We start from the raw sequence: 72,089 nt of genomic DNA, 5'->3' as shown, positions 1-72,089 counted from the left end.
TTGACAATAAAGAATGCAAAACAAAAAGCTAGAAATAGGAAACCTGCTCTTGAGGCAGTAAAACCTTTGGATGCCAAGGAATTCAAAGGTGTGCTAAAGGAGGAAAAGGAGATTGCAGAGACGCTGAATGAATTCCTTGCATCTGTCTTCATTGTGAAAGGCGTTAGGCAGATATCTGTACCTGAAATCACATACTCAGGAAGGGAGTCTGGAAAAAAACAGGCAAGTAGTGAAGGCAGGAAAAATGTAAGTCCTCTCTAGAGATAGAAAGAAATTCAATTCAGATCGCATTTAAAGCCAATCCTACCTAATTCACATCACAGTTTCCCAAACAATATGCGAATGGAAACTGTGAGCCTTCAGAATTCACTTGTCTCTGAATTTTCAATACAGTTCTCCAGTGAAGTAATGGGTACAAATACTAGGGTAAAATGTGCATTAAAATGTGTATATTAGTTAAAGTAACATAAAAAGCATAATATTCGGGTAAATTTATTTGTAAAAATGTTGAAATTAGGCAATATTGCATTCAAAAATGTGTATATTAGGAGAAATTCACACTAAAATGCTGTTGATTTTTAGTAAGAACATTATAGAAAAACCCACAAACTGATGTGGGAAACTAAACTTATGAATGGAAAAATGAGAAACCAAAAGAAAACATAAAAGCCAGAGTCACTCATCCCTAGTCCTCTCTGACTAGTATTTTGGAATTTGTTGAGAGTGTCAGTAAGCATGTAGATAGGAGAGGTCCAGTAGACACTCTGTCCTTTTTTGATAAAATCACTCACCAAAGATCCCTGAATACGCTTAGAAGTCATGGAATAAAAGGACATGGCTCCCTTTAGACCAGTAAGAAGTGTATGGGGGGGCAGGAAACACAGAGTAGAAATAAATGGACAGTTCTCGCAATGGAGGGATGTAAGAAAAGATACAATTTGTAAACACTGCTAATAAATAATATAATGCAATTCTAGCATTCATGTTAGTATTGCATAGTCTTAATGGGTTTGAATCCATAGGATGATGGACATTCACTGAAATTTGAAAAGACAGAATCAAAAACACTATTATTCCCCCTTCTTACAGAGCCATCAGCTGGATAACTTAAACTCTTTGGCTGCAATTAACTCAGTGAGACTTGGTTCTCAGTACATGCATCGTATGGTGTGGTTAAATATTTTTACAATGGGAAAACGTCCTTGCGGAATGAGCGGCTGCACCATAGAATCTTAAATGTGGCATTGGTAAGCCTTGTTAGTCCACTGGTTTTCTCTCCTAGTAAAACAGACACAAAAATAGCCATCAAACAGAAGGAGAAGTCAGAAGAAAACAGTGGGCAGGACGGGAGGGGAACACTCAAGGGGCTGAGGTCAGTTCTTCCTTTCCAAAACAATAGAGATGACAAACACATTCCAGGATTGTTCTCCCACTATAGCAAACAAAGGTGCTTGGCGGCACATCAGATCATGTGCCAGGATAAACCAGGCTTGGAGGGCCCAAGGTTGTGGCAGGAAACACTGAAGGTTTCACTGAGGGCAATGGAGCACCAAGGTTGTTAAAAATAGAGATGTATTCCTCCCTCTAAGCCAGAGTATGCCAGTGGATTGTGGGAGCAGACATGTCAGGGACTTGCAGAAGGGGCTGCCGCTGCTGCTGCTCAGGAAAGGAACTTCCTCTTTACCGCTCAAGTGCTTCCGTATCTTTTGCTTCTTTATTAATATCATCTTGCCCCTTCTCTGCCTGGCCTATGCTCATGGTAGTTTTGCTTTCCTCTGTTCAGCCCAGAGCACAGATCTACTATGAAGCTAAAGAATCTTAAACTTCAGGGCCCTTAGAATTATTATTATTATTATTATTATTATTATTATTATTATTATTATTATTATTACCCCGCCCATCTAGTTGGGTTTCACCAGCCACTCTGGGCTGCTCCCAATAGAATATTAAAACATCAAACATTAAAAACTTCCCTAAACAGGGCTGCCTTCAGATGTCTTCTAAAAGTCAGGTAGTTGTTTATTTCCTTGACATCTGGTGAGAGAGCGTTCCACAGGGCGGGCGCTACTACCGAGAAGGCCCTCTGCCTGGTTCCCTGTAACCTCACTTCTCACAGTGAGGAAACCATCAGAAGGCCCTTGGCGCTGGACCTCAGTGTCCAGGCTGAACAATGGGGGTGGAGACGCTCCTTCGGGTATACTGGGCCAAGGCCGTTTAGGGCTTTAAAGGTCAGCACCAATTGTGCTTGGAAACATACTGGGAGCCAATGTAGGTATTTCAGGACTGTTGTTATGTGGTCTCGGCAGCCCAGTCACCAGTCTAGCTGCCGCATTCTGGATTAGTTGTAGTTTCCTTCAAAGGTAGCCCCACGTAGAGCACATTGCAATAGTCCAAGCGGGAGATAACTAGAGCATGCACCACTCTGGCGAGACAGTCTGCGGGCAAGTAGAGTCTCAGCATGTGTACCAGATGGAGCTGGTAGACAGCTTACTGGACACAGAACTGACCTGCACCTCCATGAACAGCTGTGAGTCCAAAATTACTCCCAGGCTGTGCACTTGGTCCTTCAGCAGACCCAATTTGAGTCACAAGACTCAAATTGATCAATTTTTTGTTGTAGATATTTCAACAATCCCAACGTTTGAGACACAATAGCACAAATGTTTTAAAGGTTGTTGTACACAACCCTACCAAGGTAGATAACAGTGGTTACCCAGAGCTTGCTGCTGTTTGCAAAGGGCTCATAACTGTTCAAGCATCAGGGCCCTAAAAATGTAGGTCTGCCATTGGTTCAGCCTGCTCCTTTTCTATCATTGGTTTAACCAAATGCTGGAGAACATTCTTTGGATTCGTCAATTTTCTTTGTAAGCTCATAAGGGTGGTGAAGGGCGAAACAAAGCAAAAGACATTAGCAGATCATGCTTCCAGCCCAGTCCTAGCCATGCTTAAAGAAGTCCTACCATATTCAATAGGACTTGCTTCCAAGAACACAGGGAACAGTCTTAGATCATCATCTAGCTAAGTATAGTTTATACTGACTGACAGAGGTTCTCCAGGGTTTCAGACTAGCGTCTCTCCCAGATGCTGTGAATTGAATCTAGAATCTTCTTTGTGCTGAACATATGCCAGACCATGGAGCTGTTTGCTGAGAAAATGTGCGTCCATTGCTTCTTGCACATGAAATTTGTTTAGAACATCACCATGAAACCTCGTGGGTGTTTGTTTGTTTGTTTGTTTGTTTACTTTTCCTGGTATAGAAACACCTGGGAAGGGTCAGAATTTAAAGGCATATGAGAAGAATTGACTATCAGCATCAAAACAAAGGTCTCTTGAGCCCAGAACTCTCTTATGAAGACTGGCAAACCAGACACCAACAGCAGCAACCTTACAAGGAATACATTATAATGATGATGTAAAGACTTTAGAACTTGATTATCACAACTGCACAGCCTCTGAACCCAGGAAGTCCATTATTAGATATAATTCCCTTTTGCAGTAAGCACAGTTATGGCAAGTGCTAAAAGGACTAGAGCCATAAAATCAACCACCACATAATTAAACAATTCAGCAAGGACTGAACATGTTTAGCCACAGAGTGATGGCTGTCACTTGGAATAGAAAAACGGGGAATGGAGCACGCTGGGGAAGGGAAGGACTGGCTGGGACCCTGAACAAGAGCATTCCTGTTAGAAGGTATGGAGATACTGTAACATTTTGTCTCAAGCAAAGACGCAAGGCGGCGGCGTTTTTCATTCCACCCTGTATACATCACATGCAACACTCTTTCTGTTCCACTGCAGTTCATCTCCTGCCCAAAATGACAACATTCATCTCATTGTCTACTGTGGTGAAATTATGTAACTTGCAACATCTGTGCAATTAATTATGTGAAATAAATTATTCCATGACATTTGTTTCAGTGCAAAGGAAATGCAATGCAATGGGGGTGGGGGTGTAATCAATTACTTATCATTTGAGGGTTGGAAGCAAAAATGACCGTGAATAGTCATTGTATTCACTGGACTGGTTTTTGTTGTGGACATGGGTTGAATAAACCATCATTGGCAATTTCTGTTCCCATTTCCATTTCCGTCAGAATTCTCTGACATGCCTATTTGCAACTCCCACTTGCTATGACCAATGGACAAACTCTCCATGAACTTGCCTCTTTAAGAGGCACCTGTATCCACTATTATTACAATAACCCATGGCTGAAATCAATAAATCAATGAATTCATCCATTAACTGCGCATTGAGTTAAAGACTACTTGACTAACATGACCTGAGGTCTAACATTTTGAGAGAGAGGAGAGCGAGACCAATTTCTTCCCTCTCCTTTTCCCCCCATACTGCTCATACACACATACATCTTGGTCAAGAACTTAGGTTGGTCATCTTATTCTTTTAATGACACCCTCCCCATTTTTAATGGAATATTAATGCTGCTGTCTCCAGCCCTATGAGTCTCATGAGTCTTGTTGCTGTGTGAAGGCGCAAAGGGGGGAGAGGGTGCTTAATCCTCCCCCTACCAACCCTTTCCCTCTGCAACACACTTCCCCAAGCACAGAGTTCCAGACCCTTGTTTATAAGATCAAGGCAGGTATTCAATCTTTTTGGCAGGAGGGGAGAAGTAGCTGCAAGCAAATATTAGGAGGACATCCTCTGGAGGGGAAGGACTACTCTGTGGGAATACACTCCGTGGGTACCTTTGAACCCGCGATTATTTGTATTAAGTTAATGTCAATTATGTGTAGTATTTAACGTATTCTTCCGAGTAGAAGTGAAAGCGAAAGCAGGGCTCAGTAGGCGTCTTGCCACTGAGATCCCTCCGCTTAGACTTTTTGGCTCCAAAGGTTTGAACTTGTTAATGGTCAGTTAATCTGCTTCCCGCCTTTTTTAAGGGCAGCAACAGCGTTCTGATTGGTAAAAGTATTGATCATGACGTTGCTTGTTCGTTGTCAATAAAAGGCTGCGGCTCCCCGTTTTAGGCGGACAGTCAGAGTTAGGGTTTGGATGATTCAGATGTAGATAGTTGGGGTTTTGGGGAATGGGTTGGTAGGGTTGGTTGGGTTGGAAGCGCGTGCAGGAGGTAGAGAGGTTAGCTTGCGGAAGAATTGGCGGTTTAGGCTTAGCTAGCTTTAGTTTTAGTTAGCCTAGAACTTGCGGAAGAATTGGCGGTTCAGAGTCAGCTAGCCTAGGTAGTTTTAGAACAGTTGAGGCATAGAGAAAAGTAATAGCCTATGCGGGTCAGCCAAAGCCATCTAAAGAAACAGTGGTTGTCTGTCTTTATTTCGTCTTAATTTAATTTTTCGTAGTCTATTGGCGCTTTTGCCTGGCCGTAGTTTTGGCCACCTTTTATTTGGGTACGTTACTTAAGGGAACAACTTAGGAGGTCGCAAGTGCTTGCAGGTACATCTACAAGGCACTCTTTTCATCCGAACTACTCACGCACCCTTCAGATTTAGCCTGGTGGACAACGGCGCGGTGTGAGTTTAAGCTCCGGAATTATTGGCCGTCCCATTCGCAGGCTTGGCTGGCGCCCATGCAGGAACGCATGTGAGGCGCTGGCCGCAGATCCCCGGCAACTGGAATCCCGTGTGCAGTTGACCTAGTCCTGCACACGGGAGGCTCCAGCAAAGAATCCCCGCACTGCTCCACCGCTCTCCTATAAGCAGCCCCCTCATGAGGTATCATTTCAAGCGGGAAGCAGCAATCAGGTCAACATCACTGACTTCTGTGGTATAACATTTAGCCTAGTCTGGATGAGTTATTCTGAATCAGATGTTCCTCAGCAATTGGCAGCTTTCTCCCAGAAGTCATTTTAAAAGCTTCTCTACATCATCCTTTTTATTTTAAGCACCAGTACATGTTATTTCTATCACATCTTTTGTAAGCACAAAGCAACTCACAGTAACAGAAGCCAGTGTTTTTACTCTAGGGGAGATCAGTCACTTCAAAACAGATCTCCCTTTCTCTCCAAAGGTTTGACAACGCCTTAAACATGTCTTCTGAACCCTGCTTCAGACTTCATGCTACCATATCTTTCATACATGAAGATATGCTGCAGCTGTACCTCTCTCACTGCCCATGCGTGTGGATCTGGTAGCATTTCTGGAAAAGCTCATTTGAAGATCCTGGATTTCAACCACCCATCTAACCACCTAAAGTTGGATTCCAGGACACCTCCATTGCGTTTTCCAATAGTCAAACTTACTGACTAGTGCCAGGGCATGCTCACATCCTACTTTAGGGATAACTATTTGCAGAAGTTTTCTTAGTCCCTAAAGGACTATAAGTTTTACAGAAGTGCTGTGCACATTTTTCCTTTGGAATTCGGTGGCTCTGAATGGGTGTAACTAGGAGGATTTGGCCAGATGCTCAGTGTTCACAGACCCCAAGCTGCTCTGTTGTGAAGCAAAGAGTCAAAATGGCAACTGTTTCCTTACTCATGTTTTTAATGGGATGAAGGCAGCTGCTGTCAAATGTTGCCATGGCTGAAATCTGCCACCCAAATAAAATTTTAAGAAGTGTGTGGTTTCTTGGGGAAGATCTTCTGTTGGTTAAAATTTTTAATATTTTATCAAATGCTTAAATTTGACTGAAAAAGCACGACCGTGTGTAAAATGAAGCATGCCCTGCAGGGTAATCTGGAATAACAAGTTGAGAATGAAAGACAATGAATTGGGTCCAAAGCAAATGCCAGGAGCTGTGGCAAATCAGATTCATAGTCTTGGGATCCAGAGATAGACTTTGGCAATCTTTGATAATATGGCACCCTGAGCGAGGCCAACATTTGGCACCCCCCAAATGGGTCTTCTCAATTATGGATCTTCTCAATTTTGTGCTCCCTCGGCTTAGCACCTTGTGGGGAGGGGACCACCCACACCGCCCTAAATCTGACACTCGCTGCAGGATATGTCCCGTGTGGTACCAGATTGTATGCACACTTGTATAAAATCAATGTCCAGAGATGTTGCCCTGTGCTTGCACTTCAGGATGAGCCCCCCACACCACCACCACCAAAAAAAGCCCTGCAAAGGGAGTAAATATAATGTGGGAGTGTGGAGTACTGTATGAGTAGAACTTTGTGAGTCCACATATGTAAGATTTGTGCCACAGGGGTCTATGAAAGGCCCACTAAGTTCAGCTTGAGTGAGTGAGGCTCCTGGGGAGGAACTTTGAACTTGTTAAAGCAACACTCACACCCTGTGGCATGAGGACAGGCCTGCTCTCACTGGCTCCCTGAGTGATCAGAGTACTTGCCAGCAGCAACACCAACATGGGCAGAAGCAGAAGCAGAAGCAGCACCCAGGGCTGGTCCAAAGTCATGGTCTGAGCAATCAGAGTCCAAAACAAGGGGCCAGGCGACAGGCAAGGTCAGGGCAGTCTGAGGTCACATTCAATTCAGTCTCTGGCCAAACAGGGGCAGAGGCAAGAGACAAACTTGGGGGAGTCCACCGTTTGGTTCAGAATAGACAGAAGGTCATGTTGCCATCAAAGCACAGTTCAGGTATAAGATGTTGTTCCAGAAGCTCTTCCAGCCAGATACTGGGGGGCTTCAGCTGCCTGAGCCACATCCTGAATCCAGCTAACTCTTGTCAGCTCTCTTCATCCAGAGGTGTCCTAGAAAAGTGGGTCTTACTCCCAAGGAGACCTTGACTTTGGAGGAGTCCTTGCCCGCAGTGTGGCACTTCTCCTGATGCACCATCACTCCCTTGGACCTCATTCAGCTGAACATCAGAGACTGAACACCTCCATGTTGTAGATGAACCCCCTCCTCAATCTAAGGACCCTGACTTCTTAGTCCCAGATTAAGCCTGACCTGTGGCTTGGTGCAATGCTGAGGCCTCCAGGGCATCATCTGACAAGGAATCCTCCGGCTGAGACATGACACGGGCGCATTGGTTGAGAAAGGTCTGTAAAGCAGAGTTGGTTTGATTCTAAGCAATCCCACCATGAGACATATGGGAGAATAACAGGGAACACTGGATGCCAAATGAAAAAAGTGAGTGAGCAAAGGACAGCAGTTCCTGATAAAAGGACTAGTGTGGAAGCAGCCACAGCCTACAAGGGTGATCAATCAACTTCATTAATTTGAATTCTGCAGAACAGGATCTCTTCTGTAATTTTGTCTGAATAATTTACATTGCCCATCTCCCTGATTATCATATTAACTGCATTTATCCTTTGCTGGTGCATTACAGCTAATCAGAAATGCAGGGGTGCAGAGTGACCTTTTTTCTGCCAGCGTAATCCATTACTCAACAGCCTGTGAGAGGTTGGAAAAAGCACGAGCCTAGTTAGCAGGGCTCGTCCTGCAGAGGCGGCTGCTGTGCTCAAAAGCTCCGATTTCCACTAATGTTTCCGGTCCCCTACAGCACTTACCTATATTGCATGTGGCCATTTGCTATAGCCCAGGAGCAGAATTCCACACTGGGAAGGGGAAGGAAAGGAAAGGAAACTTTATTTGCGTAGCCAACTGGCCATAGCATCTAAAAGACAAACACCAACAGAAATACAACAAATATGGTTACCAATAAAACCTTATAACCTATTAAAACTCAAGGTAATAGCTCCTTGGAACTTAACATAAATAGTAAAATGATAATAATAATGATAATAATAATAAAATCCTATGCTGGGAATCCGGATGACTACACTGTTGTCGTTCAGATAGCAGCTCTCAGTCTCATTGCTCTCTCGATAAAGCTGGCAACCTTTTCTGTTATCGAGCTGTTCTGGTCGGCTAGAAGTGAAAACAATTTAGCTTCACAAGAGCGGCCCGGGATGGCAGATAGGAGCGGCGTGATGGTCTCATCCCTCAGGTCTTTATATAGGGGGCAGGACAAGAGTATGTGTGACACAGTCTCTACATGGCCGGATCCACAGGGGCATAACCGGCTCTCGATTGGAATTTTTTGGTATCTGCCTTCAAGAACAGCTGAGGGTAACATATTTAGTCTGGCCAGTGTAAAGGCCCGCCTAAATTTTGGGATGGTTAGGTTGGACAGGTATAGTGCCCGAGATTCAAAGTGGGAAGGGGAGTGGGGAGGGCTTCCCAGGACACCATATCAGTGACCCAATAACTGGTCCATGGGCCTGCTGCAATTGAGAGGTGAAATATTTTTTTCCCCACACCCCTTCCGAGGAGTGCCAGGAAACTGAATGCCAGCATTTTTGTCTGCTTGGCATTTGACAAGGGGATGGAATTTAGGACGAGACTGCAAGCAGGACACAGACCGGCCGAATCACATGGCTACCAACACAGTATCCAAAGAGCAGGCAGAAACGAGAGGCGGAAGGTACAAGCACAGTTGCACAAAGTGAATGGGCGAGACAGATACATTAGCTAGCAGGACAGGGACCATCAGGGTTTCTCCAATTTACCAGCATTATATAATCTGATTTATAGGCTTGTGAAAACACTCCACTGCCATTATTACTGCTGAAACGAGAGCAGTCTGCAGCTTCCCCCCCCCCCAATCCTCCTACTTGTTCCAAGTGAAGTAGCAGGAAGTGTGAACAAGTGTTCCGAGTTATTAGAGGAAGTATAATTGCAAACATTGGAATCTCAAAAATCAGTACACACAAGCAAAAAAGCAAGAGCTCCCAAGAATATAGAAGGCCTTGTAACAGGCCAAGTAAATATGGTTAGTAACTCAGTGCTAGTATATCTGACACATTAAATGTTCACAGGAACAACTTATTAAACAGATAAAATAGCAGTGTGTGGTCTGCAGAGTAGGTGATTAAGGCCTTCTGTAAAGGCTTAAGTAACATCATTTTGAAGGATTTCATATCTCTATGGAATTTTGTTGATGGAATTTTGTCACAGGTTCCATAGCTTTGACTAAACAAGAAACTGGAACAAGTTGGTTTTCCTCTATGTTTGTAATTATTAATTATTAAATTTGTATACTGCCCCCAACATTTTACAAAATTCTAAAAATCCCTCCGGACTCAAATTTTAACACTGAAAATGGAAGACATATCTGGGGAAAACTGGATGTATGAACCATTCTATGGCAAACCTACCATAGAATGTTAAATTAGTCCAAGGCCTGGTCATAGAGAAATGTTTTCCTCTGGTTTCATCCTGTATATAAGCAAGTGAAGTGGGATTCTGCTCTTTTGGGGGCAAGGAGGAAGATGTACGGTCCTGTTTTTCTTTTCTTTTTTTTCTCCCCCCCCCCCCGAACACATAACTTGGTCTTAAAATTTAATCCAATGATAAACCTCATAAGACACATCCCTGGTTTGGGTGTTAAAATATATATTATTTTAAAGGGGGAAACAACTTAACAGCAAAATATGGCGTTTCAGCCTCTCTTTAGAAGCCACATAACTGCAATGAGGTTGCAAGCTTTGATGGCAACACGATGGAAGGAAAACTTCCTGAAACCAATTAGAAGATGAACAAACAGTTTCTATGACATCTTTGCCCTTGCATACAGCCAATTGGAACTCATATGCTTTGCATACAAATCACCCATTGGAATATTGGAACAAGAAGCGCAGCTTTCAAACAGTAACATTTGAACCTTTATTCCACAGACACTTAAAACAGCATACACATATTGCTGCAGCTGTGGGGGGACCATATTTTGTGTGTGAATCACTGGCTGATTATTCTTCAAGGAAATCTAATATCTAGAGAGCTTCCTCTAAATGGGCAATTTACCTGCGGCGGTGTGGTTTGAGACTGGGGGGGGGGAGAGACGGGAGCAACAAAAGAGTTTGCAGTTTGAATCTGGAGCAGAGATAGATAGAGCTGAGACTTTTAACTGCAAATGCAGGATCTGAAGCTGCACCACCTGTTTGCTAGGCGGCTGTATACACCTGAATACATTGCAAACAAAGTCAGGACACGAACCAATGGCTTCAAGTTACAAGAAAGGAGATTCCGACTAAACATATGGAAAAACTTTCTGACAGTAAGAGCGGTTCAGCAGTGGAACTTGGGAGACGGTGGACTGTCCTTCCTTGGAGGTTTTCAAACAGAGGTTGTCTGGCCATCTGTTGTGGATGCTTTAGTTAAGATTCCTGCATTGCAGGGGGTTGGACTAGATGACCCTTGGGGTCCTTTCCAAATCTAAAGATTCTATATTCTTGGGTACTTTAATCTTTCAGTAATCATTCATACAAAACGAAATTAGGCTGTGTACACACAAAACATTGAAAGCATATTTCCCCCAACAAAGAATCCTGGAAATTGTATTTTACCCAACCCAGGGCACCCTTAAACTACAGTTCCCAGGATCCTTTGCAGGGGTGATGTGCTTTAAATTCTATAGCAGTACAGCAGGACTTCTCACCATTTGGGGTTGAACAAAACCCGGTATATAAAGACGTGGTACATCAGAGCCTGACTGATTCACAGGCAGCTATCAGAGTTGTTACAAGGTTAGGGACTTCCACAATAGAGAGAAATCTGTAAATAATAATAATAATAATAATAATAATAATAATAATAATAATACATGTAGATTTCCTCAATTAGTTTTCTTCCAAGCCCTAAAACATTTCTGTGAACCTTCCTCCTCACACAGCACTATCAAAATCCCTAAGCATAAATGGAACACTGCATTGATTTTGCCTCAGTGCCAGACTATAATCACTTTTACAAGCTCAGGTCTATTTCCTTTCAGAATAAAATTGGTCTCCCCACACACCCCTTTCAATGCTATTAAATTTTGAACGCTAAAAGACTGCCTGCCATTGTCTCCTTGACCACTACTGAAATTGCCGGTATTTGGAGAGGCACACAAGGAAGGAGCTTATGCTGAATCCCACCAATGGGGCATCCGGGTCCAAAGAGTACAAGGAGCCGCAAGCTTTCTGTACGGATCATTTGTCCATCTCGCCTGATGCTGTCCACTTTGACTGCAAAAGCTCTTCAGGATCTCCAACAGGTTGACCACCCTATAACTTGAGACTCGTTACTTTTTTCTTGCCAACCAGCAACAACAAACAACTGGAGTTGCCAGCAATTAATCTGAGACTTTCTGTATGCAAAGCATTACCTCTACAGCCAAGCTGTAGCACTGGTGATCCTGACTGGCAGAGCTACCCTCCAGAGCGGCCTTCCCCAAATTGGCTGGTGCCCTCCAGATGTTTTGGACTGTAATTCCCATGATCAGCCCCAGCCAGCACAGCCATGTTGGCTGTGGCCGATTGGAGCAGTATACCAAAGCATCTAGAAGCTGTTAGATTGGGAAACGCTGTTCCAGCGTCTCAGGCAGGAGACCTGTGCAGCCCTCCTGGCTCCCTACTGCTTTTCAACAAGTTGGACCAATAGAATCACATACGTGCAAAGGAATGGCTTGTGAAATTTATGTTGAAAAGTGGGAAGCCCCCTAAGGCAGGAGTGGACAGAAGGTAGGAAGGGATCTACTGGCAGATCTCTGAGCAATTTGAAGTAGATCAGCAATGATATCTGACCCCCAGTTGCTTAACAATGCAACAAAAAAAATCACAAATCTACACACAAAATATCCTGCTGAAAATATTTAGTTATCTATTGTTTTCCACAAAGGTTTCATGGTGGTGTACAGGGTGTAATCCAAACAACTTTAAAAACAGTTCTATATACAGCGGTACCTCAGTTTTTGAATGTAATCCGTTCCTGAAGACCGTTCGGCTTCCAAAACGTTCGAAAACTGAGGCGCAAAGAACCGCTTGCAATTTCCATTGATAAAATTGGGGGGGGGAACTCTGCAGAAGCTGTTCAACTTCTGAGGCACGTTCGAAAATGGGAGCAATTACTTCCGGGTTTCTGGCGTTCGGAAACCGAAATGTTTGGCTTCTGAGACACTTGAAAACCAAGGTACCACTGTAACAGATAAAATTTAGACACATGGTAGATAGTCGGGAAAGTTTTTTGGAGGGCAGGGGAATGTCTTTGTTTCCAGAAGATGGAGATAGTGGGCACCTGTCATATCTCAACACGGATGCTATTCCACAGAACATGGGCAGCCACACCAAAAGCCCTGTGGAGTAGGCTTCTGAGATCTTTGGAACTTGAAGGAAAAGCTTTCCTGCAGACCGCAGTGACTTGCTGGGTACATAAAGGAAAAAGAAAGCTGCAGGGAAGGGAGTAGCCAGGAGTGTGTGGGGTAGGACTGTGAGCTCTGTTCTTCTTTGACCTAAGGTATAGCTTTAAGCACAGGAATATGGGTTATAATAGAGGCTACTGTGTGAAATTTGCACTTATAATGGAAAGCCTTGTTCAATAGAGATTTTGATTTCCCAGCTCTCCCATTTCATCTCTAGTGGCTCTCGTTCCTACTTCCCTAGTATCACTATAACATAAAACACACCCATGGGCATCTGCATTACATCATACCTATTACCTACTCCTAGGTAATAGGAGTCACTCTATTACCTAGTCTCAGTTACATTAGAATAAAGGTAAAGGGACCCCTGACCATTAGGTCCAGTTGCGGACGACTCTGGGGTTGCAGCGCTCATCTTGCTTTATTGGCCAAGGGAGCCAGCATACAGCTTCTGGGTCATGTGGCCAGCATGACTAAGCCACTTCTGGCGAACCAGAGCAGTGCACGGAAACGCCGTTTACCTTCCAGCCGGAGCAGTACCTATTTATCTACTTGCACTCTGACGTGCTTTAGAACTGCAAGGTTGGCAGAATCTGGGACCGAGCAACAGAAGCTCACCCCGTCAAGGGGATTCGAACCACCAACCTTCTGATCGGCAAGCCCTAGGCTCTGTGGTTTAACCCACAGTGCCACCCGCATCCCTTACATCAGACAACAACTATCATATGGTACATTAGAATACATCATACCATATGATAGTTGTTGTCTAAGTTGTATTCTTTTAAATACCATATTTGTATGGAGGTTGATATAGTTGGCACCTTTATATTCTCACCATGTACACAAACCATCCTCTAGCCACTGTACTTCCCCCAATGGTTGTCTACTGTTCAAGCATTACTGACAGTGCTGCCTCACCTTCTCTATTTGCTCCCACCCAGTCAAAGATGGGGAATCTGGGTGCTGTGTGTACTAATGTTGGTGCCATCTTATCCCACCTGCTCAGGGTTTATATCTGACCACCATCTTCTTGCTGACCCTGCCCACAGACACAGCATGGCTAGTGGCCTTAGTATATTGCTGCTCATGCTATCTGACCCGCCTACCATTTTGAACCTTTTGGAATCTGCAACCTTCACCCACTTGCTATTCCTCACCATCCCTTGTCCCATTCAGCAGTGTCCTTTCCACTCATTATTATCTCCAGGAATATCTCAGCGAATGGCCTTCCCTCAACTTTGTGCCGATATCGGATCCTGATGTCAGCTTGCGGGTAAAGTCATTTCCTCTCTGCCCCACGTTAATAGTTTCCTTCTTTCACGCCTCCTCTTTTTCCAGAATTTAAAGTAGTGGGGGTGGGAGACCTGACCACACCCTCACAGGGAAGACAAGGAGGGGATATGAGCTCAGAGGTCTGGTGCCAACTTCATTCTTCTAATCTTTTACTGATTGCAGTCAGAGCTGTTTCTTTGTCTTGCCACTTAGTACTCAAAGTCAGGGTTAAAAACCTTTCTTCCTTTCAATCCCTTCGTTTCCCGCCCCCCCCCATCCGTTTACAAACTCCAGCGCAGGCACACTTATTTATTCTTTATTTGTTAAGTTTATTTTCAAGCCATAAGAAGACCTCCCCCACTACCAAAACAGCTAACAATTGTAATAAAAAGAGCATACAGTCATACATTGGAAGTCGAATGGAAATCATTTTGGACGTCTGTTTGACTTCCAAAACTTTCGAAAATCAAAATGCGGCTTCCGATTGGCTGCAGGAAGCTCCTGCAGCCAATCGGAAGCTGTCGAAGCCCTGCCAGATGTTCAGCTTTCAAAAATAGTTCGCAAACTGGAACAGTTTGCGGCATTCGGGAGCCAAAATGTTTGGGAACTAAGCTGTTCGAAAACCAAGTTACGACTGTATTAAGAATACATCATACCATATGATAGTTAGAAAGCCACAGCATCATAGAACAGACCCTCCAAGTGTCCCTAGATCACAGGTTTCCAGGAAACATCAAACAGGTACAGCTTGTATTTTAGACAAGCTGTGATTTTTGAGTATTCTTCAGTGACAGTCCCATATACAACAAACACATTATGGCAGTCTAATCTGGCTGTTTCCAGGGCATGGGAGGATATGGCCAGATTTGCATAAGTAAGCAGGTGAGCCTTAGACAGGCATTCTAAAGGCATACATTATTCAAGCAACATCAGATGGAGCCCTACAGAAGGGTTTCGGTAACGCTGGCCTTGCTTTTGATGAATGGTGACTTCATAATGAAAGCTGAATGAATCTGGGGAACCTCCGCACTCCAGACTTGGAGTGATTCTACAGCTGTCTTTCATTAGCAGCTCTGATCTGGGCTCCAAATAAAATGGGCCTGGATTAAGTGGTGTGGCAAGTGAGAGCATTAATTATACTTCAACAAAATAATGGAAACCTAGCATTACCAACCAAGCAAGCAACTTGAATGCTTCCCAACCTAAATATTGATTCTTCTTGGTTACTGCACCTTCACAGCCAAATGTACAGCCCACTGCACTGACGTCTTCGTGGAGAGTTGGTTCTCGAGCCTTTAACAATAGCTAGTATGAAATTAGCCCACTTTAAAAGGCAAAAAGGCAGCTAATGAGGAACAAGTGACTAAGTGGCTATTTCAGGGAGAGAAGGAGTGGTGTAGCATCTGTATAGCCTGCATGAGTCTTCCCGAATAATACTGCAATGCCAGTGGCATATTTTGACTTGGAAAGCTGCACAGCCAAGAGTCACCCTATTACCTAGTCTCAGTTACATTAGAATTCTGTCTTAAACTTGCAGTTCTGCCGTGAGCTATTTTTGCTATAAGGACTTCGAAACTTCTCACCTGCTTGCTTGGGTGAGAAAATGCTCCATGACCTTTCCCCATGTGCAGAATTTCAAGATGTGTTTATTAATATAGTTTCTTAATATTGATCTATCAATCTAAAATGAATGGGTGGGTTTTCTTAAAACAGCAACAGCCAATAAACAAGACCAGCTTTTCATTTTTCAAGATTTTTATAAAGTAAAATTTGGCCCACAAAGCAGATCCTAATAAGGATCTGGCCCATGGAGCCAAGAAGATTCCCCACCCCTGGAATACAGAATTGGTCGCAAATTAACAACTTCTTTATGTCTCATCTAGTTTCTATGAAAATTAAGTTTGACTGGGGGGGGGGTGGTCTGCCACTGCAGAACCAAACAGAAATTTTGTTTGTGTTTGTTTGTTTGTTTGTTTAACATTTTGCCTCTTCTTCCCAGGGAAGTCCAGGATGGCAAAACAACAACCCTCAAGTGATAAAACAACGAAAACATATTTAAAACAAGTCCAGTACAACTTTGCAGAGGCAATAGAGCAAAATTGCCACTGGCACTGGGCAGCATGCCTTGTTTTTAAAATGAAATTTGAAATGCTATGTCAGCTTTCAGAGGAACTAGCCAAGCTGACCATCTGAGTCTCTAAAGCTGGTGTTTTTTGCACTGTTCTGCTAAAGAGAAATGGATTAAAAATAGCAGAAGCTGAATCTTCTTTTCTGCCACCTCCCCCTGCACCCAGTCAAACGTTGCTCAGGAAGTTTGCATGATGCACGAGGCAGCAGATACCATATTAACTTACAGATGCCAGACATTATGCAACCTTCTGCTTTTCCAATTATGCTGCCCTTAACAATTCCTCTCTGCTTTCTCCACACATGCATTACAGTACGTTACAAACATGCACATGATCCAGAGTGGTTTAACCTTTAATGTGTTAAAATGGAATGTTTCACTATTTGAAATAACCCTAGTGAATTTGTCCTGACAGGCTGAATTAAAAAAAAAAAAAAAATCACCTCCTGTATTGAGCGAGAGGAGGAGAAGGGTTTGTAAAGACACCTTTCATGGCCATCATGTCTCAATCTATAGCTTACTCTTCCACTGCACTGAAACAGATTAGCAGAGTGCAAGTTTCACTGGTCAAAAATGAGGGTTATTATGTTGCTGATGTGCAGCACTTTAATGAAACACCCAAGGAACAGTCATAGCTCAGTAGCAGAGCACATGCCTAGTATGTCGACAGCCCCAGGTTTAATCCTCAGCCTCTCCAGGTAGGACTTTTGTAATGACTAGTCCAACCCCCCTTCAACTCAGGAATCTTTTGCCCACAGCTGTCCCTGGGTGGGTTTGAACCGCCAGCCTTCTGACCAACAGCCTTCTGATCAGCTGTAGTGTTAGTTTCAAATAGATGCTGTGGAACTATGCATTCATTCCCTTATACATAATGTGATCTCTCATTTTCCCTCACAGCTGAATGTGTGGACCATCTTATTGAAACATTTGCTATCTATTTCATTTATTTTCATTTATTTTGCACATTTATAGTCTGCGGGCTAAAATGAAAGGAAAAGGAAAAATTATAACAGGGGCTAGTTTTTAAAAAGAGAGAACTGGCATTTTAAAAAGTATTTTAGACGTTAGAGGTTTGCCAGGAGAGAAAGATGTACAGCTCATCAAAAAGGGCCTATCTGTTGGATTAGTCACCTCAAACTTTAACCAAGTTTCCTGGGAGGGGGCATCGCTGATAAAGCCTGATACTAGGAATGCCACGAGTTTTATATTCCTAGATCTATGAGCAGGAATGAATCTAAGTAAGAATATGCTCCCTCTTTGAACTAGCATAAAGTAACATGTAATGCCTCATCCATTCACTGTGCGTTATAGTCAATAAGTGAAGAATGTATGCACTAACTTTTGGTACCTTGGAATAGGGTTTAACCCTATCAAATAGGCAGGATCTGTTAAAATAAAATAAAAAACTCTTGAGTTTCAGAAAAGATGGTAATGTCTGGAGTGTGTGTGCAGTGTTAGTATCCAGAATAAAGAGCCCCTTCCACCTATGGAGCTGAGCACTTCTTGACCAAAATTTTGAGTACAGTCAAACCTCAATATTCAAATATCTTGGCTGCCGAACGTTTCGGAAGCCAAATGCCCCAAACCCGGAAGTGAATGCTTCCATTTTCAAATGCGCCTCGGAAGTCGAAAGGTTTCTGAAGTGCGTTTCTCAATTTTCCCCATTGAACTTGCTGACAGTGCTTTGATCCTCGGTTTTCGAATGTTTCGGAAGTCGAATGGACTTCTGGAACGGATTACTTTCGAAAACCGAGGTTCCACATTTATTATGCTATTTTTGTGATATACATATTACATGAGAAAACTTGGTATACTTATTTGTGTATCAGTGTATCATTATTCTTGCTTATAAACCAAAGAAAGAAAGAAAGAAAGAAAGAAAGAGAGAGAGAGAGAGAGAGAGAGAGAGAGAGAGAGAGAGAGAGAGAGAGAGAGAAAGAAAGAAAGAAAGAAAGAAAGAAAGAAAGAAAGAAAGAAAGAAAGAAAGAAAACTGAGGTTCCACTATACTTCAAACAGTACAATATCCCTACATAGCAAGATCTTCAGTCTAGCAAATTACATGCAAACTGTAGGATTATGGGACACATTTATTTCACTGAAAGCGTGTAATATATACAAGTTTTGGAAAGGCAAAATTTCCCAGAGCTCCCAAGTGCCTGCACATACAGTGAAACACATGTGCAATTGTTGCATGTGATCTACACATGAGTTGCATGCAGCTCCCTATTTGGACATAAAACCAAAACACATTGGTTTTTTAAAAAAATGCTTCCATCCAAATCAACAAGATTCCAGATTTGCTGATGCCAGTAGCAGCAAGACCATATTAACCTCTCTACATGTTGAAAAGCAACTTGAGGCATTTGGGTGGCCTGTGCATAATAGGGGAGGGGGACACCTCCATCATACATACATTAGATTTTTAAAAGAACTGGACTAGTGAGTGCTTTCTGACCACAGAGCTAATTTTACCCCCCCCAAAAAAAAAGTATGTGGGGTTAAAATGAATGAAAATATTTCATGTTGACCAGTGCAAAACAAGGGTGGTGTTAGATATTTCAGCTATCTGCAGCTTCTTTTCATCAAAGCTTCCTTTCAGGAAACAGAATAATTTAATGATACAAACAGGAAGCATCTGCTTTCTCCTATATGATAATAAAAGTAAGCTCCTTACTGCACATAGGAAGGAAAAAATAAAGACCTGAAAAATTCTCAATTTCTCAGTTCCTTTTGCTCCGTAAGCTCTTGCTGTCACTGAGGGCCAAATTACACAACTCCATTAGCTTACTGTAGTTTGAGTAGATATGTGCCGAGTTTGGCACATGCTGAAGCAACTGTGTATTACTTCACCAACTTGCAGCTCAAATAACCTTTATTTGGTCTGTGCTAAATCCCCTTAAGATTCGTGGCATGATAAATATGGAGCACGTAACACACTGAATTCACAACGGAACATAAGAAGCCACCTTACATCAAGTAAGATTGTTGGTCCCTCTGGTTCAGTGTTGTCTATCTACACTGACTGACAGCAGCTGTCTGGGGTTTCATGCAGGAGAGGCCAAGGAGTGGATCTGGGACCTTTTGCAGTCAGAGCACATGCTCTGCCACTGAGCTATGGCCCTCCTCTGTGAGAAGGCACTGAAGAATGAAACAGTCCTATACCTCCTTTGTACGAAACATAATGGATCCACTTTCGCTAAAAGGTGTTACTTCCAACAAGGCCACGGGAAATTAATCCTTTCAAATGAGCTGTGACAAATGTATCGTGAGCTACGCCTTATGCAAAAGCTAATTTGAGGTTTCCTACTCTTTATAAAAGCCCCTAAAGAAGAGGCCATATTCTGCTATCCAGTCCATTTCTTAAACATACAGTCTCACTAAGACCTTGATAAGCTGCTGTTCAGAGAAAGAAATCACAGCGCCCATTGATCAAGGAATTAACTAGGGGGAAATATACGAAGGACTCCTTTTCCCTTTATTTATTTGAAAGATTTCTATGCTGCACTTCAGGGTCAGGCAAAGACGTAGTATTTTCTCCTAGGCCTCCCTATAGTTCCAGTATTTTAAGCATTTTTAAACATATTTTATTAGCTAGTGCTTAATATTGTTATTGGGAGTTGTTTGGTTTGACGGAGATTTTGTGTGTGTGTGTGTGTGTGTGTTGTTTGCTTTCCGTGTGGTTTCCTTTGTTAATAGTTGCTTCTGTGTATTTTGATATGATGCTACTACGTTGTATGTCACCTACATAATCTTTCTGCACTGGTTATTCATAAATGTAATTAAGTAATAATAAATAAGGACCTTAGTTGCACCTATGAACCTGCCCCTCGTTAAAATCTTCTTTGGCATCAAGGCTAGCCCAGTGCATGCTACTGCTACCCTCCCTCCCCCCACCAGTGTCGCCCCGGCCTCCTTCGGGATGAAGGGCAGGATATAAATTCAATAAATAAAATAAACTGTTGATGGGCAACTTCAAGTGCCAGTCCCCTGCTCTCCCTTTCTGGTAGTCTTTGTCTTTAAGGAAGACTTCCACTAGTAAGGCCTTCAAACACTTTCAGTCAGAGGGCTTTCCTCTTGATAACCCTTTAAAGAGAGGTCTATCCTCTGTAACCATTTACAATGCAACCTTATCAAGAGGAAACCAATGTTCTTGATATCAAAGTAGATTTCAGAAGCAAAGGAGAACATAGGCCTGCGAGAGGAGACATGTCTCAAAATATGGTCAGAAAAAGCCACGTTCTTTCCTTTGTCTCTGGCTCCACATACAAGTTTGGATCTACCTGTAACTGGAATGTGTTGACCAAGAGGGCCCTGAACAGCCTTGGTGCTTCAACCTTCGCCTTGGTCAATCACTGTCAGAGCCAGCAGTTGTGACGTAAGTTTTGGCAATAGCAACTTGAGGACCCCAAACTGCAGTGTGACAATTGGCCCTTGCCTTTTAAGAAATCACGGGTTCTGCTTGCGCATATCCTTTTAACTGAACTGGATAAAACCGACAATGTGCAAAGTTAATCTCTAAACAACAAGCATCTGTTAATTTAATAAACCTTTTGGTGCAAACCAGCTGACTTGTGACAATGCATGGCTTATATTAATTAAATATACTGAAAGGGCAGGAAGCTCAACTTCACAACTTGGCTTGTTCGTGGCACCGAAAGACCAAAACCAGCAGGCTGGTCTTATCACAATGTACAATTCAAGGAAAGTGAAAGGGTATTATTCATGAGGGTGGGACATCTGACTGTTGATTCACTATCCCCACCCAAAAACATTCCCTTTATTTTTGTTTTAAGCGCTACGGCTGCTCTTAGATGGGTCTTCCTTTCTCCCCTCTTTTCTTCTACAGTTAACAGGACTACTTGGCCAACAGAGTCCTTGCCTGCCACAAGTTATTGTTGAGGTCAATGGCTTAGATTTATTTAAAGATTAGATCTGCTGGTTCTAAGAATAGGATCTGGAGCTACATGTGCAGTCATAAAGATTATAAAGCCCAAGAGTCAAATGAAGTAAGGCTCTACTCCACCCTTCCCTGTAGCAACACAATCCCAAAAAATGTGTTGGTTTCTTTTCTCTCTTTTTTTGTCCCAAGGATTATTTAAATTTATATTTTTTTGCTCTAGCATCAAAAGTGTCCAAGGTATGTGTAAGAAATGAATTAGCCAAGCGATATGGACTTCAGTCATCATTTCTGCTTTGTTAATTCATAAATCACTGGGATTTTTAATCTTTCAAAACTGAAGGGAGCTGGCAAGCAGTGTTAACAACATATTTCTTCTTCTGCAGTAGTTTATGCCAAATACATGGAGCAGAGCTGTCTGTTTTCTTCTGAGATGATTTGGAAATATTTATAATAAAAATGATTGTATTAAATTATCTCAGTGTGTTCCCCAACCTGTACTAAATGGGAAATGTATAAATTTGGTCTATGTTTCCCCTTATTGATGATGCAAGGGACACAATTTTCCAACATTCTTAAATCTATTGAAATATATACTTCGTCTGATCTTCACAACACTCTGAGTTTGAAACACTTTTCCTAATTGCACAGTGGAACAATCCATCTGCAATGGTAAGTTATGCAATTGCTTTTCTTGGAGGTGTCAAGGAAAGGACATATAAGAATGGAGTATGGTAGCAAGCTAAAAGACAGAGGCATTATATGTTGATGTTAGAGAATGAGTGCCTTTTCACGATACCTGGAGAGTCTTTAGTATGCAGGACTCACACCATTTGGGAGACCAAGTGTGTTTCAGTAGCTCCTACATCCAGAGGATTTGAAATGCCGCATGTGATTCATTGACCTTTGCATGTAATCTCCAAGATTTCAGTCTGCTTTGGCAGGATGCGTTTGGATTAATTTTGTATCACCTGCATATTTGGTGACTCTGCTTTTCACATCCTTCCCAGGTCAGTAATGAGTAAATGTTAAATAGCACAGGTCCCAACACAGAGACTTCGTGCATCCTGCTGTTTACCTCTGTCTATTGTGAAAACTGGCCCTTCATCTCTACCCCTGGCTTCCTATCTGCTTAACCAACTGCTGATTCATGAAGTAAAGGGTTTGCAGCCTCCCTTGTATTCCAAAACAGACCTTTGCTGGAGAACACTTTCAATGTTGCTCCAAATGGAAAGCTTGTTGCATTAACCAGTTTGCTATTATTCCAATGAATATGGTAATGTAGAGCTTCATTAACTCTGAACCCCAAGTTGTCATGAAGTTACTTACACACAAGGAATGTACCTGCAGTGAACATGGCAAGTGTTAATAGCTGTGGTGAATGGTCTCAGGCTGCAGTTTTGCATTTCATTTCCATTAGACACCATTATTTATATGCTTTTCTTCTCTCTACACCTGTGTGGGGAAATACAAATACATGCTAACTAAGGCTGAACCTACCTGAATTTGGTGAAGTGTCCTCTAGGACACAAAAGCTTATGCATTATTGGTTTGTTAGTCTCCAAGGCACCACAAGATTCTTGGTTGTTTCTGCCGCAGCAATAGACTAACCTGGCTAGTCCACTGTAAGTTGTTTGGTCGATGTGAACCCAGTTGTGAGCCTACTAGGCTGCTGAAATGGTAATGATGTATGACGATGTAGGTTGGTCTCTCACTATCTGGATTATTCTCATCTATCATATGAAAAGGTAGCCTAAGCCCACAATTTTTATGTGGTTTCCATATTGGAATCGGTGCATTTTCCAAGGTGGTCCCACATCTGAAATTGAATGTATGGCATGATATATACAATTCTGCAGAACTGGATCGTCATAGCATGATTTATAGCAGCGAGTTATTAGTAACATCAGACACTACCCCAACTATCTGCCAAATGGAGAGTTTGCATGAAAACTTTCTCCATGGCATAATCTTGGTATATTCCTTTACCCTACATTGGCACTCCTCTACTGGGACTTTGTTTTCTTTTTCTTCCCCCCCCCTGCTTTTTCCTCCTGGAGGCATTGGAGGATGGATGGTAGCTAACAGATTGAGGTTGAATCCTGAGAAGACAGAAGTACTGTTTTGGGGGGAACAGGGGGTGGGCGGGGGTGGGGGACTCCCTGGTCCTGAATGGGGTAACTGTGCCCCTGAAGGACCTGGTGTGCCGCCTGGGAGTCATTTTGGACTCTCAGCTGTCCATGGAGGCATAGGTCAATTCTGTGTCCAGTAAGCTGTGTACCAGCTCCATCTGGAATGCAGGCTGAGACCCTACCTGCCCACGGACTGTCTCGCAAGAGTAGTGCGTGCTCTGGTTATCTCCTGCTTGGACTACTGCAATGTGCTCTACGTGGGGCTACTTTGGAAGGTGACTCAGAAAATGCAATTAATCCAGAATGCGGCAGCTAGACTGATGACTGGGAGTGGCCGCTGAGACCACATAACACCGGTCTTGAAAGACCTAGGTACATTGGCTCCCAGGATGTTTCCAAGCACAATTCAAAGTGTTGGTGCTGATCTTTAAAGCCCTAAATGGCTTTGGCCCAGTATACCTGAAGGAGCGTCTCCACCCCGACTGTTCAGGCCAGACACTGAGGTCCAGCTCCGAGGGCCTTCTGGCGGTTCCCTCACTGTGAGAAGTGAAGTTACAGGGAACCAAGCAGAGGGCCTTCTCAGTAGCGGCGCCCGCCCTGTGAAACACCCTCCCATCAGATGTCAAGGAAATAAAAACTATCTGACTTTTAGAAGACATCTGAAGGCAGCCCTGTTTAGGGAAGTTTTAATGATGTTTTAATGTATTTTTAATATTTTGTTGGAAGCTGCCCAGAGTGGGTGGGGAAACCCAGCCAGATGGGCAGGGTATAAATATATTATTATTATTATTATTATTATTATTATTATTATTATTATTATTATTATTATTATTATTACTGCTGCTCCTGCCACATTCCTAATCTGAGATTGTATGATTTATTTATTTTTTCTTAAAAAGGAGCTGAGGCAAAATTCCTCAGAGGACATTTCCCCCATAAAATTTGGGAGTTGTTTTGTTTGTTTGTTTTACTCACCTCCCTGCACTTCCACAAGAAGGCCACTTTGCAGAAGGGTCTCCAAGTATTCTCCACTATTGCCGTTTCCTCACTACTATCAAAATGCCCTAGAATGAGGCTGGATCCAGGTTGTGGAGGATGCAAAATGGTAGTCAAACTGTGAACACTGTTGCCGTTGATGTGATTTGCATTGGCGCCCACCTCCCTTAGGAAAAGAAAGAAAAATGTTGCGCTATTGCCACTGATGCTAACTTCTCTAACGCTGACAAAATTTGGTGGAATGGTGCCCACAAATTAACTGTTTACAAATAGAGTATAGAATTTCAGGAGGTGATTTATGAACTGCTTTAGGGTGGGGAAAATGCTTGTCCACAAAAGCCATTAAGTGCCCAAATTGGGGGCTTATGGCACAGTGGCACAAAGCGTTTATTGTGCAACATTGCGGCCTTGAGAAATGATCTAATTGTCTTTCCCTTTTTCCCTCCTACACCCCCAAACAACAAATTGGCAGAGAGGTTTGTTTAATTATATAACCGTAGATAGCCTGACTCATAAACAGATCTCTGGAACTGGTTTTATCTTCTCTTATTATGGGTAAACAATAAATTGGACCCAGCTGACACCTTGGTGCTGCTATAAGAGGGGAAAGCACGTGTATTGGCAAAACAAGGTCTTTGTAACAAGCTATGGCCTGTATTCGTGGTTCATGTTAGAAACCAATTGTTTCCCTTTAAAAACATAAAAGTTTAAGAAGCGGCACAGTATGTTAAAAGTTGGTAGTAGGTTAGAAACTATGAACATGTTTCTCTTGGGTGATTCAGTTGTTCTCTGTGTCAAAGCAATATCACATGTATTGCGCTGCCCTGCTAAAGAGAACAGGGTAAGATAAGCAGGTCCTCAGAAGAACATGGCAACTTTAAGAACCGCTGCCTGATGTTGCTTTTTCCACTCCTCTCTCTGCATCAGCAGTGGCTGGTGAGGTAGTGTTGCTCACCTGGCTTCACAACAGGGAAGCTGATAACCAAAAGTGGGAGGGGCAAAGCAGTGGAGAGGTAGGTGTGGTGCAGGTGTGCTTCCCTCTGGCAGCCTAAGCCTCAGCATGCTGCATTTTTTAAAGGTGGGAACAGGCCTTTGATAAGCCCACTTACCAATACATGTGAAGCCTTGCAATGGGTGGCCATGCCAGGCCAACACCATGAGATGCCACATGATTCCCCAGTTGGCATTTGTCACAGACAATGGCCTGGAAAGGTGCAATCTCACCACCACTTACAACCAGGTTAAAGAACCTTTTCCAGGCGGAGAGGCACATTACTTAATGGGCAAACTCCAAACTCTTTTCTTTTCTTTTTGTGGTGCATGCTATTGGTGGGTGGGGCCAGAGGCAAAGTGGCCAGAGCAATGGGTGGGATTCTTGCTTTTGTACAGTAGGCTAGATTTCAGCCACACAGAAGTTAAGAGGCTTCTACACAACCACATATATATCTCCATCCTCCATGCAGGCAAGCCAGAGGCATTATGGCAGGTAAAAGACACAATGTAGCCAGACAAAAGCACTTGTTGGGGAGGTACACAGCAGGACCAATGGAAGATGTGACCAACGGAAGGGCACAGCCAAGGGAAAGTCCCAGGGGTCAGATAGAGAGGTCTGAAGGGCTTAGTTTTGCTCCCAGTCCCTAGGTTCCCTACCCTGCCTTACAGTACAACCCTATGCATGCTTGCAATGGTGGCCAAAATGAATCATAGAATCATTCAGTCCAACCCCCTCCAATGCAGGAATCTTTCACCCAACATGTGGCTCGAACCCACGGCCCTGAAGAAGAAACACATGGGCTGGGGTGGGGGAAGCAAAAACAAAATGAGGGCAGTAACTCATTTCTTTTTAATGCATATGCTAATTTATATGTATAGGTGGGAATTTAGACATTGCCAAAAATTTAAATAGAAATGCAATCCATTTCACTATAGTGAAGGCGGCTGTAATTGGGTTGACTACATGCCTGGTCAAGTCTGTGGGTCCAGATACTGTTGAGGGGCATCTTCCAAGGCCCCTGCTCTCCATTTTAATAGTTTTCTTTAAACCACTACTTAAAAGGCACAAGAACATGTCAAGCCAGTATGTCAGCCCCAACAAAGGCCTGAGCTGTTTGTAAGAAGTATGGAGCGTGATCAGCTGCATGGTTTAAAGAGAAGACCATTTTTACAGAAAGCCACCTGAGGCAGAAGAACATTGTAGCCGATTGCTTTATTGATACTGTATTACGAATGAAAAGTACAATAGGTGCATAATCCGGGCAGTTTGACTCTTGCATATTGAGTGCACACAAGTGAAATATTTCAAGATACATCAACACCCATCCCCCCCTTCCCCACTCCCTCCCCACCATATAAAACTTGAGCAGACAATAATACATATGACAAAAAAACAAGAACATTTTTTTTCTTTTTAAAAAAACAAATACAATTCTTCCCTTCATTTAGTGCAGAGGCAGCTAGGTCCATCACCAAAAGTCTGAGCCTTTGCAAACAGGCAGGATGAAATGGATGAAGCTCTTTATGGGCCAGTAAGACTGTGGAACCAGTTGGGGGAACCAGACTCCCTCCCTCAAGCGCTGTGGCTTTGCACCAGAGGTTGGAAGAAAACAGACCAGTATGTGTTTCAGCAATGTTTGCGTGTCCATTTTTAACCCCCCCCCCCAAAAAAACCCACCAAACACTAGTTTGTAAACGACAAATGCCCCAAGAATCAGTTGTGTTACACCGATAAAGGTATTTTTACATCTAACTCCTAGCGGGTTGTGCTCAGACAGGCTTCTACTATGAAAGAAATAGCCATCCTTGATTTGGTTGCTCTTCAGCAGGGGTCCATTTCCACGATTACCCTTGTAGTGGAAGAGCAACCTCACAAAATCAGTTACACTTTTGCTCACTGCAACAGAAGGCTTGAAGACATCAATACCCATCAACCACTCATTCAAACATTACATGCCTTAGTACAGATTCTGTAGGTCTCTTGGGTCAGCAGGTTGTTGAACAGTGTTGTAAGTTTAGTAGTTCCCAAGGCACCTGGGTGATTCAAACAACCAACCGTGTGTTCCGTAGGGTATACTCAACTATCCCAGTACGTAAACACATTTCCTTTGGTTGCATTGCCACTATCTTTGTATAAAGCAGGCAGACCAAGGCCTATATGTATGTTTACTCGGAAGGAACCAAAGTATGCACACATAGGAGTGAAGCATTAAAGAGAGTGCATGCAAGCCTGGAAAAAGAAAGCACAACAGCCAAGATGCTATATAAGTTTTGATCATGTTCGGGGAAAGTCTTGTCTATATAATACGCAGCTCTACTTCCTGTGCAGAGTTTAGGCTTTGGATCCAATTCAAAGAAATCAATGTGGGCACTCATTCAAAAAATATGCCTCTCTAGAGTATACCGAGATTCTAAACTTCCTGGGATTTATTATCCTGGAATTTGGGCCTAACATGTTGACTGATTGGGCCCAGAATTTACATTTGCTTTGCTTTTTGAAAAGTTTTGGCAAAGTATGATAAAAACGCTTAACTTTACCAGGTACTAAGGTAAATGATTACACAAAGTGGAGGGGAAAGAAATCAACTGTGAGGGGGGCAGTGAACCAGCCTGCAAGACGCAAGTGTTCCAAAGCCAATTTATAAACATACACTTTCCTTCATGGAACATTTACCAGTACGTGTGCCCCTTCACTCAGTGTTGTCTGTTGAGACTCCTCGCCTCCCACCCACAAGTTGACAAGCACTTGAGCATGTATTAACTTTGTGGACATTCCACTGACTTGGACTAATATGCCGTAAGCTCAAAGCATGCACGTACTTAACTGCTTTGCAGTATCTGGGCCTGCTTTGTTAAGAATATTACAGAACTCAGCCCAGACTATATATAAAATTCCTTTTGCTCTTTCCTCACTCTCCAAAAAAAAAAAAATGATCATCCCTGTTCCCTCTGCCAAAGCATACATAGAAAGCTATAAAGGCAGCTTGATTATCTTTGAGTGACTATTTTACTTGTCACCTTTAAAAAAAAAAAAAATCAAAGGGGGACTTTTGGTAAAGAGCTTCTATGAAAGCTTCTCTATTGGAAACTTTTTTAAAAAAAACCTCTTTTGTTTTCCCCACTCCACCCCACCCTACCCCAAAACATTTTATCTGAGCTGTGTATTTCCCCGCTCCTTCGTAAATGATTAAGGAGCATATTTTTTGTGGTTTGCAGTGCCATGGGGAAAAAAAAAATCCCCAAATGCTTCATGGCTCAAGATTGCAAGGTAACAATTTAAAAACTGATAACATTAAAAAAAAAACACCTTACCCTTTCTTTAAAAAATAATAATTCAAGTAATCTTTATGTTCTTTAGATGTAGATATATATATATAAGGCAAAGCAGTTACAGCACTGATAAGATGTTCCCCTTTCTCTATGCAATTTATATGTGGCATTGCTCTTATGGTTCTAGATGAGCCAAGTGATTGACTATAGAACATTTGATTTTTTTTATACCACATTCTCCATACCTCTCCAATTAAGCCTTGAGTTTTGAGCAGATAATTGGGTTTTAAAAGTTCCAGTCCTTGATGCATCAACTCTCCCCTGTCCCTCAGGTCCTATGAGGCAGTGAAGGACAACCCTTCCTTCAAATTGATTAGGTTACCAACTTTCCCTCTGGAGTTTTTGTACTAACCCCTCCCCCCCCCCACAACTTCTCCCTCACTCTAGCAGGGAAAGGGGGAAACTTGGTGCTTTAAGTGGTTGTTATTGCTGTCATTATGGGATGGCGCAAGAGAGCCTTCAGAAGAATTGCACCTTCCCCTTTTGACTGGGAAGAAGGAAGAAGAAGAAGCAGAAGCAAAGATAAGGAGATGGTCAATTGTTTTGAGCTATTTCTCCTAATAAGGCTTGATTGGGCAACAACAAATCTATGCTCTTGCCAAACCTGATAAGATGAGAAGAGTCGCTTTCTGTAAAAAAAATGGCATTGCATCAGAGAGAAGATGGCAGAGGTGGCCAGAAAAGTGATTTAAAACACCTTGGTAGCAGGATGGTGACTCTCAGGCTGCAAAAGCCAAAAATGAGTATACTCTATGTACAATGATTGCTTCCATGGAACAGAATCAGGTAACTCACAAAGCACATGCATATGCCTTTGCACTTGGCATGCTCTGGGTATTAGGGAATGAGTGAAGGACTAAAGAAAAAAATATTTTGATCTAAAATGCATATAGATGTATTATTGTGTTTCTGCATGTGCATGCATTTTGTGTATATGAGTGAAAGACAATTAGCTCATATGGTCATGACCAAGCTATAATTCAGAAGAGAAAAAAAAAAGAACACACTTATCACACTTTCCTAAAACGAAAAGCTAAAAAATTTCAAGTTCAGTATTCGAGATCTTGTCCTTCCCACCCCACCCTCTTCTAATTTTCTGGGTTCGTTTTCCCCTTTTCCAACTTACATTAGCACCATAACAACATTTAAACATTACAATCCCTCTTCAGTTACTACACACACACACACACACACACACACACACACACACACACACACACAAATGGTCCCATTAAAAATAGTGCTTTTTCTGCCAAAAAAAGTTATATATAATATATATCTTATATAGTTCAACTAAATCTGTGGCAAATGTGCAATGCAGACGCCTCCTCCATTAAAGTGAACTTAACGTTCACACACTCTCACTTCATCGGTGATTTTTAAAGGTGCAAGTACATTTGGAATTGTGTAATTTTAAAAAAAGGTAGTGGGCCTCATCATTTCTTCTCTGGCTTTTAAAACGTGGGGGGGAAATGAAGAAGAAGTCTCAAACACATACTGTAGACTTGTGATTTCCAAAGGAAAAAAACCTAGTAGGATGAAAATGAGGCCAAAATTTTAAACCTTCAGATATTCCACTCCAACCCCCCGCCCCAACTTCACTTTTATTGTCAATACAAACATAAACTGGGCTTCTTTCAATATCAATATTTTCTCTTTCTCTGTCTTCATTGGTTGGTAAATAGACTGACAGGCAGTGGCCCAATATTAAATAGTTCAAGTGCCTCAACTGTCCCTTTTAAGTAAAGGCTGAGAATACTGGGTAGGAAAGGAACAAGAACCAGCAAACAAAAAAATACTTAAAAGACAATGCCACAGAAATGTTGTTGCTGCCACCGCCAACGTTGTAATCCTGTTTCTCTTTCTATGTCAGTTGTTTGGTGTTAATGGTGCCCCTTGTGGTTACTCCTTGGTGTGAAAGGGCATTTGCCCTCACCCCTCCACCTTGGTTTGGGAGAGAGAAAAGGGTGAGGCCAGGCCTAGGAAATAAAAAATAAAGAGTCCATTTTGGAAATTGTTCATCACAGTTCACTTCTGGCTGCCCAATGTTTCTGAGGTGGTGGTTTGCGCAACAAGAGGCTTCTGGGTAGGCAGGACAATCAAGGGGCGATGGATCTTTGACTCCTCAGACTCTTGCAGTCCTTCAGTTTGCCATCGATACCGGCGGGCCCGGTGGATGTTGGGAATCCCCCTCTGATGGCGCTGTGAACCTTTCTTCTGCCATATGTCGTATTTTGAGTACCTGGCATGAGAGGGCTTTTGAAAGGGATCCTTAAAGGAAAGCAAGAGGGGGGAGAAATGGAAGTGGAACATCAGTATGCTGAGACAATGAAATGGAGATATCCACAGTTTAAATTCACCCCACTCAATAGCAGCTACAGTCGTACCTTGGTTCTCGAACAGAATGCGTTCCGCGGGTCCATTCGACTCCTGGAACTGTTCAAAAAGCAAGGCACAGCTTCTGATTGGATGCAGGAGCATCCTGCAGCCAATTGGAAGCCGCAGCAGATGCTTGGCTTCCGAAAACCAGAACACTCACTTCCGGTTTTCAGTCATTCAGGAGCTGAAACGTACAATTTCCAAGGTGTTCAGCAACCAAGGTATGACTGTACTTTTTGACTGGTACCCACTGGGACAAAAAGACTGGCAACCTTTGGAAGAGAGCATGAGTGACTGGCACCCTAAACAGGAGAACTCCACATTCGGAAGGCTGCTCAGTAGCATCTCTCCCATGACCTATCAACAAGTGCTCACTGACAGTAAAAATCCTGTGCATGTTTATTTAGAAAAAAAAGCCCGGCTATCTTCATGGCGTATATAAAGTAGGAACAATGATATACACATTTACTTTATATTACTCTTCTTTCCCATCCCCAGCAATTTCTAGATCTGCTTGTGTATAAGACATTATCTGCACCTCACGCAGAGATAAAACCGTTTTGCTGTAACTGCAAAAGCAGCAGATGCTAAAGATACGGGTTCCTGGTTGTCCAATGCTAAAATGCCTCCTGTTACTCAGATAGCATCTTCACATACCTTGTTCAGTGCTGGTAAGGCTACAAGAGAAGATGACGAGAGATCACGCTCCGACTTGACAGATTTTGCGCAGTAAGTTTCCAAAAGATTAAGATCGCAGCTCCGGAAACAGCACTCCTCTACTATGCCACGGTTGAGCCTTCCTCTGTTTCTGCCCACAGGCCTACCTGTAATAGCAGAAATGCCACCTTAAAGTTAGAAAACAAATTGAGAGCATTTACTTATTTGCACATGGCACTTTTTTAAAAAAGCAACCATAACCCTGAAAAGACAGCAGCAAATCCACCACTACATCCCAAGATCCGGCAGTTCATGCCAGCCAAGGCAGAAGCAGTAAATGGTTGGTGCTTGTTTTTGCTACACGAGGTTCAGGCTGGCATGGCTATGGGGCTTGGGGAGCAGGATCTGCAGGGCTTTGGATACAGCAGTTCAAAAGCCACTGGTGTTCTTCCTCCAAGCATCCCGTTCTGGCACTTTCTACTGCCTACTACCAATGAGAACCCCCAGTAGTAGCTTCACATCCAGCTGAGCAAAGCTGTGGACTCTGCCACAGAGACAGCCCCCTCCATTGGTAGCACTCGTCTCCACTGACAGAGGCTGGCAGAGAGGTGGCTATGCACCATCCTACCCCCTTCTCCTCAGTCATCAGCATGGGGTGCATGTTGTGCCCTTGGTTAGTTAAAACAGAAAGGGAGGGAAAGGGGACCATGGTGCTAATCTGTTGTTGTTGTTGTTGTTGTTGTTGTTGTTGTTGTTGTTGTTGTTGTTGTTGTTCTTTAAGAGTGGCCTCACCCAAGTGGTTCACAAAAAATATTTATTTATGAACCACTTTGTGGCCTGAGGCCATCAGGGCCAGAGCAGTGTACAAAATAATGCTACAGACAATCCCACATTTTATAGCAAAGTATTGGCATGCCATAAAAGTGTGGGAAGCTGCAACACAAAGAAACTCGGCTTATTCTCAACCAGTCCTATGTAACTTCAACTCTGCAATGGCTGCTCATCAAGAACTCACTGAACCTCTTTTTGCTGCCTGCTAGAGATAAAAATGACAGCAACGATGACGACAACAACAACAAACAACAACAACAGTTTGGCTCTCAGGGTCCATGGGTTGCATTTAACTTAAGTAGCCAAATATCAGAATGGCCAGACTCCTACAGCTTTAACAGTTGCACAGAAGAGTGAAATTCCCTCTTCTACCCAACTATTAACTGTGTAGGAGCCTGTGTTGGCCCCTGAGGTGAAGCAGAAAATGTCCCCTCCCTACTAAGAAAGAAGGAGTGAGAAAAGATCTACATCATGAGCAATGGGGGCAGGCGGGCTGGGGAATAAAGATCTATATCAGGATCTCCTGCCCCTGTGGATTCTGCCATCTGAGGCAGTGGCCTCACCTTGCCTCATGGGCGAGATAGTCCTGAGGGGGGGGGACCCTTTCCTTGCTTGTCTCTGGGCAATCTCGGGCTGTGTACACATTCCCTTTAACTCTGCAGCCAATGCACTCACTCTGCTGGTTTGTGAAGCTGTGTACATATGACACCAGCCACCAGCCACTTCTGTCCTGTAATTTCTTGAGAAATACTGCATTTTGATGTGTTTCCCTCCAAACCAGCTTCAACTGGATTTGAAAACAGAAGCCACTGGAAGACATTCATGCCCATTCTCTGCTCATTCGTGTGGAAAGAGAGCAGGTGATTTGGAAACACATTCCACCATACTGATGTGTAGATGATGTGCCAATGTGATTTGAAACACAGCAAGAGAAAATGACCTTGCTGGAATTTTGGCTGCTAATGGATATGCAACTTTCAGTGTTCCAGGAAACAAGATCCTTTCATTTCAATGTACAGTACGTTGCATCAACATGCTAGAGTTAAGTGTCTCTTTGCTATCCTGAAGCATACTCAATTCTGTGTCCACTGTTCTGCCGGTCAAAATATAATGTGCATCATGGCATTTCATGAGAAACTCCAGTATGCTTTCTATTACGGGTGTTTGTTTCTGTCTTCCTGGCCTGAAATGAATTAACTTTTCTATATCTGTCATCTGCTATTTTCTCTTTCATGGTTACTGCCAAATATTTCCTAGGATAGGCCACATTATCCAATTATCCTGTTAAATAATTGGACAGGGATTTGACTGTCCAAAATTCAATATATCCTTCCATTCAATGCAAGACTCCCACCCCCACCCCAATAAAGGGGGGGGGGAGCGAGCAAGGATATTATATATCAAAACTATCTCTGCACACCATGAATAAAAGCAATGCGCTTCTAGTGGGGGGGGGGACAACAAATAGCACTGGTTAGTTTGAGCATTCATTCCAGAATGCAGTCATGTATACACACTGTCAGGCGGTGAGTTTCCCAACAGCTTAGTCTGTGATGCAAGAGTCACATGCAGACAACTGTGTGATTCTGCTGCTAACTAGAGAAGATGAAACAAAGCAAGTCTATAGCACGAGCAAACAGTAATAAAAGTACTTGGCAATCATATGTACAACTCTCAGATGTTCAAAGCACACTTGCACCAGTTCATCAATCCTCACAGCTGCCCTGTAAGGTATGCCAGCATTGTCATCTCCACATTGCTGACTCCTTGAGGCTGAGAGAACTCCTCCTTTAAAGCTACCTTGCTGCCAAAATGAGATCTGACCCTGGGCAGTTTATGCTCCACAGCTTAGGCACTAACCCACCCTGCCAGCTCACATCAGAGAGTAGGTGGCTGTCTTCCTTTAAATTGTCCCTTCACCTTTCAGTTGACTCTCCTTCATTATGAAGGCTGCTTTTCTTACTGGAGAGGCGTTACTGGGGCCCCGTACAGAAGGAGGTCCCCCCAGCCAGAGATCACTCAGGCTCAAGCTGGCTGACTTCCAGCAATAAGCTATATTTGGGCCCCTTTGGTCCATTCACTGTCATGCAATCTTTTGAGCTTCCTCTCAGGAAAAGACCCAGGAGGTCACATTCAACAGCACATACAGCCTTTGCATCCTGCACCCACACAGCAGCAGACAACAGACACGGACACAGTGACTAGACACTAATTTGCTGCAGAATCAGAGTCCCCCTTGCCTTCTTGGGGTTTTCGTTTGCCCCAACTCCCACCCCCCACCCCCCAAAAAAACAGGAATTGCAACTAGCCTATGTTGTGTTTGCAATGTTGTTTGGGATTGTATTGCAAATGCACATGTGCATACCAAGGAAGAAGTGGCTTGTGTATGTGCCTGCATATAGGGACTTATGTGCCACACTTCCGAGTAATTGTAAGATCCAGCAAAACCTGTGCCCGCTTTCCTCGCACACCCCCTAACCACCACTTCTGGCTGATCAATCAAGCACCAAGTCAAGCGGAAGAAGACTTTGGGTGTAAACAATCCTCTCTTCCCCTGTCAAAGGAATGTGGGCACCAACAAGTGGGCCTTTGTCAGATGGCTGGGCAGCAGCAGCCATTGTTCCAAACCCCTCCCCCAAAATAGCTTCTCTCCCCCCCCTCTATTTTTCCTAGTATTATTCTGCAGGAGGGGGAGGGGGAGAGAGAGAGAGAGAGAGAGAGAGAGAGAGAGAGAGAGAGAGAGAGAGAGAGAGAGAGAGAGAGAATGTGCTTTGTCAGCATAAGTGACTGGAAAGAGCTAAATTCTTATCAGCTGTTGGAAAAGAAGAAACAGGAGCTGTTGTTTACAGAAATCAGATGCCTCTTCTGTCCTAGTCCACGAAAGAAGATTCAGGTTTCTCTTACCAATTTCTGAGAGGGATTTAATTTTTTGGGTGGGAGTGGAGAGGAATCCCCTCAGAGCTAAAATAATTTATTCCAAGTACCAGCCACTGTTCCACACGCCACACTGGGCTCCTTATCGGGGAAAGGTGGGATATATCAAACATACATGCATACATACATACATCATAGCTGTCAACTTTTCCCTTTTTTAAGGGAAATTCCCTCATTCCGAATAGGATTCCTCACAAGAAAAGGGGAAAGTTGACAGCTATGACATACATACATACATACATACATACATACATACATGCATGAACTGATGTTGGTATATGAAAGCAACAAGAGCTGTTCCTGCTGCAGCATCTCCCTTCATACATTTTTGCAGCAGTTTAAGTGACTAGTTTTGCAAACATTGCGCAAAACAAATACTAATTAGGCTTCTTGTTGAGTATCTGCTTCCTAGCCAGAGAGTATTTTTAGCTCTCTAGCCCCTCTCTCCAGCCCCGCCACCAGCATACCCACCCCCACTAAGAAAGAAATGGTACTTAAAACATCTGAGAGCCAAACTCTCTTAGGGCTCAGTGCAAGCCTGACTTCAATAGGACTATGATGAATTGCCTCAGCTGGGCTCCTGACCTTTGGGGCCTTCGGACATAGTGGTAGATTAAAGAGCCTAAAAAGCAACTTCCCTTCTAAAAATGTTTTCAGAGGAGACTTCAGACCACCTACTACAACATGGGAAGTAGGGGAAGGACATCTTTTGATGCCAGACAGGACAATGAGCCGCGCAGCATTCTTGCTATACAGATTCTGCTAGAGACGATGCTTCCTGTCTAGTTTATGGCAGCAAACACTGGCAGGTCTTTCTGTGCTGAAGTGCTCCAAGTTACCCTCTCTTCCCCTACTGCAGCAGAACACTTGGACATCACTGACTAGCACTCTGTAATTTTCTGTATCCTTGACCATCTCCCCCCACCTTGCCAAAAAAGCTTGTCATTTCTATGATAACTCTAGAATGAACTATATCCAGTTATTAAATCAGGGATCCATGTCCTGATTCAGTTCTAAGAGTTCTGTCTTGGGAGCATATGAAGCAACTGGAGAATGCTTCTGGTTATGTGCTGTGAGCTGTGACCAGTGTGTGAAAGGGTGCAGACTGATGTACCAATATACCATGAGGGGCACCCTCGTTGTTTCCAATATGGTTTTCATCATTCCCAGTGCACCATGAATACAAGAATGCCACAGAAGCATAGAGGTGCAGAAGAATGCAGGGATTCCCACATAGCAACACATTTTTTTAATGCTCTGCGTGACTAAAAAACAAAATGCTTTAAAGTGGCCAGTTTCTCATCAATCACAAATGATCTCACGTGGTGGTTGCAAGAGTGAATGATATACAGGTAAGCAGCACAGCACATTGGTGCTCTGAGAGATAAGCCAACCTATACTGAAGGAACACTTCCACAGACCCCATATCTTGTGCACTGGGGGGACTTGTCCTTGGGCAAGAAAACTCCTTGCTTGCTAAAGACTTCTCATTGGGAAATTAGGTGATGGTTTCAAAAGTACTGTTCACGAATGGTATTATTATTATTGGATTGTATGTGGCTACCTATCAATCTAAGTTTCTGGTGGTAGTGGACACTCTTTGCTGGCAAAACTCTTCTGAAACCAGATAAGCTGTGCTTTTGCTCAAATATAGCTCTGACTCAAAATAGTACAGGGATCTAATCTCAGATAACCCCCAGTCCTGTTTTAGGTTAAGCAGTTTAGCTGCAGCATCCCCCCCCCAAAAAAAGGCATAAAATGTGATGGGATTAAACTTCATGTCCCACAGAACTTCTGCCTCTCCAGTCAACAGCAAACCAATAAAGTTCAATAAAGCAGAGCATCACCACCAGCAGCACTGCTAGGGGTAAACCAAGAGCGGGGATGGAATTGCTTCACGTTTCTTATTTGTTCTATTGGATTTATATACAGTGGTACCTCGGGTTATAGACACTTTGGGTTACAAACGCTTCAGGTTACAGACTCTGCTAACCCGGAAGTAGTACCTCGGGTTAAGAACTTTACCTCAGGATGAGAACAGAAATTGCGTGGTGGCGGTGCGGCAGCAGCGGGAGGCCCCATTAGCTAAAGTGGTACCTCAGGTTAAGAACGGACCTCCGGAACGAATTAAGTTCTTAACCAGAGGTACCACTGTACCACCTTTCTGCCAAGGCAGCTAAGGCCATTTACAACTTTAAAACACTAAAACAAATATGGTATGATGTAAAATGTAGAGTGACTCCAGAGACAGATTTAAGGGAGCGCAACCGATTCAGTTGCACTGAGCACAGAGCTTTGGGGGTGCCACCATTATGATGCCAAATGGAAGGTGAGAGGCTCAGGGTGTGTGAATTTGAGACCCCAAAGTCCACCAGTGGTGACTCGCAGGTCAACCAGGAGCCCATTGTCTGTGTGCTCCCTGGCTTGATCTCCCTCATTTCTGCCTTCCCTCAGGACACATAGGTCTTCAGCAATCGAGGGAAGGAAGGGCCTTTTACAGACCAATGAGCTGTAAGAGGAAAATGAGTGCAGGACAGCTGGAGAACTAATAGCACAGTCCTGTACATGTCTATTCAAAGTCCCACCAAGTTTAATGAGGCTTAGTCCCAGGTCAGTGGGTAAAGGATTTCTTCAACTTTTACATTTTATTCACACACACACACACACACACACACACACACACACACACCAGTTTTGAGGGAAAGACCTGTAACTTACATATGATGAATGCAGGTTCATTAGGGTCACATTGCCCAGTAATAGGAAGATAGCACTGGCCTACCTTATAGGGCTTCTTTTGAGGATGGTTGAGATGGTATTTCATGTATATGTTTTCAAAACTTGAAATACACCACATAAAAACAATGTCAACAAAAGCCATGCATAAAGAATATACTTACTGAAGTAAAAACCCCGGTCTCCGCAGACAAACTGCAGTGTGTCCACCAGCTCTCCCCCACAGAGGGTTTCAGGAGCACCATATGCAGAAACAGAATCCACTGTGTAGGCCAGGAAGGTGAGGGCAAGCAGCAGTATCCTCCTGGAGGTGCACATCTTCTGCACCTAAGAGACACATGTTCAAAGGCATTAAGAATGGATAATATAGAAGGGACCATTCTGTAGCCAAACAGCTATGAAATGCTGAAAACGGAATACAGTAGCAAAATGTGTGTGTGTGTGTGTGTGTGTGTGTGTCTTTGGTCTTTTTTTATTCCAAAAACCAAAGCAATACCAACAAAGCATAGGTAAGTAATATTGTATAATCTGTATTAGTATTAACTCTGCAATCCATATTAAATCATTTACCTGAGGCCTTTCCCACCACACCTTTCCCAAAATTGAGTTCTTCAAGTGCAAAGGAAGAAATGACACCTTGCCTTGCTTTGAGAGCTAATTAATTTCGAGCTCAGGTCCTGAGCATCAAATTGTCACAAGTGACTTTCCAATGTGATAATGTCCTCCCCAATTGTCAGCTATAAAGCAATACCTCTATTGAACAGAGAGGTAGCATAGAGAGAGATCTCTCCGTGGGAATACTGACTCCCATCAGCCCAGCCACCAGGGTGATGGGAGATGGAGTCCAACAACATCTGGCCACAGGTTCCACATTCCTGCCATAAAACATACATTGAAGAAACCAACATAACAAAGCTCACTGCAGCCACTTCAGTTCACCTTGTAAAAACTGAAGCCAGGCAATGAACAAGTTTAGTTGTTTCACTGAAGGACTCAAGGCAGGGCCCCCAAGTCCAGATTCAAGGCAGGCCCCACCTCCACTATACATTTAAAGCAATATCACATCAGTGATATTTAACAGTTATGGCTTCCCCCCAAAAAATAATTTCCTGGGGTGTGTAGTTTGTTAAGGGTGCAGCGAGTGTTAGGAGACCCCGATTTCCCTCACAGAGCTACCATCTCCAGAATACCCTGGAAAGAGGGCAGCTCTGTGAGGGGAATAGGGGTCTTCCATCAACTCTCAGCACCCTTAACAATCTACAATTGTACCTTGGTTGCCAAACACCTTGGAACTCATGTTTTGGCTCCCAAACAATTGAAAACCGGAAGTGAGTGTTCTGGTTTTTGAGCAATTTTCGGAAGCCAAACGTCCAGTGCAGCTTCCAATTGGCTGCAGGACACTCCTGCAACCAATTGAAAGCCGCGTTTTGGTTTTCGAACAGTTTCGGGAGTCAAAACGGACTGCCAGAAAGAACCAAAGTACGGCTGTACTCTTCTCAGGATTATTTGGGGAAAGCCATGACTGTTTCAAGTGGCATGGTACTGCTTTCAATGTATAGTTCAGATGGTGCCCCGGCTAGGATAGAAGTGCTACCTGCATTTCCAAACAAGAGAGTGTAAAAGCTTGTCAGGGTCTTGACCCTGTGGTGGAGGTACACCATACGATAAACATTTGGCTCCCCCCCCCAAAAAAGGCCACAAGTTTCTATGCCAAAAATAAAGGTACTAAAAAAATAAAATATAATTTGTGCCATATAATGACTTTAGAGTCTACTGGTGAGATATACAAATATAAGCAACAACAATATATTGCACCATATCAATAAAATACAAGTATATAACAGCACAAAACAACTGTATTACGATAACTGCACTCATCAAATGTGTTATGAATATCATGATTCACCAAGCATGTGTCAACTGATAAAAGTCTTTGATGGCATACAAGTAAAGAGGGGCATCTCTTTACTTTTGAGTAGGAGCTCTAAAGGGCATAATTATATTTGTGGCATGCTGCAAAAAGTTATTTTGTACAGTTATTTTTTTAAAAAATGACACGATCTGTTGCTCTTTTAAAGTACAACAACACCTGGTAAAAACCAATTCAACAACACCTTGTCCTCAAACAATACTTGGTCATCTATAACAACACGTTGCTCCCCCTGTTCAGTGAAATCGGGGCACCTTCTTTGCCAATCATAAAGTTTCAAAAGTGGGTATTTTGACCTATTGATTTATCAAATATTGCACCCCTAATTGCTAGACTGTTGCTCTGGACAACTTTAAACCAGACTTAACACTGCCTTCAGAGACAGCACTGCTGTTCTTTGGAAAGTCCAGCTAACGTATGGTCATCATTCACAACAGCACAAGGCAGACAGGGTGACCTTTCGTAGAGTTGGAATGAATCCCACCAGTGATCTAGTTCAATCTATTCCTGGCTTAGCCCCAAGCTTTCTAATGTGACCCTAGACAGAGTCCAAGGCCAGCTTTCTATCCATTAATCCATACTACCTATCCTGGATTACCAACTTTCTAGTAATTTACAGTCTACTCAGTCCTCAGTGGAGGAGTCCCACAACGCAGATGCAGGGAAGTAATTGTTGTACTAGGCAGGAACAACACAGTGATGGCCCAAAGGTAGTTTGGTACAGTATATTATTTCAAAACAATTTGATTTGCTCTTAAGTGCCATTTCATAAGATTCACCTTGGAATTAAAAAGCTTAAAATGCTTTGCCCTTTATACCCAGAATAATATTAATATTATCATCATTAATAAATTGGTGTGTGCGTCAACTTGTAGGTCATGAAATCTATTAATGAAAGCAGTCCAAAGTATCTTAGGATCACACAACTAAGCTCCTTGAGGGATAAATATATTTGTGATTATTTTGGTACAGTATGTTAACCTTTGCAGTTCCCCTATTTTGCCTCCAATATAGTCTGGAAGCAGCACAATGAAATAATAGTTTAATACGTGCATGCTACCAACATCTTCTGCCTTTGTTAATGGTTAGCACTGCACTGAATCGAGTCTAAACCAACACCACCTATCAGTTTACAACACATGGTGATTTGATTTTCCTTCATTATTAGAGAGCTGCTGTGATTTGGCATGCAGTACTGCATGCAACCATCTGTGTGATTAAGTGGCCACTCTAAGTGATTTTTGTAAACAGAGAGAGGCTCAGTTTGCTCAAAGCAATTGGTCCAAATCAATGGTATAGATTTAGCCTGTCCTATATTAATTCTGGAAGGTGCAAGTTTTGCAGACGATCCAGGCTTCTAAACAAAGAAATAACCACAACAACCAGTAACAAGGTGTTTGCAATGCACTATTTTAGCGTTTTGTTATATTCACCCATGTTACAGGTATGATTACACTTATCCCCTCCCCCTTCTAGGGATTCCATCTTTCTTAAAGAAAATAAAGGAGATATTGTTGCAAGTAGAGATCTGTGAGCAGGATCTCCTGTGTTGTGATTGTAGCTGTGGAATAGGGGAAGGGTGGTAACTGTGCTGCCAGGGAAGAGAGGGCTTAGGTCTCTGTGCCATTCTCCTGGTTAAGAACAAACCATTGCCCCAATCTGCATCACAGGGCAAAACATATGGGTACCTGTAAGTGCAGCCATCACCAAGGACAGGATTTAGCTTTTGGAGCACCATGTTGCCTTTCCAACTGTCCATGGGAACACACCAGAAGTTCAAATCCTGAGCGTGGCGGTGCGTGCCACAGGTGGGAAGCCAACATGCAAGTGACTTTGTGAACTGGCCAAAATTCAGAGGCTCAGTAGAGGCAGAAATTCTGCCATGTGGTCCCAAACGTCCCAGTGAGCTACAAATAGTGCTCCCTAGCCCTACCTACGCTGCATCAGATGAAGCAAAAGTCCCATCAGCCTACCTGGGCTCATCTTGTAGGCCACATGTGTAGGCCACAGTGTTCCGTTTACTAAGGAGGCTTAAGGACAACCAAAATCCCAGCTCCCGATTAACTTCTGCCTCCTGTTGTTAGTTTAACCACCTTGTCATTGACCCTGGTCACAGTCAGTTGCCCACAAGCGGTTGCTTAATTCTGACAAATTGGCTAAACAAGTGTGTGTGTTTTCCAGGAAGCCTCAAAACTGGAATCCGCGTCTGAAGTTCACAAGTTATTTGGTCGGTGGGAAGGAACCTTGATAAGATACATTGCTTGATAAGATCCATTTCAGGCCCATGGGCATCTCTGCAGACATACATTGTAACCAAGCACACACTGCAGCCTAGTCTATTGGCCAATAGACTATTAGCCGATAGACTATTAGCCAATACAACAGAGTGCTTCTTTCAAGCCTAACTTGGGAGAAGGAAAGACCCTGTGGGCACTAGAGAAGACCCCTGGGCTCACCAGCAGGCACCACTCTGGCCATCCCTGCTCTCTCCCTCCACTCTATGGAGGCATTGCAACAACAGGAGGTAGGTGATGTGTCTCTTCAAATGGCTTGTCATGTCAGCAATGCAGACACCCCCACTCATAACAATATCTTAGCAAAACTCAGAGATAACGGCATAGAAAAATGCAAGTGGGGAGAGACGCAAACCCAAATGAAGTCACCCCCACTTCCTCACTTCTCACCACACATTCTGTCTGCTAGCTTATCTCCACCTTTCTCTTGAAGTGGAATTCAATGGTACCTTTAAATGAGCAGCCAGAGAACTCTTCCATGGTTCAAGATGGCCACATAACCAACTTTCTACTCTATCCTTTGATCCCATGATTAACCTATTCTCTCCTGCCCAAGCCACAGCCCAGGAGCTAATGCAGGCACCTTGAGAGGAGGAAGCAACTGTTCTGTCATCAGCGGCAGTGATTTCAGATAATGTTCAGACTGAAATTAGAATGGCTTCCCCTCACCACAGAACCGATCCATTTTCTATTTGAATAGAATTCCCTCTTCCTCGCAATAGCTGCTTCCCTTCCTCCCCTTAGGCCGAAAGTGAACACACAAGCTACACTTACATTATTCACTTGCTGGTGGTTTCCGTTAGGAGAGCCATTTCTGAAGCATCCTGAAATAAACGCTGCACAAAGAGCAGTATGGTACTTGGTTTGTAACCCAAGCCAGCACCAAAATGGATGCTCTGCGTGATCCCATCCTGTGATCTCTCCTCCCGCATTTAAATGCTGGCTTTTCAGATACAACTCAGCAATGTTCACCTTGGGCAGATTTCCTACCCTTCCCCCCCCCCTTTTCCTTCTTCGCCATCAGAGGCCAATGTAATAGGAGACCAGGCTGAGAACAGCAAGGGAGCAAAAAAAAAAAACCACCCTTGTTTACAGGGTGCTGAACTCCTTGCTCTTTCCCATCCCTAGATGAATCTTCTGCAAACAACCTTGCATCTTTGTGTTTACTCCACAGGAGTCCAGAGACAATGGGGCAGCAGAGATAACAGGGGCTTAGTAGCAGGCTTAAGAGCCAGTGTTGCCATGTGGCTTGCTTGCTGCCAAGCTCTCCTGCTCCTCCCAACAACAACATGCGGACCCTGTGGCTTTCTACAAGTTGCTGGGACTCCATCGTCCATCAGTACCAGCCAGCATGGCCAATGATTAGGGATGCTGGGTGATGTAGGAATGCTGGGTGGTGCTGGGCACCAGGTTATCCACCCCTGCCCTTACGCACTCAGGCCAGAGCCCACACTCCACTCCCTTGGCTGTTTTGGGGAGCAGGTTGGAATCAAGGTAAGCATCTTGGTAAGGGTTCAGCATCAAAGACGAATGGCCACAGCTTGTCAAATGCCTCAGTTAGATATTTCCAACCTTGTGGATTTGTCTCAAGTGGATACACAGGAAAGCCATCAGGTCCGGGCTAATGAAAGGTGGAAATAAACACAGTTAAGTTCCTTCCTGTGTGCCTGAGACCACCTTGAAAGAGAGGGCTGACTCTCCGGAAGGGCATGGGGAGAGAGCAGCGCAGGCCACATGGGAACATTACTCAGTAGTACCTGGATCTCAGAGCAGCTTAATGGTTCTACATGCCAAGCGATTTCTATACAATTTACAGTGCAAACCAATACCTGTTCGCTCAGAAATAAAGCCCATTAGGTTCCATGGGTCTTATTCCCAGAAAAGTGGGCACGGGACCTATATTACTAGCTGTGCATGCCAAAATAACACATCCCTTTGCTTTAAACAAAGCAAAGTGGAGCAAAGGGGACCTGTTTGCCTCATGATTGGTAACACTGTAATACATTCATTTCATTTTAAAATGTAGCAAACGCTCATAAAAGCTGCAACTTTTTTTACCATTATAATTCAGATATATTCAAGAGCTGACTTGCTGAATCTGGTATTTGAAATTGTCCCCCATAATTTAGTTCCACCCCCATTAACATTATACTGGCCTTGTATAATATTAAGGGGCCTACTTAATGTCATGGGCCAGAGAGTGAGTTGTGCCAATTTCCTATACAGTGTTACCTCGGGTTAAGAACTTAATTCGTTCCAGAGGTCAAGATTATCTAGCTTCCCATTGTATGCCTACAGGTGTTTCTCCACCTTTTTAGAGAATAGTTTTTTAGAGAACAGCAATGGCAACCTGCTCCTGTCACACTGGCCTGCTACAGTTACATCTAGTTGCCCCTTACCTCTTGTACCTTTTTGATATTAATTGGTTAGGTGCACACAGGAACTTCAACAAAATGTTGTAGTGCAGGCTGTTCCTGTTTGGATTTCCGGCTCTTCAATTCCAATTTCCCTATAATGTATCTATTTATTTTAAATTCTGATTTAGCTACATAAGGAATAGCACTTGAATAACTGAATTCATTATTATTATTATTATTATTATTATTTGTGTGTGTGTGTGTGTGTGTGTGTGTGTGTCTACACACACTGCCAGTACAGGAAAGAACCTTTCCATGTGTTACAGTAAAAAAGGCAGCTTTGAAACAGAAGTTCATTAGCATGGTAACGATAAAAATAAAAGGCAAGAGGCACAGAGATGTTAACTTTTATTATGTATCCCTGGATTTCAGTATGTTGGAGTGTGGTGTGATAAAGCTCCACAGCAAAGCCACATACGCCAAAAGCATAATATCAGAAATTAGAGGTCTAATTATGTCTGCTGCTTCCATTGGACACTTCTATTCTAGCTTACACATAGCTGTTTTCCTTGTCCCCAGCATCCCAAGTCATAATAGCCTCCAGACAAGTTGGCATGGATGTTATGGCGGTTTCAGGTCATAAATGCCAGGTCCTTTCAGGTCATAGGTGCCATAAATGATCAATGCAGACATATGTGAATACCTATCAGAAGAGGCATCCCCCCTTCACTGGCTAAGGGTGGGAGACAGAGGGCCATCTGTCATGGATGCTCTAGTTGAGATTCCTGCATTGCATGGGGTTGGGCTAGATGACCCTTGGGGGTCCCTTCCAACTCTACAATCAGAAGATTCTATGAACTGTGGCCCTCCAGCTGTTTCCCTTGAGCCTCAGCCATCAGGACCAAATGGTCAGGGTTGAGGTTCAGCAACAGCAAGCAGGCCACAAGGCACCTCCCATTCCTGATATAAGTACTATCTGAAGGGCCTCCTTCAAAATGCCATTTAAACAAACAGGTAGTGCTAAACACAGATTATTATTTTTGCTTTCAGATGCGGAAAGTGTTGGGGGTTGGCTCTCCCTGCACCAACACAAGCTACATATACGTTTTCATTCAACTATATGTAACTCGGTCCTCCCTTGCAACCTCTCTCACACATACCCCTGTAGAACCAAAGCAAACTTCAGCCACCAGAGTCTGATGAGAATGAGTTGTATTCATAGAAACTTGGAATTGTAGAGTTGGAAGGGATCCCAAGGGTCATCTAGTCCAACCCCCTGCAATGCAGGAATCTCAGCTAAATGGACGGATGCTCAAAGTAGTTCCACTTAAATTAATGAGCATGTCTGACTTGAGTCCATTTGTATTCTCGTTAAACTGAGGTCACATCCAAAACATGCCTCTGAAATTCTTTGGTTTTCCACCAAAGAATCCCAGAAACTCTAGTTTGTTAAGGGTGCTAAGAACTGTAGCTCTGGGAAGGGTACCCTACAGCTCCCAGGATTCTTGGGGAGAAGCCACACAAGCTTTAAATGTATGGCATGGATGTGACCTTAGTTGGACACAACCCACAACCAGTCTTCAGTGCATCTTTTCAGGTGGTCCTTTGTTTTAAGACAAGATAGTGGAGAAGGGGACTCAGCTAGTGGAAATGTCCCCCTTCAGCCTCCTGTGCCACGAAGGAGCATCATATTCAGGCACTAAGCCTCAATCTGTGTACATTTACCAATGAAATAAGAGTATTGCTTGAACTTTGGGAAGGGGTAGATTGAGTACATTAAATAAAAACAGGAACAATCTTGCTTAACTTTCTAAAGGCATCTGGCAGGAGACAGGAAAAGGGAGATTTAAAAGTCAGTCTTCACCCAGGTGACTGATCAGTTTCAGTTGCTCAGGTTAACAACTTTCTTTATTTCCTCCCCCCACCCCCTTTCCTTTTCTGCATTTGCTTCCAAAACCTGGTCAATAAGGAAAAAAGGGGGGGGGGATACGTCTCTCCCTTGCAAGCAAAGTCCATGGTGAGCCAGAGTTGACTGGCACGCATTTTGGCCCCAAACAGATTTCGAATTGGCTCTATTTCCTGGCAATTCATAGATAACCCTCCCAAGCCCTGCATGAAGACAAAATTCCCGCCTGTTGAAAGCTTCTTGTTTCACAGTCTCCTCCTCCTCCTCCTCCTCCTCCTCCTCCTCCTCCTCCTCCTCCTCACTTCACCCCTTGACGAAGCAGACTCTTGCCTAGAAAACGTCTTGGCACAATAAGACAGCCAGTCTAAAAGCCGCCACAGCACAGAATTTCAAGATAGTAACAGCAAGTTAAAGCACACAAGTCCCCCTCCGCCCCTACTCCCCGCAGGCAATGCCTCTGTTGTACCCATTCCACAGACAGCTTAAGAAAATATTTGCACCATAAAAGATGAGTGCTTTTTGGCTGCCTGAGACGGCACTGTAAACTCCCCTTGATCTCCCTTGAGCTGCTGTAGATCACTCATCAGGTCAGAAAGAACTATTCTAGTAACAGCCTTCTGTGCAAACCACAGGTAAACAGCTTTTCACTTTAAAGAAAGTTGCAGAGAAGGTGTCTCTTTCTGCAAGAAGCTACGTTGCCACGTTCCCCAATAAAGATTCTGGATATTAGTAAAGGGAAGCCCTTCCCCCCCACACACACACCCCTCAACTCAACTGTCTCCCCTCGAGACAGTATTTTGTGCCATGGCTGGCTAAAATCTCTTGGGGTAGAAAGAAAAAAGAAAAAACCCGAAACCTGAACAACTGTTGACAAACACTAGTGGTGCTAAAGTGGAGCATGAGTTGTAAACAGTCAGAGCGAAGCACCAGCCGCAGGGTTTGAAGCATCGCTCTCTTCTCCCCCTACGACTATCTCAGCTAAAACCACCAATGCAAACCTTCCCCCGCCCACTCCTCCTTTCCTTCTTTTTAAACACTCAGCATTCTAAGCCACAGATTAGGAACCCTGTCAGCGTACTCCTGGCTGAAAGCGGTTCAGACACATCTGCTGGTACAGTTATGTTGAAAACTACAGTTTCCTCAGGTCACCCAAATCCCTCCAGCTCAGCGGAGTGCTAAAACCTTTCCAAGTTTCTCAAAAACAATTACTTCTGGGGAAAGCAGTTGGAAGAAAAGGAGAGGGAATAACAAGAAGAATAATCTATACAAAGCAGAAGGCCATGTGCCAGCAGTTAACTCTCGGTCAGTTTTGGGCTTTACTTTCCAGTTTTCTCCCCACCCCCTCCTTCTCAGTGTTTTCATCCCTCAGAGACCTAACATGCTGTAGTGTGGGTTTAATAAAAAAAAAAGTGAATTTAACTGCCAGGACTAAGGAACTGTGTGTTCTTCATACAAAATGCACAAATCTTCAAACACCCCCCTCCCCACCTCTAAGCAGCTTGAGAAAAGCAGGCAATAATTTTGTAATAATAATACCAGTAATAATAATAGCACGACTTAGTGTTCCGTCCAGCAAACAAGTAGATGACCTTACATGTCCCTGTGCACAGAGTTGCAATCCAGATCTCCAAATCACATGTAGGAGGACTTACGCCTAACTTCATCTAGACACTTCTCCACAGGCAAAATACAAAGGGCACCTTCGGTTCTCCACCCAAAAGGTCCACATACAATCTGAGGACTACCGGCTATTTTTTAATTTCATTGCACCATAATTGCAATTAAGACCTCTGGGATACAAAAAAATGTACCTAGGTTGCTTTTTAAAAAGTAACAACAGCAATAATAATGACAAAGGGCAGAAAACGAGGCGCACAGCTTTTGCAAAACAATTTCTGGCCAGCAGCAACACCTCCATTCATAAAAGTGACGAAGGAGTGGAGGGTTGCCTCCAGTCTCCTTTGACAGATCTAACTCTCCGTTGTGTATTGTGCAGCCCGCGCCTTCCAAGTGAGATTTACCAGCCCCTTCCCCATGAAATTGCCTCCCGTTTCATCGCTCTGGGTATTAACAATCCTGCAGCCCCCAGCCCCTACAGCGCAGGAATGTTCCCGGAGCTGGACGCTTGCAAAAGCTGGAAGAGTGCAAACCTTTGCAAGGAGTCCAAAACAGGGGACTCTGACCCATCCCTCGGGGTCCCTCTAGCGTCACTAGGCCAATATTGCAGAACGGGGGTCTTGGGGTTTGTTTTTCCTGACTGCTCCGCTAACCTGAAGTCTGCCCACCGAAAGTTGTGTGTGTTTGTGCGGTATGGTTGTTTTTTGTTTTTGTTTTTAAAGTATGCAAACTCTCGCTCCGTGCAGCCTGTCCCCTTTGCAGCGCGACCTTTCTGCAAAACGCTTGCACAGCCTTTGCGAGAAGGAGAAAACCGCCACACCAAAAAAAAAAAAAAAAAAAGGTGTGCAAGGCGGCGGGGTGGGGAGACGGACCGCACAACTCCGAAGCAGAGTGCGCAAAGTTGTGGGTGGCCAAAGGAGCCAGGGACTTGGAAAAATGCTCGCGTCCCTCTCGGGAGCCGAGCGCAGAAACTTTTGTGCGTCTTCTCCAAGACGGGCTCCCCATCCCCGGCCGGACTCCAGCTATTGGCTTCTCTTTTTCTGCAATCGGTGTGTCCTTCGGTGAACTCGAGAGCCCACGGAGCGAGAGAAAGAGACGGGGCGCGCAAAAATAAAATAAAAAAGAGCGTCCCGGGGTAAAAACGCACGAATGTGGCAGCTTTGCTCTCGGGGAGAGCTGCTATTCCGAGATGCTGCTGCTGCTCTGCCCTCCGCGCCCTGCACCCTTCCCGCTCGCTGCCCTCCGTCCTCCCGGTTGCTTCGCAAACGAGAGATAAGTCCCGGCTGGTTTGCTTTTCCTCTTACCTTTGAACTGCCACAGCTGCTGCTGCTGCTGCTGCCGCTCTCAACTTCTTGCGTGCAGATTTGGAACAAGGCTGGGTGGCTGTAGCATTCATCCATGTGGTTCCTCTGCTCTCTTGACATCGTGAGGCTGCTTTGCTGGGTTCTCTGGCTGTATTTGGTATAGCAAGTCCCTTTTTAAAAAGAGAAATCTCTGTCTGTCTGCATATATTTAAGAGGTTTCCTTCCCCTCACCACCACCACCTCTCTCTCTGTCTGTCTGTCTGTCTGTCTGCCTGCCTGCCTGTCTTTGCTGCCTCTTTGCTGGGTCTGGTTTCCAGAGGCAGCGCTGGTGGGGTTTCCCAGTAGCAGCTAGAGCCTCAATTAACTGCTCCACAGCTGAGGAGACAGACTGAGAGCGCTCACTGTCCTTTCTTTTATACACCCATCCAATGGGCATGCTCAAACTTCCAGCCATCAAGGTAGCAGCCAATAAAATCGCAGAGGTTATCTAACCCCTCTCATTCGCCCCCCTCCTTTCTTAACCTCCTCCCTTTTAATTTTTTTTAAGCTCTCCTGAGACTCCCATTTGGAAGACAAAAAAAAAAGTTCCAATAGTATGGTTGGGGGCTCTTACTTAATGGACAGCATTCCTCGTCCTCCCCCCTCACAGGAAAGAGGGGGAAATGTGGAGGGTGGGTTTGCTTGCGTTGCATGCATGCATGCTACATAGATGTATAGATATATATTTCTTTGGTGAACTAAATAAATGCTATTGGGATTGAGAGATGTCAGCACCTTCAGGCTACCCAATGTTTAACAATGATTTGCCTTTCATCTCACTGATTGAATTAATCCTCCTTTTTAATGTAATCAGAGCTCAGGTCAAGGAAAGATCTCTGCAGTCATGCTCCAGTCACACTGATCTTGTTAATCAATGACTATTGCTCACCTATCACTTCTTGTTTATCAGTGGCTATTGGCCACCTAAATTGTATATGTAAGTGCAACTAAAGAAAGGCCCTGCCAACTTGCTCTGGGGAAGGGAGATCAACCCAAAAGCTCCCTGACCTCAAGGTCTTACTCAAACTCGCTGCCGTAGGAAGAGAGGGTGCAGTGTTGCGGGGAATCTACTTCTCCAAAGTGCACCTCAATTTCTATAGGAGAAAAGGCAGCCCCAAGGGGTGATCTTGGGCACTGCCACACCCACCCACCAACTTCTCAATCGCCTACAAGAGGCTCTCATGGTGTTTCCTCTATGGGAGATGTCCCAGGGTGCTTGCCAGTTTCTTAGTATGTGTACTCAGCCCCACACTATCCCTGTCTAAAGTTGTAACACTGCCTTCATGTGGATTTAACAGAAGCAGCCATAATAGGAGCAAGGTAGACGCCCGTTTCAGATGGATTCTTAGTCAGCATAGCAGAAAGCCTGAAAGGAACGGAACAAAACAAAACAAACACCAGTCTCCCACAATCCAATAAGGGAGCCCTTGGGGGAAAGACCTGCCCTCTTGTCCTCTAGTGGTGATCTGCTGTAGCCCACAGAACCTGGGAAGGCAGCTTAGTTATACCTGTAAATTGTTCCTATGGGCTGTATCCCACTTAACACAATTAGGAGGGTGTTGTTGTTTTTTTAAGGTGCTGTTATTATGAATAGGTTTTTCTCCTTGAAATTGACAGTTCAGTTTTCTTTTGATCAATTGTCTTATTTCCCCATAAAAATCTAAACAATGGATTCAGTCCTAAACCGATAAGCTTTCGTCATTTTTTATGAAAAGTGTAGGACAATCTTCTGTATCAAAATAGGTCCACAATTCTTGCTCCCCACATTTTCTTTCTTTCTTTTTTTCTGGCAAGAAGACAAAACTTGTATTAACCTTTGAAACACCAAATCTAGGAATTGGTAGAATTGTAGAGTTTGGCACTAGCTGGATAGAGCTTCTTCTTCTCAGCTTTGGTGCTGCCTGAGAGTAGTGAACCTTGAATTATTAACCATCTTTATTTTAATGATATATCTTTAGTGCATACAGAACTTTATTCACTGAGTTAGCTGAGCTGAGTAACACACCATTAATATATAGCCTACATATTGATGTGGCTCCATTTTTGAAATCCGGTGTAGATTAATCCATGGTGGGATGGTTCCTTGTGACTGGCATCCTTGTTAATCATTCATAACTTAATTAACATCGCTGTTGATTTGGCTCGCCTGTACAGAGAGACATAGTATGATCTTATATACCTTGAAAGGTACGCTGGCTCCACATTCACATGTAAACAAGCTTTTGCTTATGAAGCTCTTGATCCTGAGCAGGGCTTAGTCACAAACACTTTTATCAGCCAGTGGGGCTCTTTCGCCTGTTTAAAGTCAGCATGAATGGAATCTAATTTTTCCAAATGTTTGAAGTTAGTCCTAGCATGAATGGGATCAAAATTTGCTAGTAATGTCGCCCATTATTTGCCACAGATCAAATGAGTTATGCTGCAAAAACACACAATGCAAAATCAGAGGAGCATCACCAAAAACACATCCATGCTGTAAACACTTACCTGCCAGTATTTTTCATTGTCTCCAGGATCAATGTCTAAGAGACCGGATAATCTGAAAGTAGGTGAGAGGGAACCGGGTGACCTAGTGTCTCCAGGACCAGCATCAAAACACTGTTTTCCAAATACGTACTTCTATGCTGGAATATTTGTGACATTGAGAAGATATAAATGTCAGCACAAATAAGGACAGAGGGAATTTTACATACCTGTTTTCCTTTGGTTTCCTTTAGCTTCTGAAGTCACCTTCCCAGCTTTTAGGAATGCTTTACAGTACTCACAAGTTAACCTTACTGCCCAGAGGGTGACAATGATTTTAAATGGATTATCACTCCCTAAAACTGTGCCCAAAAGTATAAGGCGCCTGTTATTTTTTTCACTCGGTGAAACCCATTAGATAGCTAGAAAGAAAGCTTAAACTTCTTAACAAATTATATTCCAATATAGGAAATGCTACAGTGAATGTCCACATATGTTTTTTTTCCTGTACGTAATGTGTATAGATAGATACAGATGTCAAATACTGCGTAATGGAAAGGGTCCTTTGGTCTGTAATCTGTGGTTAATGGCTAATGGTTTAGAGAGAGAGCTGACCCATTGATTCTCTTCCCCTCTGCCCATTGGAGGCATCTCCCTTGAGTAGATAAAGGAAATTTATAAAGCGTGGGGGGTTGTGCCCTAAGGAAGGCAAAATAGGCTTGTAGCTAACAACTGAAAGCAGAAGGATGGAAAATACAGCAGAATATTTCTAACTAAATGGAGACTCTCCAGAGTGTGTTAGTTTCTCGGAAGCTTTAAAAGCCAACCAGCACCGACAAGTCTCCGCACCAGTCCAAGCTACGTAACCAGCGTCACAAGCTGCCATTGGTGTGCTTGTGTTTGTTTCTTTGATCTTAATTGCAGCTTAGCTTTCCCTGAGTGCAAGTAAATAGGACATGCTGAAGAAGAAAAAGCCACAAAGGACAGAATGGCCCAAGACAAGATCTATTGATCACAAGAGACAGGTTGTTTTTCCTTCCCGTTTGGAAGTCTGTGTCTGACAGTGGGCAAGAATCACATTAAAACTTTGAAGCATCACCACCCACAGTCAACACATGGTTGCATTGACATTTAACCGTTTCATCCAAGATGGCAATTTTAAAAATAACAAGCAAGCCCTGAAACCACATCTACAAGAGCGTTGCCATTCGTTGTGCTCCATGATGAAAGTCTCCAGATTAATTAACACCCCCCACCCCACTGCCATTCTGCAGAATCAAGTGCGTACTCCATCCATAAGAATGAATAGAAAGGATACAGGCATGGAGAGGGGGACGGATTCATATCTTTAACCACACTGGCTGTGAGCAAAGGTTCTGGCAGCTTAAGGGTGGCAAAATCTGTTTTCATTTCTGTTGATGGGTATGTATTCTAAGTACTTGTTTTTATTTACGGCAATCCTCATTGTGCATTTGGGTTACATCTGGGCCCCCAGGCTGTCAGTGGGGCCTGGTTTAAAGCATTCTGCCCCACCCCACCCCTTTCTGCCCTTTTAGTGATGCTTTAGTGATGTTTTCTGGTCACTTCCGGGTTTTGGCGTCTTGATCAGTGGCGCGTCAATCATTTCTTGCCTTTATTTATTACATTACCACCTTTTCTTCCAAGGAGCTCAAGGTACTGTCCTCATCCCCAGTTCATCTTCCCAACAACCCTGTGAGGTAGGTTAGGCTAAGGGACAGTGACTGGCCCAAGGTAATCCAACGAGCTTCATGGCTGGGTGGGAATTTGAACCCTGGTCTCCCAACGTTCAAAACAGTATACCAGTTTTTCTCAAGTTGTTCCCCAGCTCCCATCATTTTGTAGTTAGAAGTTATCCTTCAAAACTAATTTCTAAACTAATATGCATTCCATACAGCAACTAGCCAATTCTTTAAGAAAGTTAGCATCAGGAGACAAGGCATTCTGGCTGATGGGGCTAAACTGTTGTCCCAGGAAAAAGGCCCCATACAAACATGCCACTAGCCATATGGGAACCTCTTCCCCAGGAGAGGAAGCTGTGTGGTCATTGGTTCATTGAAATCAAGTACTGTCTACTCTGACAGTTTGCAAGCGTTTCAGTCTGCGGTCCACCTGCCCTCTGGTGCAGCCTAGGGTAACCATTTATGCAAAAGAAGACATTTGTTTCCATGTGCACACGCTCATTTACATGTATAGATGCAAACTTAAAAACAGTTACTATAATTTAAAAAGAAATATAATACATCTCGCTGTGGCGGGGAAGATTGTGACATCTGCAACCCTGCTGCTCACAACAGCCGTCATGGACGATGCAGAATGATTGGGCCTGATCCTGACCTGATGCTGCACCTGTTCCAGGTAATGGCTTGGCCCTAAGACTTACCAGTACTTTGGATCCTGCAGAGCCCAGCTCAGCTCTCTTCCAGCCTTTTGGGTCCCCTATTAGGGCCAGCAGCACCTCAACATCTTCATATGCTCAGAAACATATGCTCAGAAACAATTGGCATCTCTGCAGGTAAATTAACATTGGGTTAGCGGCACCCATGAATGGCTTACCATACAAAGCTGCCTCCATGCAGTGAAAGTGAAAGAGCGAGGAGCTTCATTTAATGCGTGGGTGGCTCGCCTCTCAAGCAAGGAGCAAGAGGGGAGCTATTTCTCAAGAGACCCATGTATACAATTGGTGTGTGTACCACAGCTCTGCTGGATTGGGGCCTTTTCTTCCTGCACTTTGTTACTCAGTGGAAACGCTTGGGTTATCTGCCAGGGTATGCAGGGCACATCTGGGGCAGGATGTGTATATGTGTGATTAATATTTTGCAGATCTCGGGAGGTTGTGTTTTATGCATTTTATGGAAGACATACATTTTTAATTTTTTAATTTTTTTTGCCATGAAAGCTGGGTGTGGTGGTGAGAGATACATCTGGGTTGTGAAATTAATGGCTTTTTAAAAGCAGAGCATGTTGGCTAAAATGAAATACCTCGGAAAAGCTCTGGAATTCCAGGTATGCATCTGTAAGATATTTTCTTCCCGTGTTATGTGTTGCTGTTATGTGTGGGGTAACACTGAACTCTTGACAGCCCAGCCAGCAGCCACATATATTAAAATTGCACCCTGCAACGCACTCCAGAAAACACAGCAACATCCCAGGGTGGGAGGGGGTGGCAGCAGATAAATCAACGTGAGAAGTGCTCTCTGGGAGTAGAAAGTTTTTTTTTAAAAAAAAAAAAAAACAACCCTCTGCTGCAGATACTTAATTCTAGGTTCTTTGGATTTTAGTTTGGAAACTTGCTATCTAGCCAGACAAGGGGTGCCTCCAAATTGTCATTATTTTGTGGGAGGAATTTAAGTATATGCCGGACATTTAGGGTTGCAGAATTAAAATGGATTTAAGTGCTCTGTCACCATAATACAAAGAATCTACAGACACACAAACACACAAAGAGAGAGAGAGAGAGAGAGAGAGAGAGAGAGAGAGAGAGAGAGAGAGTGTTTTGGCAGTTAGGAAATTGACAGTTAAATGCACTGAAAAGTGTGAGATGAATGCATGGTTAATGGGAAGACACAGGGCTGGCTCACACAAGAGATGACTAACTTGGATGGCAGGATCCACAGGGGCAGCAAATCCAGCCTCCACATAGTGTATTGCCTGCTGCTGATGCAGTGACAACAGCTGTGACATGTTTGCCAGAGGGTGGATCTTCTTCCTCCTCAGCACCCCTCTCAATGCTACCCCAAGGTGGCCTCTCAATGAATAGAAGGCACTGCTGGTCTCCTGTTACCCCCAGGGAGGAAATGGCAGTGGCTGCCCTCTGGGGTCTCCTGGGACTCTGCATCCACCCAGCAGGTCCCTTCTTCCCTCCTCCCTTTGATGGCCTTTGATTCCTACTTCAACCACTGGCTAAAGCTGATTTCATTTCCCCACCTGTTCCCAACATTGATCTTCACTCACTCCTTCTTCCCTGGCAGAAGGCGCACCATTTTTGTGATTCATCTCAGGTGTCAAAATGTCTTGGGCCAACACTGGGAGGACATACAAACACCCCAGAAGCAAATCAGGATGAATGTGGGAGGAAGGCTCCTTCTCCTATAACCAGGCTGTAAACAAATGAGAGAGAATGCTTAATAAATGTTAGACTTAGTCTAACCATTGTGTGAGCTTTGTGCAAGGAAATAAAAGTTGAATGCTCATGGTTGTATAACCTCCCCACAAACAAATCAGAACAAATGCTCAATAAAGACTGGGGAAGTCTAATCTCTAATAAAGTCTAATGAGCAGGTTGTCTGGAGGAGCCTAATTAATCTACTGGGTGGGTGGGTGAAAGCGGGCGGGGGGGGCATTTTATTGATAGCTTTTAGCTGACTTCTCCATCAAAAATAGTTTTGCAGTGCTAGTGCATAAAATATCCTGTACCATTTGTAAAATGATGTTCTCAGTAAATGGAGAAGTAGTGTAGGAGGAATTTGAATGATTTGTTTTTCCCATTTCTTACACACACAAAGCCCCACAACACGGGCTCTCTCATAATCAAGGTGAGGAGCCAACAGCTCTTGGCAAATAACCACAGAGGCTAAGTGCATTTTGTTGTAAATGTTTATATTCTGCTGTTGAAAAAGTATGATAGGGAATCAGAGAGAGGGAGGAGGGTGTGTATGGCATGGCATCCAACATGTATACTTGTCAAAAAAGAAAGTGAGTGTTCTGAGGTGAGCCTCTGCAATGTTTTTCCTTTTGAAAATAGTGTGTGTTTGTGTGTTCAAAAAAGCAGAAAATATTTGACCCCAGGTGCTCCCGAGGGCCCCGAATAAACCTAAAAGGCATATCAGTGAGGACATTTTTCTGGCAGGGTTTCTGCCACTCTTTCATCTATATGACATGCCAAATATAAAGAGGTGCAATCTTTCCAGGAATGGAGATACCTTAGGTCCTCACCCAAAGGTGGTGGTACCTTTGTGTCAACCTCTACACACTTCCTCGGCCACCGCTCTACCTCCTTCCTCTCCTTAGTACAGTGTTTTTCAACCTTTTTTGGGCAAAGGCACACTTGTTTCATGAAAAAAATCACGAGGCACACCACCATTAGAAAATGTTAAAAAAATTAACTCTGTACCTATATTGACTATATATAAAGTAATTATATATATATTGACTATATATAAAGTAATTTTTCAATTTTACCCACGGCACACCAGGCAACATCTCGCGGCACACTAGTGTGCCGCGGAACAGTGTTTGAAAAACACTGCCTTAGTACCACCTTGAGCTCCTTGGAGGAAAGGTGGGATATCAGTGTAAGAATGATGCTGATGTTGATACCCTCTTCCGCCATCATTCCCTCTTTCAGTTCCCTGTGCAACATGCTGCCAGGCAAATTCAAGTTCTGCTGCATGCAGCAAGGGGAGGAAGTTAGGTTTTGAGTCAGGTTAGTCAAAGAGGCAGTAACTGGACCAGGTGAGCTTCATGGCCAAGTGGGGCATTTGAACCCTGGTCTCCCAGGTCTTAGTCTGACTCTCTAACCTCTGCACTGCTCTGGCTCTTGATGGAATGGGAGGGCAGCTAGGAGTGTCATGCTGCCAGAGAGGTGGAGTGGACAGAAGCTGAGAGCTGGGAACAGCATAGAGACTTGCTTTCTCAGGGCTGAGGTCTCATCCCCATGCTGCAGCAAACATAGAAGATGCACAACACCCATAGATAACAAGGATTTAACTCAGGCATAGGCAAACTTGGCCCTCCAGATGTTTTGGGACTACAACTCCCATCATCCCTAGCTAACAGGACCAGTGGTCAAGGATGATGGGAACTGTAGTCTCAAAACATCTGGAGGGCCGAGTTTGCCTATGCCTGATTTAACTGTACCAGTGAAATGCCACCTATGTCTTTGCTTGATCACATATATTTCTATTATATGGTATACAAAGAGTAATAACAGTAATCAAGAGGAGGCAGCAGGAAAATAAAGAACATGTATTGGGTTTGGGGTGTGTGTGTCTTGGGCAGATGCCCTTTGGGTGGGGTTTCCTGAGTAACCCCACCTCCTCTTCACTGGGGTTGTCAATGCCCATTTGCTTGCCTTCTCCTTCTAGGGCCAGAGAGAGAGCAAGAGGCGAAGGCAAGCCGGGGCTTCTGATTTTCCTTCCTGTTATCTGTGGTTGCATGTTCAGAGAGGGCAGGTGAACAAGCATCAGTAGCAAGGAGGGGGAGCCGTAGGGTCAGGAGGCTCTGGGTTTGGGTAGTGGAACTCCTGTTGTGGTGTGAGCCATGGCAAATGCCCGTCTGTTTCAGCTGCTTTGAGCTCAACGTTGTTGTTGGAAAAGGAGGATACAAATAGTAAATCAAATCAAAATCGCATCAGATCAAACCACTGATGCCGGCCCGAACTTGGTTGAAAAACAGATTTTATTCCCCTCTTTCAGAATTCCCTACATATTTCAACCATGCACATTCTTCCTGAAAATGCTACAACATTGGGAAACTCAGGCCACACTCAAGGAAACTGGATGAAACACTGAGTGCAATCATTGCAATCGGGAACTTCCCAAATCTGAATATTACGCACCTTGGGTGAGTGCCATGCTGTACAACCCCATGTTCATTTTTATCACATTTTTATGATGATTATTTTTTAGCTGGAAGGATAGTGCACATTTGTTAGTAATTTGTAAATGCGTACAGGATTTTGCAAACAGCCCAGACGTTTTTGCCCAAGTTTACGGTTCTGTTGTGGGGATATCACATTTTCTTGGCACCACGTGGATTCTTTAAAAAAAAAGTTTTTTTTTAAAAAAACCAGCCCTGGAAAACTGCAACTGCTGTTGTGTTTGCAATGTGGAATATGGTAGTGCAAGTGTCATATTAGATACTGCCCCTGACAAAGTTAGTGATGAGTGCTCAGCTCCCTCTTATCCCCACATTGTGAATTAATTTTTTTTGTGTGAACTTGGTGATCCTTAACCCCTTCCCTGCTGCAGCACAAATGATTATAGCCCTACCACCGCCACCCAACTTATAAAGGGGAGCAAGATCACCCCCTTCCATCCTCTGTTCCCTTCATGCATGTTGAGGGGTGATTTCCTCCCCTTTAAAAATTATTTTTATTCTTAAAAAGCTTGTACTCTTCCATTGAGCCTAAGTTATTGACCTCATAGAAGGGAGCAGGGGAGTCATCCCACTGCCTTACTGCTGGAATATTGCCTCTTTTGGTGCTGAGTAGGGACTATGGAGGTGTCACACCAACAAGGAAACATAATTACGGAACACTTTTTTTGTTTGAGCAGAAAGTCTTTCTGAGTCTTTGCTTGGCCAATTAACATTCCGGTGGTTCCATTATTCTAGGGCTGTTTGGTTGTGCCTATGGGGCCATAAAGATCCCTCCCTGTGCCTTCTTATTGTCTTGCAGGAGAAGAAAACTCCCAAAGCGGAGTTGAGGACAAGCTGAGCTACTTGACAGCCATCACTGAATAGTTTGTTAATATAGTGGTGGCATTATTTTTTTACAAGCCATTTAGAGGGTTTATCACACTACCCCACCCCACCGTTGAAGTGCCTTGTAGGTGCTTTGCTCAACAATTCAGGAGAGGAGGCTAGATTGAAAGGCAAAAGACCCCACCCGCTAGGTGGCTCCAGGGGCAGTTTTCCTCTCTGTATCTTGCACTCTGATCTGCATGATGTTATTAACTGTTTCTTTGTTGGTTTCATTAGACACCCCCCCTCCCAATTGCTTTTGAGTAAATGGAAAACTCTGCAATCCAAGGACTGCTGCAAAGTATGACTTTAAAGGTGTGTTTGTGTGCTATCACTTTAAATTGCTCCATCTGATAACTGCTACTGATTGAATTATTTTTGTCCATGTCAATGGGGACACCTTTTTTCCTTTAAAGCCATTTGCAACGCCATGGTGACCATAGCCTGATCCATATGAATGGCTTATCACATGGCAACAGTCACCTTGTGAAGCAATCTAAGCAATGGGGAAGCCATAACATTGGTAGTCTTCATTTCGACCAAGTGATTCATGCTGTTGGATCAAGTAAAGAGAAGTTGAAAACAAGTGCTCAGCCAAAAAGTGGAGGAAGGAACCAATACAGTTTCTGGGTGGGTGGGTGGGGGTGCAGGATTTGCCCCCTTTTGATAATTTTTCATAGTCTTGCAAAAGAGGGCGAACATGTTGGAGGGGGAGAGAAGAAAAATGTCCTAGTTGCCAAGACAATCAAACTGAGGCTCCTTGTGTTGTCAATTTGTGTTGCAGCAACGAGACTGCCACAGCGCAGCAGGGCAAAACACAGCACTGGCCCTGATACCTTGGCCCTTGGTAGCTAAATCAGATTGGCTACAGGTGCCACACATGACCCCGTGGTGGCTGGTGCCCAGTGGGGCTGGAAGGGCAGAAGGCCAACAATAGATGGAACCAGCTATACTTCTCCCTGCTGAGTTCTACAAGGGCAAAACTGTGACTCGGGCACTACCCTCCCTTGGACTGGTTGTATGTAAGAAGGCAGGCAGGTGAGAACTGACTGAGGGCACACTGAGGTTGGTGAGGCAGCACCATTCTCCCTAATATGTCATTACATCACTTACATGTCCCCCGATTGGCTGAGATCGCTTGAGATTAAAGAAAACAAAATGGTGTCAAAGTGGCAGCAATAGAGGAAAGTGGTGGTTGGGAATAAACACAAACACTGAGTGTGAATGACTTGGGGCTGGGAGGATTATTAAATCAGCAGCGATTAACTGCCTCTTAGCCCCTCCTGTTAAAGAACTCATTCCTTTAGTGACCACCTGGTTATTAGACAGGAAGGGTGCCAACTTGAATGAAATATTGGGGGAGGGTACCTGCCCCACATTTTTGATCACATGATGTGGTGCACACACACCATTTGAACGGCAATGCCCATCAAATTGGGAGGAGCCCCCTCAAATATTTTATTGGAGGGGTGAAGGGACCTCGGCCCCTAGGAGTTGGCTCCTATGTTATACAGCTTTCACCTACTTCGTTTTGGTTGTTTCCTCCTTCTCACCCTTCTTCCTATTGGATTGCTAAGACTTTCAAGCCAGGGCTTTTGTTTTATTCTTTGTGCAGTGCAGAGCAGAATTTTAAGCACTGGATAGATAATGGTGACTGTGTGGGTTTTGCTTATTAAGAACATTTGCTTCCTCGTATTGGCTTTTATCAGAAATTGTAGAGCCGTCAACCCCTTTAGGCGCCTTTATCAGTGGTGGATTGGGGATTTAGTGCCCCTTCTTTATGAAGTCTATATTTATGGCATGTGCTCGTACAAGGAGCTCAGAGTGGTGTACATGGGCTATCTTATTTTTATCCTACAGACAGCCCCTGTGAGGAGGCATTTTGGCTTGTTCAAGACCACCCTGAGAGTTTCGTGGAAGGTCTGAACTTTCTGCCTCTTTAAACTCAGCCCCCATTCTGTTTTGCCACACTGGCTCTGCAGGGCAGTTCAAGAAAATATTAATCTTCCAGAGATTTATATAATCTCTGTTTGACAATTACATAATTTTAGGGTCCTGTCTCCCAAGTTAAAGATGCCCATTAATTTCACAAAACCTCCCTGGACTCAACCACCCTCCTCCCCCAGATTTTAAGACTCCACCCTTCATATTCACATATCTATTTTGGATCTGGATCTGTTTTGAAATGGACCTGAACAGGACCTAAAGTGCAAGAATGGCTAATCTTTCTTGGTCCAATTCACCCTTAGCCAATCCTTTGGGTACCACATGCCAGTGGCAGGGTCTCTCTCTCTCTCTCTCTCTCTCTCTCTCTCTCTCTCTCTCTCTCATGTATGGCATACATATACCACACAATCAAGACACACAGAACAAACAGACATGATACAGCCCTCTCTAGTGGATTAGTTCAGGGGGGTATTTGTGTGTAGGTGGGGTGCCATATCTACTCAGTCAATAGAGCATGAGGCTCTTCATCTCAGGGCCGTGGGTTTGACCCCCCCCACCTTAGGCAAAAAAAATTAGCTGCACTGAAGGGAAATGAGCATGGTCCCGTCCAACACCACAACTGTATTATTCTATGATTTTTCCTCCAGCTGTCAAAATTGTTTGGGTGTCCCAGAAAAATTGCTATGAAGGCCCCACCATGGGCTAGCAACACCTGCTTTAGAGGCTGGGCTATAGCACAAAACAACATTCTTTGGGGTCAAATCCCCCATACCACTAATTCAGTCCCTCACAAATGCCCGTCTTTGAGACCTAATGTAAAAAAAGAAGGGGGTGCAAGCAGCACCCTATTCTTGGCATGAAAGAGTTTTCTACCTGCCCAATATGCATTGCACTGATTATATCCTCACTGTTGCTTAGGACCTAGGACCTTTATCTGCATATGTAATTGAAATTTAGAGATAATTACAATAATTAAAATAGTAACACAATGTGTTTCGCCATAGTGGAAAACAAGAGTGTGACCAAGTGACAACCTGTGTTTCTACTCTGTTTGCTGCCCAGGTGCTATCTGCTGGTGGCAGACTTCGAGATCCAGACCCTTCCTTCTTATGGCTCTTTAAATTGGACTTCTGATGAACAGCCTTTCGAACAGAGGACTCCTTCAAACTGAGGTGTGTGCCACCTGTAAAATAGCACCCATGGCCTAGATTTGGACAAAATCCGGAGTCTGAGCAACCCATGTAGCAAAAATTGAGTCCATATAATGGACAGAAGAGTCTTCTTGCTATGGTGCTTTAAATCAACACATCATGGTACAAGAGGGTTTTAAAGGAATAATGAGAAGCAGTGAGATTTTCAGGAAACACCTTCCATGCCTGGAGAACAGCAGCACAAAAGAAAGTTTTATGAAAATGTACGTGAGCTTAATCCAAATAGTAATAAGATGCCGGACTCTGGAAATCTGAATCCAGTCTACATCATAGCTAAGCAATGGATGGATGGGGGACAACATCCTTGTCAGATCTCACGATTTCTGGACATCCACTGAAATGTTACCAAACAATTCCCTTTCTAGTGAAAGCCTCTTCTGAAATAAAGCATTTAGTGAATGCTGACTTTGAGCACTGAGAATGCTTCCTGTACAGTTAGGAGATTTCGTCTGAAATGTGCTGCTTTGCTCCTCCAGGAACCAGTCACTGGCTTCCAATTAATTTGAGCTTTTCACTGACTGAATGAGGCATTGCCAGTCTCACTCATCCACCTGCCAATACCGTGTGCATAAGGCATCCAACCACTGAGCAGTAGGGCATGGGGAGAGTTTGCAAGATCTTCTTCAGAACCCCCACTATGAATTCCCCCACTAAATGAAATGTGGCAGGTAACTTACCAGGGAGAGGACCTTGTCAGTACTGGCACCCTGGTTATGGAACAGCCTTCCCTGACAGGTTCATCTGCCACCTTATGGTCATTTTTGTGCTGGATAAAAGTCTTTCTCACTCACCCAAATAATTTAAATCTTATGGTCTGGTCCTCTGAGATTTATGTATTTTAACTGTGTTATTGGTATTGGTATTCGTATTTTCAGTGCAATTACCCATGTTGTTTTACTGTCACAAGAAGGTTTGTAGACCATGGTAATGAAAGGGTCAAAAGGGATTTTGAAACCAGGGTGGAGAACTGGAGAGAGAGAGAATTCAGGGTGGGGGGTGCAGAAAGGAATCTAGTGATATCATAGCCGTGCTATTTAAAAGCAAAGGACGGTGGAATTCCTCACCTAATCCAACATCCCAACAGCTTAAAGGAAAACTATGATGTAATAAAAGATAACACTCGATCTAAGTACAAAGAAGATTGAAGCTGTACTTCGTAAAAAACCTCTCTATGCAAACTACACCCTGTGATCCAGTCCATTAACATTTCTCCACTAATGCTCTCATTTAATGCCGGTGATTCCTCCGATGTTTTAAACCCATAGCAATAAAAAGAGGAGCTCATCATCAAAACCTATTGAGAAACAAACATTTTCACTCAATCCTGGTGCAAAGCGATTTTGCAAATAAAATATATGCCAATCATTAGCCATTATGAAACTTGCTTATGACATTTTCTGTTTAAATCATTTCTGATTAAAAAAAAATAGTTCCCACTCACCATACTGGGCAGGTTATGGGGCAAGTTGTTACTCAAATTCATCCCATTTTCATTACATCAATGTTTTTGTGCTTTTTAAAACAAAAAGATAATATCCTCTGTAAATATGTAGGCTAGACATTTGACTTTAATAAATGCAAGATTCTCATACAAAATACCTTGTGATGAGCATATGATCTACAGTACCCCATTGGATCTAGAGATTTGCATACAGACCCTACAATTGTCTTGGTCACAAGTTCTCAGCATCTGTCATCTGATTAATATATGGTTTACCATACAACACCAAACATAAAAACACAAGGAAAGCCTGCTGGATCAGGCCCAAGGCCCATGTAGCCCAGCATCATGTTCTCACAATGGTCAACCAGATGCCTGTGGGAAACCCACAAGCAGGGTTCAAGCACACGAGAACTCTTCCCCTCCTGTGATTTCCAGCAACTGGTATTCACAAGCATTGCTGCCTCTGTGAAGGCAGAGCATAGCCTTCATGGCTAGATTGCAACTCTATCTGCACACCTTGGCTGGCTATGCAGATGCAACTGTCTCTCCTTTGAGGATGGAAACAGCATTGATCTTACACTGTGGAAGAGGGGAGATGGTTAGGACCAGTCTCCAGCTCATCAGAATGAATGAATCCAAGTTAAGCTACAAGAAAATGTAACAAAAAACCAATACATTTCAAACTCTTGACAGTCTTCTCTTAGAGAAAATCCGAAGTCACTTCTAGATGACCCGTTTGTTGAACATCCATCTTGATTTGTTTGCCGTGAGAGCAGATGCCGTTGGTTGTTTAGCGAGAATTCATTCTAGTTTGTTTTCAGACAATTGTGACAAGCGTCATCCCACACTTGCCATTGCCTCTCCTTGCCACTTTCCTTATTGTAACAAGTCCAGTTTTGGGTGGAAATGGGTTTGTTGCCCAAGACTTCCACATCAACTTTAATTGTCCAACCTGAATTTGGAGGTATATCATTGAAAAAATAGTGACAGTCTGGAAGTGTCCTGCATTTAGAAAAGGTGTAAGTCTTTTATAATTGTGCAACCCAGCTTGCAGAAGAGGGGTTTGCATGGGGTTAAGAAAAGGTGAGGCACACCAACATTCAAAGACTATCCCTGTAAACTTATCAGCTTACTTCCCTAACTCATTGTTGCTTAGACTGATACTTCTTAGGTTGCACCCTGGTTACAGTTTCCTCTTCCTCACACTTCTTCCTCCAATGTTCTTGTCACATTACCCATTTTTCTCTTTGCTGCCCATGCTCTCTTCTGAATTCCTGTTTGGACGTAAAACAAGAAAAGAGCCCAGTGGCACCTTAAATAATAACAATTTTATAATGGCCTAGAAGCATCTAGTTCATGAAATGTTATCACTTGGTCTTTATCTTTCTCTCTCACATGCAGAGGATTTTTAAAGCATCCATCAATTGGGGGGGGGGGAATAGGGCCATATCACCATGAAATGAGAAAAATGTACAATTTGGTATCAAGTTACAGGTAGGTAGCCGTGTTGGTCTGCCGTAGTCGAAACAAAATAAAAAATGAAAAAAATCCTTCCAGTAGCACCTTAGAGACCAACTAAGTTTGTTATTGGTATGAGCTTTTGTGTGCGTAAAATATGCTTTTATGCTTTTCCTAGGCAAAATGTTCAGAGCACTTCCAAAGAAGGTCAAGAGGTGGTTTCTTCAGAATTTAGAATAACTCCCTGAAGATGACTCTAAGAAAAGTCATTGCAGTGCCTGGGGAAACCAGTTGGGAGATGCCATAATGATGATCGAGGGGGTAGCAAGACGGAAGCAGTGGAGACAGGATGTCAAACGTGAATGTTGATGTCAACAGGGAATGGGAATAAAATGCTGTCATAAAGACATGCATTGGGGTCAGAAGTTAATGGTGAGAGGAAGCTTAGGGAGGTGATGTGTCATCCCAAGATGTGGAGTGGGGGTGTTTTGGAGGGGGAATTTTGTTGTTGCTTCTACAGATAGGGAAACAGAGGCATGGTGAAGTAGGTGAGCTGCTCAAGATCACACAGGAAGTATGACAGCAATGGGTGAAAAATGAGGAGGATATATGGGGAAAGGCCACAGCTCAGTGGTAGAGCATTCCTTTGTATGCAGAAAGTCCCAGGTTCAATCCCTGGCATCTCCAGGTAGGACTGGAGATGTTCATTGTATGAAATTCCAAAAAAGCTGTTGCCAGTCAGTGTGGACAATTCTGAGCTAGATGGACCATTGGACTGACTCAGTATAAAGCAGCTTCCTATGTCCCTACACAGACCACTCAGCATTTGGTAAACTGTTCCTGGACTATACCATTTCAGACTGTATAAATGTTTCCCCACTGGAGGGGGCGTATCCTATATATTGAAGGCCTAGGGGAGAAGATTAAGCTAGATCTCTTTCTCTCTTTGAATCTAATTTTCTATGTGATGGTAGTTTTTAATTTGGAAGAACATTCAGTCATTCAATCTTTTACCTGCAGCCTGAAGTGGTACAGTCCAGAAACACTTTAACTACAGGATGAGCTGTTTATCTAGACAACTAGGCTTGAAAAGAGGTTGGTTTTTTTGTTTTGTTTTGTTTTGTTTTTTGAGAGAGAGAGAGAGAGAGGGGGGGGGCGCAGCAGCAGCAGCAGCAGCAGTCTATGGGGGGAAATGTGCTGGGGAACTATAAATACCTGTGCAGGGAATGTTGACATTCAAGACTCATAGGAAAAATACATATGCATGGACACATATTGAGTGAATTAAGTGAATTAATATAACATGATGGAAAAGTCATTTGAAAAGCTTTAAACCAAGCTCCAAGGAGTCTACAGATTTCATACCACTGGTGTCATTAACTGAGCCAAACCCCTGTCTTTAGTGCACACTTATCTGAAGCTGTAGGAGGCAGCCGAACATTGTCCCCATAGTTTATCACTTCTGGGGTATTGGATAATGGCTACTTCTTCACCCAAAACAGATGCATTCAGGGACGTGTGCCTGTTGTACACATCTCAGTGTACAAACATGCACTTTCCCTACACAAAGTTGGCATTTGTCTTGGAAATCTTGTGTGAAATGACTCTCTATGATGATAATTTTGAAGAATATTCTAGACAGTTCATCATAATAAGAAGGACACATGTGTGTCCAGGTTCAACCAGGGATGAGCCCAGTGGAATTTGGGGTGAGGTGGAGGAGAATTGACATCACATCCTTGTGTGTTGCCATCTTTAAATGGGATGTGGGGCTCTGGAATGCCTGTCTGTAGGTGCACATTCTCTGAAGTTAATTTGTCCCTCCTTCATGGTCATTCTTACACCAGGCATCCCCAACCTTCGGCCCTCCAGATGTCTTGGACTACAATTCCCATCATCCCTGACCACTGGTCCTGTTAGCTAGAGATCATGGGAGATGTAGGCCAAAACTTCTGGAGGGCTGCAGGTTTGGGATGCCTGTTCTTACACCATGGAGCAGGGAGAAGGGAAGAGAAGAGAGGCAAAGCAAGTAGAACCATCCACATCAGCCTCTTTATGCCATTTGGGTAACAAAGGACTCAGTAGACTTGGGAGAACTCTGAGGGAGCAAAGTAATTCCCTGCTTAAACAGAGGGGCTAGAGTGGCAGCTGTCCAACTCCTGTAATGGTTTCAGGGTCTGAAGATTTGTGTGTGTGTGTATGAGAGAGGGGAGGGGAGAGACCTTGCTCCCTCCCCCTGTTCAACCCTGAAACCATGATGACGACTTGTCTTGGGCTTAGGGAATGAACACAGCACATTCATCCCCTGGACTCAAAGCCCAACAATGAAATCAGGATGGACAGTGATACCCCTGAGGCCATCGCAGAGTCCTGGCCTGGCTGAAGGGGAAAAGGCTTAAAAGGGGTTGAGGGAGAGAATTGGCTGCAGAGGATGCATGTCCAAAGGCACGCGGGCCTTACGATTTGTTGACCCTCTCTCTGTTCCTCCAAGGTTGTTTCCCTTGAAGCATTAAAGGGCAGCACTGGGCTCAAAGAGGGTGTGTGTTGAAAGTTGTGTATCCCCTGGACCTAAGGCAGCAGCTGAGGGCTCATGGATTGTGCACTGCACTGCTCTGTGCTGCCAGACAGCATGAGGGCAATGCATAAGTGCAGCCTTGGCCCTCCCTATCTTTTGTAGCTGTGAAGTGAAAACAGCAATCATGGGTCACATGGGTCACTCCCTAACAAAATGGTTGCCAGCATTGTGCCCTCCAAATGTCATTGGAATACAACTACCACCGTCATTGACTTTGCTGGATGGGACTGGTGGGAGCTGCATTCCAAAAAGATCTGGGTGGGAGCCATGCTAGATACAGCTGCCCTAAGAGCACCGTTGCCCTCAGGCATTGAGTGGTTTGGATGTTAAGCTGGGCTTTTTACAAGTTGGATGTCAAGAAACATCTCTTTTTCGCCGTGTGTATATAATAAAGAGATTTCACACACACACACACACACACACACACACGCGCGTATTGTACAAGAAGAGAGTTTTGTTTCTCATAAAATGAGAAAAGGCCACAGAATGACCGAGTTGATTTTGTGGCCTTTCATGGGCTTCTCATGTGCCTTTTCACCTAGTTTAGTTATGTCCTTCTTCTCCCCTTCAGAATGGATATTGTAGAATTTCCTTACCTCACAGGAATGCACAGAAGACTTTTGAGGCACTATGCTGTTGGGACCTTGGAAATTCTAGCAAAACATTTTATCTGTATTTTATCCCTGCAGTAGCTAGAAAAAGTAAATACATTTGATTGACTGAAGGGCGGGAGGACAAAGAGAGAGAATCCCTGTTCTGCCTAGAGACTTTCCACAAACAGAAGCTTAATTCATCTGGTAAATTATTGACTAAAGATGATCCTCTCAACTGGAAAATTGTCCTAATATTCCCTATACCTTTTGGGATAAAAATAGTAAAATAGCCTTGATTTTCTCGTTTTCTTGAGGGGGTGTTGCATCCAGAGGAGCCAAAGATCAGAAAGCTGTCTTATACAATAGCTCAGTATCATCTGCACCAGGAGGGAAGAACTTTGGCCCTCCAGATGTTGGACTCTAGCTCCCAATAGCCCCAGCCAACCTGGGCAATGGTTAGGGCTGATGAGAGTTGTAGTCCAGCAACATTTTGAGGCCCACTGATCCCTGATCCCTGAGTGTCAGCGGCTCTCTAGGGTTTTATCTACCTGGAGACACTAGGGATTGATCTTGGGACCTTCTGCATCCAAATCATGCACTCTGAGCTTTGGGTTTCTGAGATCCACATTGACCAACTTGATCTTCAACATTGGCTCCCTAGATTGCAGAGGATCTCAAACAGACATTTCTCTTTCTTTTCAGGGGGCAATTAAAAAAAATTGAAATATGCCTGCTTCTTACTCATAAAGAGTTTGGGGATATATCTTTCCCTAGAAACATCTCAGTCCCTTTCTGCTCCTCAGCCCCAGTATTTCCTAAATTATTTGGCACCCATTTGTGTGAAATACTTTACATGCACCTTCTGGATCCCCTAGGTTTAATTTTAAAATAATAAAATGAATCAGGTTGATCCTTCCCAAGTAACTCAAAGTGATACCAGCACATGATTGATGATTATATTTCCACTCATCTCACCTGACGGTTTGTTTAAAAATTAACAGCATTATCTGCAGTTAAGAGGTAAATGCTTTTTAAAGAGTTGATTGGAGATGCTCTGAGATACTCATTTTGAGTCAACATGGGAGCTATGAAATTTCATTGTAGTTTGACTTGAGCTTATTCATTGCCCTTGCCAATGGGTGGTTGCTTTAGTTAAGGAACACTCAACATGACCAGCAGAACTCATAATTTTGCCCTGACACCAACACACCAGCATGGCCAGTAAATGTCATTTTGTACTAGGGACATGGGTGGCATTGTGGTCTAAACCACTGTCTAAACCACTAAACGTCTTGGTCTTGCCAATTAGAAGGTTGGCAGTTTAAAACCCCACAACGGGGTGAGCTCCCATTGCTCTGTCCCAGCTCTATCAACCTAGCAGTTCAAAAGCATGCCAGTGCATGTAGATAAATAGGTACCACTGAGGTGGGAAGATAAACAGTGTTTCCATGTGCTCTGGTTTCCATAATGGTGTTCTGTTGCGCCAGAAGCGGTTTAGTCATGCTGGCCACATGACCCGGAAAGCTGTCTGTGGACAAACACCAGCTCCCTCGGCCTGAAAAGTGAGATGAGCACCGCAACCCCATAGTCGCCTTTGACTGAACTTAACCGTCCAGGGGTCCTTTACCTTTTTACCATTTACCTTTTTTTACTGGAACTTTCCTTTGCAAAGTTACAAAGTGGAACTGATTGCCTGGGGTGTGTTGCGCAGTTGTGAGACATTGGCTGTTAGATAGCAGAGCCAGTTAGCGCTGCTTGGACCCACAAGACATTTCTCCCTCCACTGGGGCAGAGTGCATGCACAATTCTGGGGTGAAGGGACTAGCCCCAAATGACTCCAAGTGAGCTATTTTCTTTACAATATCATTTCCCCTCCAGGCCAGTTAGTCTGATGTCATGAATGTGATCAAAGTGACTGGAAAGCAGCAGTTTTATCCTTGGATTTGCCACTTTCTCTGTATCTCTCTCTAAGACCTTGGCTTTTTCTTTATGCGACCTTTCACAAAAGCTTCCTAAGGTCAGGTTGTTAGCACCCCCTTATTTCCACATCCTCAATCAAAGATGTCCAGAATTCTGGCAATCAGGTATTTCTTATATCTGAGTATCAGGGTTCCCCCTCCCCTGTTTTAAAGTTGAATAATAATGCCACTTGCTGCAAAAACAAATCTCCACATGAGAGATGCAATGTTACAATGTAGAATATCTTTATTTTTGACCAAATGCCTTTCTTAACAAAATTGCTCACTGCTGCAGCTTTGAGGTCACAAAATGTGCTTCTACAAACAGATATGGTGTGTTGTCTGTATCCTGTTTACCAAACTCCGAAAACTGCTGAATTCTTTATCTGAAGTACTCCGTGAATTTATGTGTAATTCCCTTCATTACTCAGGTTGTTGCTAGTTACTGTTTTGCCTTCTGTCCTTGGTGCTAGCACTTTATGCCGCCTCTTGCGCAAAGCGATTGTTTTAGAGACACCTCCAGTGTACATTTTGATTTTTGTTTTTGACTGATGCCGTAAGCATGGTGCAGCAACAAGCTGACTTTCTCACGGGGAAGCCAATGATAATGATGTTTACTAGCCAGAGTTACAAAGGGAAGGCAGAAGAGCAGAGGAGGGGGAAGATAATTGTGTTGCCAGGCCGGCCTAATCCTAATCAGAAGATTGTAATCACTTTGCTTTCCAGGTCACCTTATACCCAGTGGCTTAGCAGAGAATAGAGGGCTGAGTGTATCATGAATCACTTATTTCTTAAAAGAGTTGAAAGTGCTTTAAGAGAGGCATCACTTCCTTCAGTGTACACACACATTTCTTTTGTCCCATTGTTGCCTCTGGTCAAACAGATTTTGCACAGTCAAAAGGTGTGATGTGCATTGTGCTCATCTACAGGTCTGTCCTAAAGGCATTTCTGCCTCCGAGGAGTGATCTTCTTTGCAAATCTAATAAGACATAGTTAATCTGCACAGGTTGATATAACACCGATATAGTGCCCTTCCAGACTGGTGTGTGTTTGCAAGGGTATTCTGCAACATGCCATTTATACACTAAGGGCTTGTTCACACTTTCGCTTGTCCCATGCCTAGAAAGCACATGTCCAAGTGGTTTCCCCCTTCCTTGCTTCTTTCCTAGG

The 72,089-nt window shown here is 43.6% G+C and overlaps 1 protein-coding gene across 2 annotated transcripts; it reads right to left on the bottom strand.

Moving 5' to 3' along the window:
* Positions 1 to 26,668: 26,668 nt before the first annotated feature.
* Positions 26,669 to 50,015, bottom strand: IGF2 (insulin like growth factor 2). 2 transcript variants are annotated; one of them, XM_033154462.1, is made up of 4 exons: positions 49,750 to 50,015; positions 38,502 to 38,668; positions 31,841 to 32,003; positions 26,669 to 31,075 (listed from the first exon to the last, which is right to left on the bottom strand). In XM_033154462.1, exons 1-4 carry the CDS (start codon positions 49,867 to 49,869, stop codon positions 30,833 to 30,835), a joined length of 693 nt encoding a protein of 230 aa, XP_033010353.1. In that variant the 5' UTR covers positions 49,870 to 50,015; the 3' UTR covers positions 26,669 to 30,832. The 2 variants fall into 2 exon arrangements, with proteins under 2 accessions (XP_033010353.1, XP_033010345.1); XM_033154454.1 differs by having other exon boundaries at positions 31,841 to 32,028; positions 38,506 to 38,668.
* Between the last annotated feature and the right edge of the window lie 22,074 nt (positions 50,016 to 72,089).

Source organism: Lacerta agilis, chromosome 1 (assembly GCF_009819535.1).
Source record: "Lacerta agilis isolate rLacAgi1 chromosome 1, rLacAgi1.pri, whole genome shotgun sequence".
Classification (NCBI taxonomy): domain Eukaryota; kingdom Metazoa; phylum Chordata; class Lepidosauria; order Squamata; family Lacertidae; genus Lacerta; species Lacerta agilis.
Note: the sequence above shows the minus strand (reverse complement) of the source record. Positions and strands in the feature narration are given on the sequence as shown.

Excerpts from the sequence above, each read along its gene's own strand:
- IGF2 (XM_033154454.1), bottom strand. The coding sequence starts at position 49,869 with ATGTCAAGAGAGCAGAGGAACCACATGGATGAATGCTACAGCCACCCA. Across the intron at positions 38,669-49,749 it reads GCAGCTGTGGCAGTTCAAAG|GTGCAGAAGATGTGCACCTC; the intron begins GTAAGAGGAAAA and ends TGTGTCTCTTAG. Across the intron at positions 32,029-38,505 it reads AGACCGGGGTTTTTACTTCA|GTGGCATTTCTGCTATTACA; the intron begins GTAAGTATATTC and ends TCTAACTTTAAG.